This window comes from Brassica napus, chromosome C2, assembly GCF_020379485.1.
Source record: "Brassica napus cultivar Da-Ae chromosome C2, Da-Ae, whole genome shotgun sequence".
Lineage (NCBI taxonomy): Eukaryota > Viridiplantae > Streptophyta > Magnoliopsida > Brassicales > Brassicaceae > Brassica > Brassica napus.
In genome coordinates, this window is record NC_063445.1 from 11,873,469 (window position 1) to 11,945,557 (window position 72,089).

The 72,089-nt window shown below is 37.6% G+C and overlaps 1 protein-coding gene, 2 non-coding genes and 1 pseudogene across 3 annotated transcripts; 2 read left to right on the top strand and 2 right to left on the bottom strand.

Moving 5' to 3' along the window:
* Positions 1-1,387: 1,387 nt before the first annotated feature.
* Positions 1,388-1,490, bottom strand: LOC125582859. Its single transcript, XR_007320302.1, has one exon. It is a non-coding gene; the product is annotated as a U6 spliceosomal RNA (small nuclear RNA).
* A 16,568-nt stretch (positions 1,491-18,058) lies between these two features.
* On the bottom strand, positions 18,059-19,493 carry LOC106429863 (annotated as a pseudogene).
* Positions 19,494-32,687: 13,194 nt separating this feature from the next.
* Positions 32,688-35,286, top strand: LOC106429865 (wax ester synthase/diacylglycerol acyltransferase 11-like). Its single transcript, XM_048748568.1, has 7 exons — positions 32,688-33,006; positions 33,460-34,050; positions 34,141-34,207; positions 34,305-34,399; positions 34,473-34,682; positions 34,787-34,924; positions 35,033-35,286. Exons 1-7 carry the CDS (start codon positions 32,803-32,805, stop codon positions 35,198-35,200), a joined length of 1,473 nt encoding a protein of 490 aa, XP_048604525.1. The 5' UTR covers positions 32,688-32,802; the 3' UTR covers positions 35,201-35,286.
* Positions 35,287-49,973: 14,687 nt separating this feature from the next.
* LOC125582723 lies at positions 49,974-50,077 on the top strand. The gene has a single exon (XR_007320179.1). It is a non-coding gene; the product is annotated as a small nucleolar RNA R71 (small nucleolar RNA).
* The last annotated feature ends 22,012 nt before the right edge of the window (positions 50,078-72,089 follow it).

Sequence of the window (72,089 nt, forward strand, 5' to 3'; positions counted from 1 at the left end):
GGGCTTATAACCAATGCAATTACGACGTAATGGAAGAGTTCAGTCAAGGTATGGGGAGAATCTCAACGCTAAAGTTGATTGACTGAAATATTTAACAATCAGAATTTGCAGCTGCAAAGATATAGGGTCTGAATGAAACACAGTACATATGCAGAATAATTGCAGTACTTTTATGATGCAGATTAGACTGTATTTTATTTGCCATTCATTTTTTTATATGCAGGGCAAAAATATATATTAGAATAATATATAAACTGCATGCAGATAAATGTTAATGTTAAAATGTTTGTTCTGCAAATAAAAGAAAAAAGGACCAGGACAATTGATCTGCGTAACTAATGGTCTGTATATATTCTGCATGATCTGCTTTTAATATTTCATCTGCATTTTTCTATCAGCATCCCATTCGAAGCCTTTAAGTTATCTACCCCTTTTTGCCAGCTCAACAAATTGTTCTTTTAAACGCAAAATATTTAACTTATTTAAACATTTGAATATAAACAAAACCAAAGAAAAACATAAGACCCTAAAGAAACAGAGTATTTTTTTTTTTGTTCTTCTCAATCAAGAGATGTCCTAGTTTTATCTGCTTCCCTTGGAAAAAAAAAAGAAAAAAAATCATAAAAAACTGAAATTTGGGCTAAGAAAGGTAAAGTGTGCAACACTATAACCTTAACATTCCCTATTCAGGAAATAAAACTATTAAAAAATAGAAAATAAACAAGTATCAAACTACTTCCTCCATGCCTAGCCACCCACTTTTCCAGTTTCCAACCTTTTCCGTGTTCATATTGTAAGTATCAAACTGATCTATAGAATATTGATGGTCCAAACTTCTTGAGTGTATTTGTAAAGTGCATTTTATTTCTTTTAATTAAGTGGCAAGTGGGTGCTTTTTTGTTTCTTTGCTTTTTGGTTTATATATTTTGCCTCATATTTTGAATTTGAGCCCCCATCATGTTGGGGTCTTTTAGCTTCTTCTTAACATCGACACTTTCATCATTTTCCTGCTATTTTTTATTTATTTATCGATATCTTGTATTATCGATGAAAGTGAAGATTGTTACATTTGGCTTTTCAGATACAACCAATGGTTGTTTATTCCACTACTTCCTGTGAGACTAATCAAACCATTCGTTACTTGAATAGTGCTTTGCATCTGTACATAAGATGATATTTTGGTAAGAAAATGAAAGTTTCTGCTACGGTAGAATCTAGAATTTGTGTGACAAAAGTCAATGTCACTTCTGCCTAGCGTCAAAACAGTATTGTATAATATACAAAATTATATAGCAAAGAGCAATTTAAAATATTGTTAAACGAGAATGGTTGGATGGTTGAACCGATTATATTTTACGTATAATTTTTTTTTTTTGATAAAAAACTTAAAAATTTGGACAATTTCTTGATTTATGCGTGTCATCCTTGCGCATGGGCCATGCTAATCTTCTCGGTATCGTTCCAATTTTACCGGATGTCCCCGAAAGGACCGTTTTTAAACAAAACATTTGGAATATGGTTAGAAACATGCTTTTATCTATGAAATATTTTGAGCTAATTCATTTACTTTTATTCTGAGTCAGTTATATTAATGTATATTTTTAGAAAATATGTATATTTACAATGATCAGCATATTTGTTTTCTTTTACTTTTATTTTATTTTCTATTCGACCACCACAAATATCACCAAAACAAGAATGCGATAACGAAGATGTCATTGTGTCAAACCACATTGACCGATGTCCTCGTCCGCAATCGTATTTTACTAGATTGATGAAACTTGCGAAAACAGTTTGTAACAAGAAAAATTAAAATTAAAAACTATCTATTAAAGATAAATATTATAGAATAATGCTGATCGACAAAAAAAGGAACGAAATTGACCTATGTACTTAAAAATTGAAACTGTTAATTTCCTAAATATGCATTGAGATTGGCTATTACGAAATTTTGACATGTCTAGTTCTGCATGTTTTTTTTTTTTTTAGTTCTGCATGTTACATAAGTTTATATGAAGACGCGATCTTTAGATTTATAGAACAAATATATTAAGGACAAATTGTGTTCTAAATTATGTTAGGCAGATAGTGGCATATCATAGACGGGTATATATATAATACACAGATACTTATGTCGAGTATATATGGTAAATGTTATACAGATATATATATATATATATATAGATATAATCGTAATGTCTCTGATGCCATAATGGTAATAAGTTGTGAAACAATGACGATCCAAGAATACATTTTAGTTTTGTTAACCTATCCGAGAGCGCGATTAGATAGCTACTAATTGACGAAAAAAATAAAAGAAAGATTTAGGCGAATACCTATAAATGGAGTCGATATTGGAGAATTATCCATGAGTTGATTTAAAGGCATATAACTATAGCTTTTGTGCCTTATATTTCCTAAACTACCCATATTTTCATCTCTGATCTCTCATCTCTTTCTTCATTCACAATTCTTTCTCCTCTCATCTTTCTTTTTGAGCAATCTCATCTTATTTTTTAACAATTATTTTTCTCATCTAAATTTTAAAATGATTTTGAGTAAATAATAAACCAATTACTATAATCATTCTAAATTCAAGTCAATTATATGAAAAATCACATCTTCCACATAAAACGTAAATCTATGGTAGTGAACTTATCAAAAATAAAAAAAACTGATAATATTCTTTTATGGGTTTACGATGAACTACACTAGAACTCATCAATGAATTTGACTATCAAACATGTTACAAATCGTGTTAGCGAATTAACAAATTTTGTAACATGTTGCACATTTTGTTAACAATGAATACTATTTTAAACATGTTACAAGTATTGGTATCGAGTTATATTTTGTTATAACACATTAAATAAATCAATAACTTAATAATACACTATTCTATATTATTTACCAATATAACACCTTATTTAACGGTTAATACATAAATTTAACTAACTAATTTTTAAGTCAACGAGCCAAGGAAAAGAAATTAGCATGTTATAAAACAAGTTAGCATGTTAACAATAACAATATCGTATATATATATATGGCTTAACGTGGTAATATAAATGTTATATGCTTTATTGCAGAACATGAACAATGATGCAGAGCAAAAAAAATATTTAGAATTAGATGTGAATTGACAAATATAAAGTATCAGAGCAGACAATTACGTTTACAACGCCGAGAAATTAAAAAAAATGAAGGTATTTTATCACTGCTGAAAAGTATATTTGTAGAAGGTTATCTGAGGTTTTAATCAACTCCGACATTTGATCAGGCTCTGTCATGGTATTTTTTTGTCAAGCTCTGCCGTTGAAAGAAATCAACCACTTTAAACCACTGCCGTTGGATCAGATTCATGGAAATAAAATCAGCCACCGAGTTCTTACTTTGTAACGGGTCTCAATTGGTTTTGACTCACGGTAATTCGAAAACAAAAAGATTTCAAACCAATAAAAGAGAGAGCCAGAGAGAAGGACAAGAAACTTTGATAAACACAAAATGTAGGAGAAAAGACAAGAGAACAAGTGATTGGGTGTTCTGGAGTTTCAATTTGGATGATGAGTTTCCTTTCAATTGCAAAGTAAAAATATAAATTAGATTAGAAATGATAAAAAAAATTGAAAAGAGAGAGGGATACATGTGGGATTTCAGACTGTATGACAGAATCAGAGTCATGCGGGAGATGTGAGAGTAGGGGCAATAACGGAACAGGAATTAATTTCAGAAAGTGAAGATATTCCCCTAAATATTGGGGCGCGTGGATTCATACATACAAATAATCTCAAAAATAAAAGTTACTAATTTAAAATAAAATAATTTTTTTCTTGATAACTCAGGATATCCGGCAATATAAAATAGTACTTACTAATTATCGTATGTCTGATTAATAAATTATTTCTGATGAGGTCTCTGAAGATCACATTTTTTTTAAAGAACATACACACTTTTTTTAAAAGAACACTAGATCTCGACCTGCGGTTCCGCGAGTTTTTGTTTTTATTTATTTTTATATAAATATTTTGTTTTCAATTCTAAATTAGTATATATTATAATATATGTGTCTATCAATTTTCAAAACATAATAAGTTTACGGTATATTTTTTCTTTGAATAGATTGTTTTAAACTTTCACATGTATTTGTATCTTCTTCTATATATATATATATTTTCGGATTATTATTTTATTATTAAAATCGCAACTATATATATAAAGATTAGTAAAATACTGTTTTATTGTCATATTCAAAGATATTATAACATTTCACGTATTTAGAAAGTTTTTAAAAAATTAAATTTTTTGCTTCATATATTTATATTATCGAGTAAATAATTAAACATTTAGTTTTTGTTTAATTTTTAAAATAATCTATATAGTTTAAAATTTGTTTTCATTGGTTTAAGGTAGTAAAGATTAATCATTTTTAGATAATATGCTTTTTTTATTTAAAAAAAATATTTATAGTTTCGAGAGTTAACATCGATAAATATTTAAATATTTAATATATAGAGGTACAGTATTACAACATTAAATTATATCTATTTAATTTATATTATCTATAAATTCAATGGATCATCTATTTTTTAAATCCAATTATTGATAGCTCAATAAAAATTTCTAGTAGACCCAAAATGTAAATGATAATATTAGAGATCAAATGTAATATGACTTTTTAGGAATATGTCCATTAAATCCATTTTTTACAAAATCACACATGAATCAATGTTGTGACTTATTAATATATAAGATACATACATTTTTTAATCGCTTGAAGCCATGTTAGGATAATGGTATTTTATTACTTTACTAAAAAAATTTCATTTTCTAGATTTTCCTATTTCTAAATATATTTCTTTACAAAATAAAAGCTAATTGATTTTAGATTTTAGAAGTTCGACTTTTTTATTGTTTGAAATATTATTTTATGTATATTAAATATTTTCATAGAATTTAGGTGTAGTTTTAGATATAACTTTACTAAATATTATATATATTAAAGTGTTGAGAAAATATAGAGATAAAGTTATTGTTGACAAAAAAATATAAAACAATGTTTTTTATACTTATATATATAATTTAATATTTTAATGAGATTATATATGTACAGAGGATTTAAAAAAATTATTTTATTGATTTATTTTATATTTTGAATGAGCCCAACTTTAGAACTATAAATTTATATAGTTCATTAGTTTATCGAATATTAATTTAAAGAATTTTTACTGTATAGTTCTTATAGGGATCTAGTCTTTCGTGGTCATCTAAATGTCATAGAAAAAAAAAATGATCTTTAGAGAAGTTAAGCCTACTAGTTAGATGAGTTGGATCACTTATGTCGGATTCAAATTCAAATATAGCTCAAGACATGAGAAAAAAAAATGATTTACGTTATATAAAACCATTACATGCGCTTACACTCTATCCTTTCTGTTCAAACAGAATAGAGTTTGACGCAAATGGTTGAACTTTTCTATATAAAAAGAAAATTTTAATGTTTTAGGTTTAAGTATGATGTGATTACAGATCGTAACCAATTTGTAAATATATGAAATATGTTTTACTTCGTTTGGCCTCATTGTACATTAGTGCCAACTGTGTCATCATCAATATTGGTGACTGCTAAAATTCACATGGCACATCGAATTTGTCTCTATGCACCCCTTTGATTATATCTCCAACAAAAGAGTTAAAGGAGATGATGATTGATGGATCTAACTAATGGGAGAGTTATAACATATCTGATGGTCAAATTGATAATTAACAACAAGACTCATTTAGTGTATGCTGCGTTTGTCTCTTTCAAATAATTGATGAATATCGACAAAACAATATGTAGCCAATCAGCCTCCAGCCACTAAATTCATGCCTACACTAAAAATGATATGAAATGTCTCCCATTTAAGCTACAAGATATTCTATCTTTAAGATGTAGTGAGGAGGATAGAACATCCCTCACAAAGCTGGTGACAGAAAAAGAGATAAGAGAGGTCCTTTTCCACATGCCTAGCAACAAATCTCCAGGACCAGATGGATTCACCACTGAATTCTTTAAGGCTTCATAGAGTGTAATTGCAAAGGATTTCACAGTTGCGGTTCAGTCCTTCTGCAAAGGGTTTCTCCCGAAGGGGTTGAATTCCACCATTCTGGCTCTCATTCCCAAGAAAGACATTGCGACATAAATGAAAGACTATAGACCAATCTCCTGCTGCAATTTCCTATACAAAGTGATCTCCAAAATCATCGCGAACAGATTAAAAGCTACTCTCCCTCAGTGCATCTCCCACAACCAATCTGCCTTCGTAAAGGACATATTATTAGTGGAAAACAGAGATAGTGAAGGACTATCACAAGGAAGACATCACCCCAAGATGTGCAATGAAGATCGACATTGCGAAAGCTTTCGACTCTGTTAACTGGGTTTTTCTCCTGAACACGCTGAGAGCTCTGCACATACCAGAGGACTTCATTCACTGGATAAAATTGTGTGTGTGCACTGCCTCTTTCTCAGTTCAAATTAATGGGGAATTAGCTGGGTTTTTTCAAAGCAAGAGGGGTCTTCGCCAAGGCTGTGCTCTCTCACCTTACCTATTCGTCATTTGCATCAATGTTCTCTCCCGCATGATTGATAGAGCTGCGGAAAGGAAGCAAATTGGTTTCCACCCACGCTGCCAGAACATCTTGCTTACACATCTATGCTTCGCTGACGATCTTATGGTCTTCACGGATGGATCAAAGCACTCTATAGAAGGTGTTCTCACGGTCTTTGATGAATTTGAAGTCATGTCAGGGCTGAAGATCTGTCTAGAAAAGTCCACCTTGTACATTGCTGGTGCCACGGAGGCTGCTAAAGAAGACATCCTCGGTAGCTTCTCTTTTGCTTCGGGTAGCTTGCCTGTAAGGTATTTGGGCTTACCGCTCCTAACCAAGCGAATGACAGTACATGATTACTTACCCCTTGTGGAAAAAGTCAGGAAAAGAATGAAATCATGCACTGGAAGATTTCTATCTCACGCTGGCCGTCTGCAACTCATCAAATCAGTCATTACGAGTCTCACAAACTTCTGGATGCAAGCCTTCAAACTTCCCAGCAGTTGTTTGAAGGATATAGAAAGATTATGCTCAGCTTTTTTGTGGTCGGGACCAGAGCTGAAAACGAGTAAAGCAAAGGTCAGTTGGGTGGATGTTTGTTTACCACATGATGAGGGCGGTCTAGGGATTCGACCACTGAAGGAGATGAATACGGTACATAGCCTCAAATTAATATGGAGGATTCACTCAGCAAAAGCATCGCTTTGGATTAGATGGGTGCAGTGCTATCTGATCAGGAAAGGCTCATTCACTACAAGAAAACAGGGGGATTCTGATGGCCGAAATCGTCAGAAATTCGTCGGAATAGACCGATTCCGACGAATTTCTGACGAACCTGTAAGTCGGTATCCTTTTGTCGGAAAAAAAAAATCGTCGGAATTTCGTCAGAACTTCCGACGACTTTCTGACGAATACCGAGAAACGTCATTCTGACGAACTTCCGACGATATTACGATGCGGACACACGAGACCAGAGTTCATCGGAAAAACTATGTACCGACAGAGAACGTTCCTCGGACAATTCCGACGTAGTGGATTCCTCGGTATATTCCGACGGACGTTGGTTCGTCGGAATGTACCGACGGACATTGGTTCGTCGGAATATACCGACGGATATTTGTTCGTCGGTATATTCCGACGGATATTGGTTCGTCGGTAAATTCCGACGGATGTTGGTTCGTCGGTATATTCCGAGGAACCGTTGTCCGTCGGTATATTCCGACGCCCAGAGTTCGTCGGAATATACAAATTTTAAAAACGAATTAATTTTGCATTTTTATATATTTTTTTATATTAAAAATTAATTAATAAATTAAAAAAATCAGAAATTTAAAACTAATAATATTATAGAATTTAAATTCATACAAACCGAAATAGAAAAAAAAACATTCAGAAAGTTTAAAATTCATACAAACCGAAATAGAAAAAAAAACATTCAGAAAATTTTAAAAAGCCGAAAAAACTAAGATGAACTCGAAGACATCAAACGATCTAGCTTCTGCATTATCTCGGTGTTGAACTTCTTCTGGGATGCCAACTCAGCAAGGATAGTGGCATTCTCCGAACGGATAGTGGCATTCTCCGAACGGATAGTGGCATTCTCAGAAAGGATAGTGGTGTTCTGCTCCTCCAATGCCCCAATCCGTTCATCTTTGTCATGTAGCTCCTCGAGAATCATGGGATCGGCATACGGAGCTTGCGAAGAAGATGCCGGATACGAAGAAGCACGGCGGGCCAACCCAACTAAACGGCCTCCTTTCCTTTTAGGAACCGCCTACAAAAATATTTAAAGTTAGTAAATAGGGACAAGTTAGTAACCGACATTATAAAAAATATATATTAATAAAAAAAATTACCTTTTCAACCATCTCATTTATTTGCAATAGAGACAAGTTGGTTGAAGCTCCCGTAGAATCGCCGTCATCAGAGAAAGGCTGAGATTGAGATACTATTTCAGCTTCCACCAAATCAACGACACCTTTGATCACGGGGTCCTGAATTTGACCCGTCGTCTTGTTAGTGTGAGCCACCTTAATGAGTTGGAGACGATCAACGGGATTACCATCATTTGCTTCGATCTAAAAAAACCGCCATTATTTTCCAAGGAATATATAAAATATTTATTTAAAAAATATAAAGATAAATAATAATAAAAAACTTACAAGTTCATCTTCCTTAGTAGACATAGAGCAAGAGCCGAGGTTGTGCACATACATACCTTTTCCCGCCACGATCGCTGCAGTTTCTTCCTTCTCCCAATGAGCTATCAACTGCTCCCACACCGTCCCATTGATGAACCGTGGCCTCTTGTTCTTCTGCCAAACTGTCTTCCACGCGTTTATCTGCTTCGTATAAAAGTCCATGGCCTTTTCGTTGAATTTCTTACGGACTGTTTCCGTAAGATCGGAGTGCCAGTTGAACTCTTGCTACAAAACAAACATAATTTAATAAGTAAATATTTTTAAAAAAATGTAAAAACTTTAAAAAAATGAAGAGTTACTATACCGCAAACTGACGAAACCACAACTCTCGTTCGTCGGAAGGGATCACACTCCACTTTGGATATCCAAAACGGAGCATGGAGTACATCATCTGGTTGATGCTCCGGCTAATGCCATTTTTCGACTTGGTGAACATTTTAAAAAAATACAAGTTAGCAAGTTAATTAAAGGAAAAAACATAATGGTACAAATAAAAAAAATACTAACCAAGTGCTATGTCCTCATCGTGGGTTGGGTTGGAGAACCGGTAGATGCTCTCGACCTGGTTGTTGAACCAATAGTTGAACTGGCATGACCCCCGGATCCTGTTGAGCAGCAGCGCGAGGGGCAGCGGGAGCTGGAGCGGGAATATATGCGGGAACCGAGTTTTGTTCATGAGACGATCCCGATGCACGGGAACTGCTCACCGAACTACGTCGAAGACGGGCTGCGGGGCGGGGTTCACCCTCGGCCCTAAAAAAAAAATTAATACATCAAAAATATTTTCAAATCATTTCTATTTTTAATGTTTTCATTTATATATTTACAAAAGGTTTTATAAACGTTTTAAAAAAAAACTATTAAACCTTTTATTATACAAAAAATTAATACATCAAAAATATTTTCAAAATGTTGTTAAATATTTTTAAAATTAAAAAAAAACATTTTATTATACATAGTTTATTAGTGGAAACTTATAAAAAATTATAAAAAAATTTAAATTTTTTATTATACATGATATATATATATATATATATATATATATATATGTATACAAAATTATAAAAAATTTATAAATGTAGAAAAATGTTGTTAAATATTTTAAAAAAATTTTAAAAACGTTTTATTATATATATTTCATTACTGGAAACTTGAAAAACGTTTTTAAAAATCAAAAAACGTTTTAAAAATATTAAAACGTTTTGAATTTTAACACAAAAAAAAAATTCCAAAAAAAACTAAAACAACAATCCAAACAACAATCCTAACTTATATATCCTAAACTATCCATTCAATCCTAAAATTTTCAATCAAACAACCTAAAATCTGAGATGTAACTTCCAAAACCCTAAACAATTGATATAAAAGAAGGTTTGGGATGATTCTTACATGATTTGGGGTTTGGGGAAGAGATATGAGGGTGAGAAGAGGATTCGCGGGTGAAGAGAGGTGGAGAAGGGCCGGAATCGCCGGAGAGATGCAGAAATCGTCGGAGAGAGATCGTCTTTGAGAGAGAGGCGGAAATAACGAAGAAGGAAGAAGAAGGGTTATTATATCTGAAGATTCCGACGGACACGGGTTCGTCAGTATTCCGTCGGTATAATTAAAATATACCAAATGGCGATTCGCGAAAATTTTCACGCGGTTTGGTTCTCCCGGGCAAATTGGATTTCCGACGGAATGTGTCCGTCAGTATATTCCGACGGAATGTGTCCGTCAGTATATTCCGACGGAATTCCGACGACTTAGTGTTTAGGGTGTTGATTACAAGTTTCTAAATGCAAAATCCATATATTTGATAAGATATATAGTATTTGCATAAAGATTTAACAATAAAAATGTTTTTATAACACGATTTTATACAACAACATTTTTTGTAATGTAAGATTATATGAATATGATTGTATAAGTATATGAGTGTTAAGATGAGATGTTATGAAAACAATGATATGCATACATAAATATTTTAATGAGTTGTTATATTTGAACGGTTGCGATCTAATACTATACTAAACACTTATTATGTGTTATTTTCATAGTTTTGGCATCTAAATTTATAGATTTTTATGATTGAAATTTTTTAGAAACACATGTCGTTGGTAATTCGTCGGAATATACCGACGAATTACCGACGACCTTTACAAACTTCAACGAAACCCTTGGTCGTCGCTATGTCGTCGGTATATTGGGAGGGATTTCCGACGGACCAATAAAAAAAAAAAAAAAACTAATCAGAATCTTCTGAATCTTCATAAAACTCCCCAACCTCGGCTTCTGGCTCCGAATGTACAACAGCAACATGTCCAAACAAAGTCAAATTCTCAACAAGTTGAACATTTTCCAAATCTTCAACTGTCTGGGCGTTGCTGGTAGACTCTGGTTGCAATGGTTCATCATCATCAGAAGTTCCATCCACTCGTCCTCTTGGGTTGATTTGCGTTACAGTAACTCATGGATCGTCTCTGTACGTCACCCGAGGGTAACTTATGTAGCACACCTATACATATCAATTATACAAGTATTAGTAAAATATATAACATTAATTAATTATATTGGTAAAAAATTATGAATAGATTGACATACCTGATCAGCTTGCGAACTAAGAATGAAGGGATCATAATATTGAAGTTTCCGCCGCGAAAGAACTGATGTAACACCAAACGCATCAATCTTCACTCCTCTATCTGGGGTGGTGTCATACCAATCACAATAGAATACTACACAACGCAATCCAACCATTCCAGGAAATTGGATTTCCAATATTTCTTTTATGTTGCCGTAGTAGACATCGTCACCGGAAGAAGATGAAACACCAGCATCATATGTTGTCTTAGAATGACCTTTCCTTGTGAATGCATATCCTTGCGTACAAAATTTAGGATATGATTTGACCACATAGTTTGGTTCCTGCACAAATTCGCGTATCCAATCATCTAACACAAGACCTCTGGCCAAACCATCATTTACCTATAAATTAAAAACATATATGATTGAAAAGTTAATTAGTTTATATTAAATTTAAACTAATCATTTGCATAGGGTAATATGATATATGACTCACATAACTACGAAGCCACGCAGCAAATCCGTTATCTCTAAGTTGTCGAAGCTCATCTTCTGTTGCATGCCTGTGAGTCATACGCAACTCCGCCATATATACACTATATACAAAAATATTATCAATATGAAATAAATTTATTGAATATTAATCTAACAATAAATGAATAAATATTTTTACCTCTCATATTGTAGAACATCTTCACAGTTAGTGAGCAAATATGTTTGCAAATGAGCGTGCTCAGTGTCTGTAAGTCTCCGCTTCGTGAATTTTCCACTAAGTCGTCCTATTTCCTTGAACATGCTTGGGACAGTAACATGATATGTTGCTCTCTCCCCTCTATCATCATGCCGAGCAGGTCTTCGGTGTTTTGTATGCACTTCTGGTGGAAAATAATTTTCAGTAAAGATTTCAGTTTCTTCATTGATCACCTGTGCCACAATAGATCCTTCCACCCTGCTTTGATTTTTGACCATCTTCTTCAGATGATGCATATAACGCTCAAAAATATACATCCATTTGTACTGCACAGGACTACCAAGTTCCAATTCTCTTGCGAGATGAATAGCAAGATGTTCCATTACATCAAAGAATGATGGAGGAAATATCTTCTCAAGGTTGCATATGCTGATTGGTGCATTTGTCTTCAAATTATTAATACCCTCTTCAGTCACTACTCTGCTGCATAAGTCGCGGAAGAAAACACTAATCCCTACATAGATAAAAGACATAATTTTCGTAAGTATTAAGTTTTTATAAGCATAATTGTTAAATATAAAAATAAATTAAATTGTAAAAATATAAGATATCTGCAGTTGCTTCATGAACATTACGTGGCAATAATGCTGAAAAAGCAAACGGAAGGAGGCGCTGCATAATTACATGACAATCATGACTCTTCAAGCCAGTAAACTTTCCTTCGCTTCTATCAACGCAGTTCCCCAAATTTGATGCATATCCGTTAGGAAATTTCACTTTATCTGTAATCCAATCAAAGAACTCTTCTTTTCTAGCACTATCCAGCCGATAAATGGGAAAAGGAGCCGTACCGTTCTCATCAACGTGAAGTTCAGAACGATCACAGATATCGACTAAATCCAACCTTGACTTCAAATTATCCTTCGTTTTATCTTGGATGTTAAGGACTGTGTTCATCAGATTGTCGAAGAAGTTCTTCTCAATATGCATGACATCTAAATTATGCCGCAATAGATGACTCTCCCAATATGGCAGATCCCAGAAAATACTCTTTTTGTGCCAGTTATGTAGCTCTCCAACCGCACTGACTCGAATGTTTTCATGTCCACCTACATCTGGCGTCCTTTCTGCATCAAAATACCTAAACTGCTTCAACAAATCTTTCCCACTAACTTCCTCAGGTGGACCATCAAACACCTGCTTGTTCTTCGTAAACGAAGTCTTACTCCTGCGGTATGGATGATCAGGTGGTAGAAATCGTCTGTGACAGTCAAACCAACACGTTTTCCTTCCGTTCTTTAGTTGGAAAGCATTTGTGTCATCTTGACAATATGGACATGATAGCCTCCCATGTGTTGTCCATCCAGATAACATACCATATGCTGGAAAGTCACTTATTGTCCACATAAGTACTGCCCGCATCTGAAAGTTTTATTTGCACGAAACATCGTATGTCTCAAAACCATGCGCCCATAGTTGTTGCAACTCATATATCAGTGGTTGAAGAAACACATCTAGTGATCTTTTAGGATGATCTGGCCCGGGGACGAGAATTGAGAGAAACAAAAACTCTCGTCGCATGCACAAGCTCGGCCGTAAGTTGTACAGTGTCACAATAACTGGCCATAGAGAATATTGTCTTCCATGCTTTCCAAATGGGCTGAAACCATCAGTAGATAATCCAAGATAAACATTTCTTCTCTCTTCCGGAAATTCTGGATATGTTGACTGGAAATGTTTCCAAGCCTTCGCATCTGAAGGATGTCTAATCTCACCATTTGTGGAATGCTCTGCATGCCATCTCATTCCTTTTGCTGTGCGCTCACACTGATACAACCTCTTCAATCTTTCCGTCAAAGGCAAATACCACATTCTTTTGAATGGGATCGGAACTCTTCCCCTCGTCTCCTGATAACGAGGTTTCCCACAAAATTTGCATACATTACGTGTCTCATCCGCTCTCCAGTAGATCATGCAGTTGTCAATACATACATCTATCACTTCGTACGGTAGTTGAAGACCGGAAACAAGTTTTTGAACCTCGTAGTATGAACCCGGTGCAAGGTTATCCTCAGGTAGAATACCTTTGACAAAAATCAGTAATCGCATCCATACATTCTTCAGCCAAATTATAGTCTGTCTTAATACCCATTAATCTAGTTGCAGATGATAAGACTGAATGACCATCTCTACAATTTTGATACAAAGGTTGTTTTCCAGCATCCAACATGTCAAAAAATCTCCTAGATTCGGGATTTGGTTCTTCCCCTCTATAATGATCATGTACCATCTGCTCAATACCTACACCATAATCTATATCCGTTCTAGATTCTTCTAACCTAATATCAGGCTGAAGTTCACTAACAGGCTGAGGTTCGCTAGTACTACCATATTCATAACCAATTTCTCCATGAAGGTACCAAACTTTATAATTACGTGAAAACCCTTTCATATACAAATGAGTCCAAACATCAAATTCTTTTATAACCTTATTATTATTGCAAGTAGAGCAGGGACATCTTAACATACCACTTTTTGCATCTGGTTGCTGTTGAACAAGCCTCATGAATTCTCCAATCCCTTGAACGTATTCTTCCGTAAGAAAATTGGTGTTCGGATCCAAATGAGGTTTATCCATTCACGAACGATAATAAACTTCTGAAGACATGATTTTCACGGAATTGTTATGACTAAAGAGAATGAAGAGAGAATGAAGTGTGAATGAGTTGAATGAGTTGAATGAGAAGGGGCTGTATTTATAGGAAATTGTTTACGGCCCTCCGACGACTTTCCGACGAAATTCCGACGGATGTAAAGAATTCCGTCGGAATTCCGTCGGTATTTTCTAATCTCAAACGGCTATACAACGGTCATATATATTTGTCGGCAACGATCACATGGTTCGTCAGAAATTCGTCGGAAAATTCCGACGGAATACCGACGACTGTACTGTTAATCGGAATGTCGTCGGAAGTACGTCGGTATATTCCGACGACCCATGTTTCGTCGGAATACCGTCGGAAATGGCCGACGGAATTCCGACGACTTCAAATTTTTGGTTTTCGTCGGAAATTGGTCAGTAATCCGTCACAAACGTCCGACGACATTGAGGTCCGTCGGAATCTCCGTCGGAATTCGGCGTGTTTTTTTGTAGTGATTCTGGACAATCAAAGAGAGTACTAGCTTGGGATCTTGGGTATGGAGGAAACTCCTCAAACTCAGAGATCTTGCAAAGCAATTTTATAAAATGGAGGTAAGGAATGGGCAGAACACATTATTTTGGCATGTAAATTGGTCGAAGTTTGGTTGCCTGAAGGATGTGTTGGGTGATCGAGGCTGCATTGTTATGGGAATTTCTGAGCAAGCAGTAGTTGCTGACGTTCTTGGTAACCAAAGAAGAAGAAGGAGACGACGACACAGAGAAAATATTTTAAACGAGGTAGAAGATGAAATAGATTCTCTGCGGTCAGCAATTAGTCAAGAAGAAGATATTCCCCTCTGGAAACAGAAAGGAGGAGTCCACGCAAGGGTTTTTTCTTCAAAAAAAACATGGCTGCAGCTTCGCTCTGGTTCGCCTCGGTGCGAGTGGAGTAAGGGCATCTGGTTTATACAGTCAACGCCAAAATACTCATTCCTGGTATGGGTAGCTTTGAGAGAAAGATTGCAAACTTGTGATAGAATGCAGATGTGGAATATAGCAGTCAACCCAGTGTGTGTGCTCTGTGATGAAGCAAATGAAACTTGTAGTCACCTCTTCTTCAACTGTAAATACTCAAAGGAAGTATGGAAGGATCTGGCGGGGGGTATCTTGCAAGGAGCTTTCACCACGGAATGGAATCATATAGTTGGGATGGTCTCGCAAACCACTTTACCACCAACTAAACGATACTTTCTACGATACACATTCCAAGCCACGGTTCATGCCTTATGGAGAGAAAGGAACAACCGTAGACACAGAGAAAAACCACAAAGTGCAGGCATGATTACTAGATTTGTGGATAAAGCAATCCGCTTAAAGCTTCTAATGATGAAGGGGTTGGGGAAAAAACATTTTGAGGAGAGCTTGTCCACATGGTTTGGGACTAGAAAGTCTTAGGCCATGAAATTTTGAGTTAGTTTGTTAGAGCTTTTTGATTGATTTATACATAAAATAGAAGCACTAAAGATAGTTTTGAATAAATTTTTTACATTTATTCAAAAAAAAAAAAAAAAAAAACTTATGAATGGTTTGCGGAAACAAATTGTACATAATAAACGTACCATACTAACAAATGTGATTAGTACGAAACAAATAGGACAATACATAACAAACACAAGGTTAAGAATACCGAATAATAACTTATCAATAATATAAATAAATTACCAACCGTCAACTAATATTTCAAGTATGACGAATGAGCAAAACACATTTTTCTTATCAATATATTTCATGCTCTAAGCTCATAATATTGTTGGATCAGAGACCAGAGCATGTAACTTCTTATCAGTATATTTCATGTTGAATTAAAATTTTTGTTAGAATTTAATAATAAAATACATGTATCAAGTATTTTATGTAAATAAATGACTACTAAAATTATAAACTGATAATTTATGTAGTTTTATAGATATTACTAAAATATAATTACAGATTTGTTTTTCTATAAATTGAAATTTTTTTTTAACGTCTGGTTAATTATGCTATTACAATGATGAGGAACATTACATAGACTATTCTACGAACGTCAATTCTACCATCATATGACAATACACGTCTGACTGCGCAACTCCGAGCCGTCCTATGAAATCCATGTCCGATGATACGACATCCACCATGCTGAAGATTTCTTGTAACTTTTTTTCTCCATAATCTCCATAAGTTTCCACAAAAATTATGTTCGAAAAAATCTTTTAAAAAAATATTCAGTTCTTATGTTATTCTGAATGAGACAAAAACTAAATTCTTTTAGTTTCATCAATTTTGTAAAGATTAAAACAAATGTTACGAACTTCAATATACAATATAACCTCTTTAAATTAATACTCTATAAATTAATATACACTAAAAATCTCTATAAAATAATATAATTTTATAATCCCAAATTGAGTTTTTAGTTCAATTAGTATATCGATAAATTAATATCTCTATAAATTAATTAAAAAAATTATAGTTTTGGTGTAGTCCCAACATTATTAATTTATAAAGGTTTCACTGTATAAAGCTAGTACAATCAACTACAAAAGAACCGAAAAACAATATGAAAATTTGGTAAACAACTAAGCAAAAATAAAATTTAATAAATGAAAATTAGAAAATGAATTAAAAATAATAATTTTAAAATAGATAAAATTTAGTAAAGTTATAGATTTTAGTTCAGTAATTATAATTATATAAACTAATGAAATATCACACTCTTACCATTATTAATTTATACAAATTTTACTGAATTAGTTTTTTTCCCAGCAACGAGGCCCAAAGCTGATACTTTGAGACACATTTCCTTTGAAAATGTCGGAATGAATTAAAACATTAAGAGAGTAGAGCTGCATATGCTATGAATGAAACAATGTTTTTAACCTTTTTAATCAAATGAAAGACCCTTGATTTTATGTTCTTCCAAACATTTTTTTTTTGTTTATTCTAAAAAAGATGGTTACATCGCCCACGAGGACCACAAACACACTCTTACGAATAACGCTCTAAGTGAGGTTGCTAAGACTGTACCGCTCCAGACAATGAGAGGAGAGATTCACTTGCTTCCTAAGTGAATGCGTTTACACAAATGAGCTTGCATTCACGTAAGTAAAATAGATGTAATTTATGGTTCCTTATGTGAAGTTGAAGAAAGAAAGTTGTAGAGCAACAACACAAGTGTGGACCACATTCCCAACTTAAACCGGACTGGACCACAAATGTGTCACATGATCCCGGTTTTCATCATTTTACCGAGAAGGGCAGCTTCATGACAAATCGTAGAAGCTGCCATGTGTCACCACACGGTCACAAGATAAGTACAATGATACCAAATTATGCCCGGTTTAAGAGAGAGCTCATATGAATTAAAAAACGGATTTTCAAAGTTCATTCAACAAAAACCAACCACAAACCGGATTATCAAACTAATAGACAAAACCAAAAGCAAGAAAAAAGTTTGTAAGGATGCAACTACAAAAACAAGCTGGTGAAGATGCAAAGCTGGCAGACAACACGAGCACTCAGTTAATCTTTGCGTTTGAGAAGTCCATCTCTGGATGCTGCGAGTAAACAATACAAAAGAAGAACGCCGTTTAATGTAAAAAGAAAAACAATGTGATAAGAATCAAAAGATACAGAGATGTTTACCTGAGACATGAATTTCTTCAGGATGTCTTGCTTCTGTAGCTCGTCGCTTGTTGGAAGTCCCATCTGCTTTTGCCTTTGATCAAACTATATAGATAACGAAGAACAAACAAAAGAAAACACTTCAGTGTCACAAAAGGAAAAAAGCTCACTGGAGAAACTTGAATGGATTCTAAAAAACAGACAAGTACCATCATCTTCTCAACAGTGGAGCGAGTCTCTGGGTCAAGGTCAGCTAATTTACTGTTCTCTGGCTCAACCTTCTGCGTATCGATCTCAGGTTCGCCTTTCACACAGCATTTCCACCACTCCATCTGATCTTGCTTTGTCAACAGAATTGAAATCATCTTTTGGTCCTCTGCAAAAAAAGAATAAACCAACCATGAAGTTAAAAAAATCTCTTATGCATTGTTCGTTAGAGATTCAGGCATTTACCGATGTTCCAGTAACAGTCATCAGGCTTCACAGAACGGTACAGCTCTCCCGATAACCATTTAAAAGTTTGCGAACTTAGCATTTGAATAGTTTATAAGATACACAATCGATGATAGGATCCTGGCCTTTGAGACCAAGCTTAAGACGGTTCTTCTTGATCTCACATACAACAGACCGTGCTTTAGTGCCACTAGGCACAGGAACGTTGACAGTGACCTCCTGGAGAGTCTGGACCCATGAGTAGTTCTCAAGATCATAACCATTTCCTTTGTTAGGAGCTACAAATAAAAACAGACACACAGTTACTTAACTCAAAGATCATAACCAATCCTAAGAGAGCCTAGACCAGATTCGCTAGTTTCCAAATTCAATTACAATCAAAAGATTTGAAAATTTACCAATGGGAGCAGCTCCCTGTTTCTTCTGCTCCTCCACTTCCATGGGCTCTGAGCTTGAAGCAGACACACTCTCCTTCTCCACAGGCTTCTTCTCAACACTCTTCTTCTCGGCTTCCCTCAACTCCTCCTTCGCCGCTCTAACCGCGGCGGAGATCTCACTCTCCGCGGAGGGTTTGTTGAGAAAATCGCTCTGTTGGGCAAGAAACTCGATCACTTTCTCCAAGAAACCTAGTGGGTTCGAAGAATCGAAGGTCGCTGCTGGTTTCCTCTTCAACCTCGGAGATGATCGCCATAAGGGTTTAGCTCTACTTGTCGGAGAGAAGAACAAGGTTTCGAGAGGACTCGAGAAGTAGCTAAAGGGAGAAATGAAAACGTAAGAAAATCATTATATATTTAGCTATAGTATTTAATCTGAGATGATTTTTTTTATACGTTTACGATATGCATGATTGTTTTTTTTTTTTTTTGAAATTTTTTTAAATTTATTCCCTTTTAAAAACCTTTGTACAATGCTACCTATATAAAAAGAAAAAAAAAACCATATTTTATTTAAGAGAAAAAATTTGAAAGAATCATCTACTTCCAAACCACAACCTTCTCATGTTTATGTCCAGCTTTCTTTCGAATGGAAGAAAACTTGTTGTGAATCATCTTGTCCAAAAGGATAACTAGTCGAGCAGAAGATAGAGGAAGTTCTCCCACCCGACGGACATTTCTTTTCCGCCATATGGTATAGACCACAGCTCGGAAACAGTAGCGAAAAAGGAAGATAGTCGTTTTATCTGATAAGCCGATCACCAGATTGTGCAACAGAGACAACCATTGCACTGCTACTCCTGCACCAGCAAAGCTTCCGATCATTCCCCACCAACATAGATGATTGTATTTGTTTTTTGCATTTTTAATATTTTATACTTATAATCATGTAGCCTGGTTGAGTATAATAACTAGTCAACACTTCAACCAAGAAACGATCAATTAGTCGGATTAAATTTTAAAGTTATTAAACTTTACAAAAATCATTAAAATTATCAAAAAATTATAAACTAACTAGATGAACAAAAAAATCTTGTATATGTATAATGTTTTATATTTGATATTTATTTATATTTTAATTATGTATCATATTTACTAACTTTACTTTTTAAATTTAATATTTAAAAAATTATTGAACCATATTAATGAACAATGTTTGATCCGGTCGAACCATATTGAACAATAACTCAATAATTATTCGGTTTGGTCTTAAAAACATTGCTTATAATATATTAGAAATGAATAAAGTTTACTAGTTTGCATTTTAGCTAAATGTATTGTTAAACTTTTTCGTTTAACCTCTCGATAAAACAACTTCCCCCAAGCTTCGTGTTCGGTTGCCAGAGGCGAACTCCGTCGTCACTCACCACCGACTTTTTTTAAAATCTTTTTGGATGTAATATATTACGGTCTCATGACCGATTCTCCTTTCTTGTTGTTGGAATTTTCTTTCGCTAGGCGAGTTTTACTCTTTTGTTGTGTTTATCGGTTTCAAACAGGATTGATCTTCATGATATTTTTTGTCCCTGCTTTGAATCGATTAATAACGATCTGATCTTCATGATTGGATTATGTAAATACTCGCTTTTTACGTTGTGCTTAAATTCATCCCATTGAACTCGATCAAACACCTTTTTCATCCCTTACTCTGATTTTTTTTATGAGAACTAGTCTATCTACTTTATTTATTTTAGCTGTTCATGGGGTTCATGTGGAGCATTTTAACATGAAGAAAGAAGAGTTTGATGGTTAACTTGAATCATTTATGAAGTGGATTCAGGAGAGTCGGCGTCGTCTCAACGATCCGACAAATGGTTTACTTCGATTTGATTTCAGTTTCTTTGGAATTTAATTATGGTGGATCGGACCTCTTTGCTTGAGTGTTTGCAGTTAAAGTGAAAAGCACGAAAAACTGGTATCGGGTTTGCGATGAGGCTTTAGACGCTACAACAGTGTGGCCAACAGAGGAACATCGAAAATGGTGAAGATGAAGCTTTCATGGCGGAGAAGATTTCCGGCAGCCAAGATTGTCGTTTCCTTCGTGAAGGACACATGGTCTCATGAAGCTTCTTCAATTGATGTGCAGAGGATGGTGTAGCATGAACCGCTTCGATTGGGCCTTTATTGTTATTTTTGTGCCTTTCTTCTTTAGTCTAATATTTTTATGTAAACGTGTCCTTCAGACTAAATCTAATGAAAATAAAGTTGACAAAAAAAGAAGTTAAAAGTATTGTTTCTTTAAATATAAAATTGTAATATATGAAATCTTATGTTTCTTAAGTCATGTTTTGGCATATTATAGTTTTTTTTTAATTATTACTAAGTTTCACCTCTTCAGCTACAAATATAAGTTTCAGAAAATATATCAATTTGTTATAAAAAGAACTGGAATTTATTTGTATCGCAGGAATTTAAATAAGGGCAAAATTTTATATCCGTAGAAATTTTAACACTGATAGAAAGATTATTATTAGAGAGAAGAGAAGAGTGAAATGGTGTGTTTCTAAACGATCGAACTCGATCGTATATATAGAGAAAAAATCTACTGTGCAAATAGTGCAGCGGGACCCACATCTTTAATTATTTCAACATTTTCGGTGGCCGCTGCTTTTGACTTTCGTAACACTCCCCCTTGGGGGCCGGTGTCACTATCCGCTCTCGCTTAACGTCTTTGTTGCCTCGTTAAAAACATTTCCAGGAAAACCCAATGGGAAAAACCATAGTAAGGTAAAAAGAGTACAACTACGTAAGCTCCCCCTTGAATGAACAGTCATAGATCCTTCTGATGGCGCATCCCAATGTTATGGATGTGTTTTCTGAATACCGAGGTAGGGAGTGATTTTGTGAAGAGGTCGGCTGCATTGTCGCATGATCGAACATATCTTACTTCAATCTCTTTATTCTTCTCGAGCTCTTGAGTGTATGAGAAGAACTTCGGAGGTATATGTTTGGTTCTATCACTTTTGATATATCCTTCCTTCGTTTGAGCAACACATGCCGCGTTATCTTCATATAGAATAGTTGGCTCCGTATTTTCGCCAATCCCACTGCTTGAACAGATGTGTCGGCTTATTGATCTTAGCCATACACATTCTCTACTTGCTTCATGGAGTGCAATGATCTCAGCGTGATTTGAAGAAGTAGCAACAAGTGTCTGCTTCTGAGAACGCCAAGATATGGCGGTGCCTCCAATTGTAAAAACATATCCTGTCTGGGATCGAGCTTTGTGTGGATCTGACAAATAACCTGCATCTGCAAAACCAATCATTTGACCTTTTGAACTTTTAGGATAAAACAAGCCTAAATCAGTTGTTCCTTGAAGGTAACGAAAGACATGTTTAATTCCATTCCAATGTCTTCGTGTAGGAGACGAACTGAATCTCGCTAAAAGATTAACAGCAAAAGATATGTCAGGTCGAGTACAATTTGCAAGATACATAAGAGCTCCAATTGCACTTAAGTATGGAGTTTCAGGACCAAGTATTTCTTCATTTTCCTCAGATGGTCGAAACGGATCATTTTCAACATTAAGTGATCTAACGACCATCGGGGTGCTAAGAGGAGTTGCTTTATCCATGTTAAAGCGTTTCAATACTCGTTTGGTATATGTAGACTGGTGTACAAATATACCCTTTCGAGAATGCTCAATTTGTAATCCTAGACAATATTTTGTCTGGCCGAGATCTTTCATCTCAAATTCTCCTTTCAGATAGTTTGATGCCTTTTGGATTTCGTTTTGAGTTCCAATAATATTAAGATCATCAACGTACACCGCGATTATCACAAATCCGGATGTTGTTTTCTTTATGAAAACACAAGGGCATATAGGATCATTCGTGTATCCTTCTTTTGTTAAGTGTTCGCTGAGACGATTATACCACATTCGTCCAGATTGTTTTAACCCATATAATGATCTTTGCAATTTTATTGCACATAACTCTTTAGGTTTGGAACTTAACGTTTCTGGCATTTTAAATCCATCTGGGATTCTCATATAGATATCAGTATCTAATGATCCATATAAATATGCCGTAACGACATCCATGAGACGCATTTCTAAATTTTCATTGGCCGCTAGGCTCATCAGGAATCTAAATGTGATTGCGTCCATAACAGGAGAATAAGTTTCCTCATAATCAATTCCTGGCCTTTGAGAGAAACCTTGGGCTACGAGACGAGCTTTGTATCTTGTAATCTCGTTTTTCTCATTTCTTTTTCGGACAAACACCCATTTGTACCCAACAGGTTTTACATCTTTGGGTGTGAGCACAATAGGTCCGAATACATTTCGTTTGTTAAGCGAATCTAATTCGACTTGAATTGCATCTTTCCATTTTATCCAGTCATGTCTCTTTTGACATTCATATACAGACTTTGGTTCTGGATCTTCGTTTTCTTCATTTATTTCCTTTGCTAAAAGGTATGAGAAAACGTCATCAATATCATCCATCTCATTTCGTTTCCATATCTTTCCATTATGGATGTAATTGATAGAAATCTCGTGATTTCCATCAGATTCATGATGCTCTATATTGTCGTTCGATTCACAATTCGCTTCTTCCAAAATATTTTCCGCTATTTTGGGAGTATCATGCTTTTCACATTCCTTACGTTTTCTAGGAAGTTTATCCTTTGAACCAATAGGTCTACCGCGCTTTAAACGTGTTCCTGATTCACGTGTATCAACTGCCGTTCCACCATTTTGTGGTATTTCAATACGAGCAGGAGTATTTGCAGCGGGTATATGTGATTTAGTTACCATTTTGGTATCAGCAAATGCATCAGGTAGCTGATTTGCTATATTTTGTAAATGCATGATACGTCGAACTTCTAGTTCTGACTGTTTCGTAGGAGGATCAAGGTGTAATAACGATGGTACACTCCATTTGATCTCTTTTCCTACTTGTTTATTGTCTCCCCCTAGAGTTGGGAATTCTTTCTCATTGAAATGACAATCGGCAAATCGTGCCGTAAACACATCACCAGTTTGTGGTTCTAGGTATCTTATTATTGATGGAGAATCATAGCCAATATATATTCCCAACCGTCTTTGCGGTCCCATCTTTGTACGTTGTGGTGGTGCTATTGGAATATAAACCGCACAACCAAAGATTTTTAGATGAGAGATATTTGGTTCTTTTCCAAATGCTAACTGTAATGGGGAATATCTATGGTATGCACTTGGTCTTATCCGAATTAGTGCTTCTGCATGCAAAATAGCATGTCCCCATACAGAGGTTGGGAGTTTTGATCTCATGATCAATGGCCTTGCAATTAGTTGCAGCCGTTTAATTAATGATTCTGCCAAACCATTTTGTGTATGAACATGAGCAACAGAATGCTCTACTTCAATCCCTGATACCATACAATAATCATTAAAAGCTTGGGATGTGAATTCACCAGCGTTATCTAATCTAACTCTTTTAATTGGATAATCTGAGAACTGTGCTCTTAATTTGATTATCTGAGTTAGAAATCTCGCAAATGCCATATTTCGAGATGATAACAAACAAACATGTGACCATCTACTCGATGCATCGATTAATACCATAAAGTAGTAGAATGGTCCACACGGTGGATGTATTGGTCCACAAATATCACCTTGGATTCTTTCCAAAAACTTTGGTGATTCTTTGTCAACTTTGGTTGGTGATGGTCTTATGATTAATTTCCCAAGAGCACACGCATCACATGTCATTTTATTACTTTGGTATATATCTTGGGTTTTTATTGAATGACCATGTGAGCTTTCAATGATTTTTCGCATCATTGTAGTGCCTGGATGACCAAGGCGATCATGCCATAATGTAACATCTTCTGGATTTCTTTTTATCACAAGATGTGATTCTATAGCATCAATATAAGTGTGATGCAATCCAGAAGGAAGTTCTGGAAATTTTTCCAGTACAAGGCCTTTGCCTGATTTTTCAGAAGTTATATACAAATACTTCTTTCCATTCTCAGTTGCAGACTGAGTGTTATACCCTTGACGGTATATATCTTTGAAACTCAACAAATTTCTCTTAGAATTTGGAGAATATAAGGCATTATCTATGGAAAACTTTGTTCCATTAGGCAACATAAAGTTCGCCTTGCCAATTCCTTCGATCAGGTCTGTAGGACCTGATATTGTGTTTATAGTCATTTTTACTGACTTTAAAGTAGAGAAATATCTCTTATCCTTCAGTATAGTGTGCGTTGTGCCACTATCTGGTATGCAAACTTCTCTACCAATTTGTTTAGTTGTTGTTCCATTTGCTTTCTTATCCATTTCTGTAACACACAGTTAATATTAATAAAGAAAATAAACTTTCATAAGTAAACATATTATTCATCAATAACAAGTACACAATAATTATACATTAGATATTTGAAATACAACATTATTTTGAAAGTGAAATACATAATATTTTATGGCATCACTAGGCATTATTAAGCTTGATCAGTACAAGCACTTCAATTATTTTGATGAGTGGCCTCGTCGAAATCTCCCATAAAGTCAGAGGATTCGAGGTATGTCGATGTTGTACCCACAAGGTGTTCATTGAGATTTACTTCCTTTGCCTTGCCTTTAATAGATTCTTGGTACAATTGGCATAGATGCCGAGGAGTTCGACATACTTGAGACCAGTGTCCCTTCGATCCACATCTGTAACAGACGTTCTCATTTTTATGAGTAGGGTTTTCTTGGGTTTCTTTCCCTTTTACCCGATCAGATCGATTCCATGTGTTGGATCCCCTTCCTCTTGGGTTGTTACTCCTTTCATGGTTGCGGTTAAATCGATAACCACGACCACGACCAAAACCACGATTGTGACCACGGCCACGACCACGCCCACGATAGGAATAATTTCCTTTTTCCGGATTTTTTATATCCGTTGCATTTACCTCAGGAAATGCTTTGGTTCCCGTGGGTCGGGCATTGTGGTTTTTAATGAGGAGTTCATTATTTCTCTCCGCTATTATAAGCGCCACAGCGAGTTCAGAGAACCTCGTATACCCACAATTTCTATATTGTTCTTGTAGAACATAATGATTTTTGTGGAACGTTTGGTAAGTTTTCTCGAGCATTTCTGCTTCCGAGACAGGCTTACCGCAATAATCTAATTGCGCCGCTATTCTCAATATAGCGGAATTGTACGTTTCCACTTTTTCAAAATCTTGAAATCGTAGATTTTTCCACTCATCGAGTGCATGGGGGAGAGTAATTTTCTTTTGGTTATCAAACCTCTCCTTCAGAGCTTTCCAAAGATCTAAGGGATCTTTGGTTCTCGCATAATCATGCGTAAGATTTTCATCTAGATGCCTTCTCAGAAATATCACGGCCTTAGCCTTTTCATGAGAGGTTGATATATTGCCGTCTTTTATTGTTCCGAGTATTTCCTCGGAATCTAGATGAAGCTCCATGTTTGTAACCCATGCCGTGTAGTTTGTCCCAGTTACTTCCAATGCCGGAAACTGAAGTTTCTCGATTTTTGCCATTTGTATTTCTAAAGCATATAAATAAAAATTATTAGAATATTATTAATATTAAAAGAAACCGTTTACATTAATCATGCAAGCAATTACAAGGAGAAGCGATGTAAAGAAAATTAAACCGATATTCATCTTAAATTCACTCGGAGTAAATTCTCCAACGAATAAACCATAAATAGAAACACAAATAAAAATGGCACATAAAAACAAAAGTGCGCGAATCATCTTTCTTGAAATGAAAAATCAGAGGAGAGCGATTTGAAATTTTTTGAGAGAAGATGAAATGTTTTGGATGATGAAATAGAGTGAAAATGAGTTGTATTTATAGATGAAAATTACTGTTCATGACCGTTGGAGAAAGGGGAAATTTTTGAAAAAATTTCTTTGTGACCGTTGGGGTTAAATCGAGTGCACTAAAAATCAGTCTGAAAATGTCGTATTAAACAGTCAATCAAATCTATAAAATTTCATAAAATTTCATAAAAGTAAAAAATTATGACAATGAAATATTTATGTTATGATAATTAATCATGCGACGGCTCAGCCGATCAATGCAGAATAATAAATAAATTATACGGCGGCTCGGCCGACCAATTAATAATAAACAGGATATAAGGCGGCTCGGCCGACCAATAAATAATAAACAGGATATAAGGCGGCTCGGCCGACCAATAAATAATAAACATGATATAAGGCGGCTCGGCCGACCAATAAATAAATTAAATTACTAGTAAATAATATAGGCGGTATTCCGGCCATTATAACATGATATAAATAATAGTAGATGCGGTATACCGACCATTATAACAGGGTATAAATGATACAAATAAATTTTACCGAATCGCAGAGTGATCGTGCTGATAACGTGTTATAAAAAGAACTGGAATTTATTTGTATCGCATGAATTTAAATAAGGGCAAAATTTTATACCCGTAGAAATTTTAACACTGATAGAAAGATTATTATTAGAGAGAAGAGAAGAGTGAAATGGTGTGTTTCTAAACGATCGAACTCGATCGTATATATAGAGAAAAAATCTACTGTGCAAATAGTGCAGCGGAACCCACATCTTTAATTATTTCAACATTTTCGGTGGCCACTACTTTTGACTTTCGTAACACAATTTACAATTTCTCATATTTTTAATTTGTAAATATAATCTACCAGCATACGCCAAGTTTGGGCTAAAGTTTGGCATGGGTCAAATAACTAGAAAAGCCCAATAAGACTCAATTAACTTAACTTTATTTTTTCGTATATTGTCAAAGTCAACAATCGATATCCATCCGGTTACTAAGGGTCTAACTGGTTCAAACGCAGCGGTTAAGGTTGCGGTTGCGAGAATTTGCGGATGCGGGTGATTGCAGTTTCTAGCGTTACCAAGCGTTTTGTATGACTGGCACAACGTTTAAAAATTGTTGCGTTTGCGGGTCATTTTCGACTGGTTTACCCACCCACAGATACAAAAATTAATTAATAAAAAAATATTTAATAGACAAAAAAAATAAAAAAGCTATAATTAAAAAAATAAACTTAAAATCCAATAACAAAATAATAAATAATAATTAAAAGAAATTAAATTTATGGCATGATTATTGTTTCATGCATTCTAATAATCACCAAATATTTCATCGAGCTGTGCAACATACTCGAAAAAATTTGTTCCGAGACGTGGATCTTCTGGAAACTGTTTTTTAAATTCTGTGAGAACATTTTGCTTTCCCTGCTCACTCAAGTTTTTGCCTTTAGAATTTTCATCTTGTTTTTCCAGCGTTATCAGGTCTAACAAGAAACGAGTCGTCTAATCTAACCAATGAAGTTTCTATTCCAAGACCAGGTGAACATATATCCAATTACAAAACATAAATATATATATATATATATATATATATATATATATATATATATATATATATATATGAATGATATACTGGTCGTTCAGAGAATTTAAACAACAAAACATATCATAAATCATAAAACAATAAAGCTCGAATAAAATCATAATCCACTTACGTTGTTTTCTTGACTTTCTTCTTGGTTGGAAGAAATGATTTCAATGGATTGAAACTGAATTAGGTTAACGTGAATGAGATATTGTCAAATATACAGATATATAACGTTGATTAAAAATAAATAAGTAGTTATACGTGATTTTGATTAGTTAGGATAGGCCTGGGCATTTTACCCGGATCCAAAGACCCGAACCGGAACCGACCCGAAAATACATGTTCGGGTCCGGGTTCGGGTCCGGGTCCGGGTCCATGCTAAGTACCTATTGGGTCTTTTTTTTGGACCCGCGGGTCTCGATTCGGGTCCCGGTCCTACCCGAGACCCGTTCGAGTACCCGAAGTACCCGCAAATAATTGTATATACTAGGTATATTTGGGTGATTGGGTATATTTTTGGTATTTCGGATTTTTTTAAAGTTTCGGGTTTGGATTTTCGGGTATAATTGTTGGTTTTTGGTGAAATTTTAGATTTTTAGAAAATATAATTTGGATATTTAGGTAAAATTCGGGTATGTTTTGGGTTTTCGGGTCTGATTTTTGATAAATTTTTGGGTATTTTTGCGGTTCTTCGGATATTTTTAGAGTTTTCGGGTCCAGTTTGGGTATTTCGGGTCTATTTCCGGTCCTAAATACCCGAACCGACCCGGATCCGAAATATACCCAAAAATTTTGGGTATTTTACGGGTATTGAAATTATAGATCCGAACCGACCCGGACCCGACAATACCCGATCCGAACCCGACCCGAAGACCCGGATGCCTAGGCCTAAGTTAGGATATATGAAATCTAAATCTAATTTAATATTTAATGTTTTTTTTCTAACCGCAAACGCTTGCGGGAATGAGCTTTTGATTTTGAGCGGTACAAAGTGGTTTGAAGCGGTACAAAGCGGTTCGTATGATTGTTTCGAAACGCTGTCAACCGTTACGAATCGCAAAAGCTGCGTTTACGGATGCTAACGGGAAAACCAGTCAACACCTAACTCTACTTCCATGAGTGGAATAACAAAAAGAATCATTTTCATAAACAGTTTATCATGGTATAAAAGGTTAAAAGCATCTCTAATCCTATTTCATTTTCTACTCAAAATTCAACGTTAATTAAAAAAATTCTTCAATCCAATTTCATTCTCAACTTTATAATGAGATTAATCCAAAATAGAATACTTATATAAATTCATTCCTTCATTTTTATTTACTAGTCCAGTTAAAAATGAAAATAAATTTAGAATTTAAATATATCTCAAGTCCATTGTGTAGTTATTTTATACTAAAATGAAAAAATGAAATCATACAGTAAAATGCTTTAAAACAACGGATGTGTCTGTCATTGTTCACTACCTAAAAATTGTGACTAAGAGCACTTACAATATACATTTTTATATTTTTCTCTAAAATAGATAATTCTATTATATAAATGATTTTTCACCAATTTATACATCTATGTTTAGTGAAAAATATAGAAGAATCTTACTTTATCTCTATACTTAGACCATTTTCTATGTATATTGCTATTTGTTTCTAAAATAGTGTCTCTATAGTAGAGATGGAATTTTCTCTAATATATTATTCTATAATAGAATACTCTAATAAAGAGAATAAATAGTAATGGTTAGAATGAATGTACCTTTAAATGATATTCTAAAAAAAAAAAATACTTCCTCTGTTTCATTATAAGTGTCGTTTTAGGTTTCAGCACACGGATTAAGGAAACAATTAATTTTGTACATTTCATATAAAAAATACTATTACCTATACACCTAACCATATTTCAACCAATAGAAAAATAAAGTTTGCATAAAATTAATAAGTTTTGCATTGAAAATCGAAAACGACACTTATTTTGTAACGAAAAAAATTCTTTAAAACGACAGTTAATTTGAAACGGAGGGAGTAGTAGTTAGAGATACTCTTAGATATAGAATAACATTTTTCTATATATTTCCTTACAAAAGAAGAATTATGTTATGAAGTTATACATTACAACAAACACACTTCTATAATAAAATTTCTTTATTTTATAAGAAAATACAAAAATGAATACAGAGGTGATCGAAGATGATTACAACCATTTGAAACGATAAGATTAGGTCTTCTTTGTACATAAATAACACCCGGTGACATAAAAGTTACATATCTCATCTATTACGCACTACGTTTGTAAATTTTTTAAAAATATATATAAAATGAGAATTTGTTTTTGAAACAAAAAAATAATATAAAATGAGAAACTTTGATACAAAAAGATACTCTCTCCGTTTCATACTAAGTGTCGTTGTAGAGAAATTTTTTCGTTACAAAACAAGTCTCGTTTTCGATTTTTAATACAAAATTTATTAATTTTATGCAGTAATTTATTTTTCTATTGGTCGAAATATAGTTAGATATATAGGTAATTGTGTTTTTATATAGGAAATATATAAAATTAATTATTTCTTTAATCTGTGTGCACAAGGTTAAAATGACATTTAATATGAAACCGATGGAATATTTTAGAAAAGGTCATGCATCAGTTAGAAGTTAGAATTTGGAGGTAAATAAAAAATAAGAAAAAAAAACAAAAACGAGGCAATAGGCCCACCAAGACCATATACTAAAAAACTAAGTGCAATTGATATTAAATGCTTTGGAATAAGAATGACTGATAATCAAGACGCAACTACCAAATCAATCTTTCGTACGATCTCACACGGTGACCAAAGATGAGAATGGCATTGAGAGCCATCAATGTTTATTCTATCCAACGGAGATTCTTTACCCATAGAACAGATTCTGTAATTAGTTGTGTAACTAACCGTATAGATTTTGTTTCCGCCATGCAAAGATTATCGACCGTCAAATTGATCAGTGAGTTTTGATTTTTTAAGCATAAAAAGGTTATGAACCATAGATTTGAAACATGGTTTTAACATGAAAAAGATGATATTGTGACAATATAACATATTTTCGATATCATGTCATTAAAGTGGTCAATCTCCAACCGTACGTAGTGGTTGGTCGTTACCAATAACTTATTCATTGAACGATGAAGGCAGCTTTGTGGTTCCCATAAAACAGGCAAGTAAAAGCGCACACCATGCATTAATTCATCTAAAGTAGTTGTCTGAAATTTCAAAATTAAATGAGTATTTTATAGTTGCAAAGAATAGTTTTTTTAAGAAAAACATAACTAACTTAAATTAAACAAAGCATTAATCTTTTTAGAAGAAGAAGAAAATGGTTTGTTCAGTTCAAAAAAAGAATTTTTTTTGTCCGTTTATGCATATATCCACGAGCAATATATTGTCGTATACAATATTGATTGACTTTAACTCCACTTTCCGTATTTTTGTAACATAAAAGAGCCTTATTATTTGAATCAATGACCAAGAGGATGGTCAGATCAGTTTCTATGTTTAGTAATCTAATAATTTATCAGGGTTTTACGTAAAAAGGGAACATTAAATGAATTATTACAAAGAAAAGTTTCAAATAAAATTTGATCTGCATATGAAATCAGTTATGGATCTCTGGTCGATATGGTTGGCCCAAATAAATTAATCACTACCTACTCATGCATTCATGGCATTCGAGAGATCAATGGTTTTTTTTTCTTTTTGGAAACTGTGATTATTATTAGTAAGTATTATCTTGGCTTTGATTGATAAATAGAGATCAATGATTAATACGTTCATGCACAGATACAAAAATGGTTTTATTTCCTATAGTAGTTCTTGTATTCCTAGGGTTTCATTTTAATCACCTGATCTGAGCACTACAGTTTTTGCATAACAACATATAAAAAGTTTTTAATTTGTTTTTGCCAGAAAATCTTATCTAGTGAAAACAGGTTGTATACATAACAAAATGAAGTATATTATGTATCCACCTGATGTTGTCATAAAAACTCATAAAATATACGGACATGATTTCACATATACATAGTAGCTAGGTTAGGTAGCCTCGGTTAACCAAAGCCAAATGGACCATGAGTCCACATCTAAAGTCTTGCAACTCGTTTATATATAGAGAATAAAGTGACTTTGAGTGAGAAAAGAAAAAAATCCACAAAACTTAGCTAGAGTGACAAATAAGTCAAATAAATGGGTGGAGAAAAGAACAAGGCAAGGGATATGGTGGAGGAGGAGGAGGAGCCGCTCAGCCCATGCTCACGGTTGTTCAATTCACCGGATTTCAACTGTGCTATAATCGTCACAATGGGATGTAAAGTCAAAGGAAATCCACCTGCAATCATCGACGGCCTTAAACACACACTCGCTAATCACCCTCGCTTCTCCAGCATATTAGTAAGTAACAACACATGTATATTATTTATATGAGCACCAATATATTTCGTTACTGTATTTTTTTTGAAAAAGGGTTTACTATTTTAGGGAAAAAAATTCACTGGACACACACAACATAATAAAACTGATATAAGATCATTAGTTTAATTCGGACAAAAAAACAGAAAAAAACAACGAAAATTCATACATTAGCTACATGGTTTAATATTGCAACATTAAACACCTTTTCTCCTACCATGTTTGTATCATTAAAATACATGATCTTAATTAAGAGTCATTAGTTACTGTAATCAGACCGAAATGGTCAAAGAAGCCTCTTTTTTTGTCAAAAACAAGCCTCTATATATTTTTATATTTTTAATATATATATCAGAAAAAGGAACAATCATGGATTTATTTATATATGAAAACCATAGTTTTATTTATATATGAATTTTTTGGGTAATAATTCAGGATATGAAGAATGGGAAGAAAGGGAAACCAAGATGGGTTAGGACAAAAGTTAGAGTAGAAGAGCATGTGATTGTTCCAGATATAGAACCCAACACTGAAAATCCTGATCAGTATCTTGAAGACTATATCTCTAAGTTAACGACCGTTCCTCTAGATTTGTCTAAACCATTATGGGAAATTCACGTACTCTGCCTCAAGACATCAAACGCTGAATCCATTGGCATTCTCAAAATCCATCATTCTTTGGGTGATGGAATGTCACTCATGTCTCTTTTCCTCGCTTGCACCCGTAAAACATCAGACCCCGAGGCTTTGCCTACTGTGGCGGTTCAGAAAAAACAGTTTGGACCTAGCTGCTACATTGGTTTTTTCAACAAGATTTGGTGGTTATTTGTAGGGCTTTGGTTTATCCTAAGACTGGTCTTCAACACTTTTATTGATGTCTTAATGTTTGCTCTAACAATTTGTTTCTTGGGGGATACGGAGACTCCTCTCTTGGCAAAACCCGGTAGTGAACTTAAACCAAAGAAGTTTGTCTATCGAATTATCAGTTTTGACGATGTGAAGCTGGTGAAAAATGCAGTGAACATGGTAGATTTGTTTTTTTTCTTTCTCTAATCTAAAGAATCTCTTGATTATGAATAATCGCTGACGTTATTAGCTTTAAATCTATTTTGTTAGACGGTAAATGATGTTCTCCTTGGAGTAACCCAGGCCGGACTTTCACGGTATCTTACTAGGAGATATGGTAAAAGTTCGATTTTGTTACATTATTATGTCATACATAGTAGTTTGGTTTTCACACTCATCTAAAGAAGCTCTTGTCATATATGTTAATGAAATAGATCAAGCAGCGACACCGAAGTCCAAAGATTTGATGAGGAGAATCCGACTTCGTTCAGCCATTATGATTAACCTGAGACCAAACACAGGAATAGAGGTATATAAATATTTGATCTTGGAATCTTTAAAATTAAATACTTAAAAGCTGATTGTGTAATGATGCAATATAGGCTCTGGCGGATATGATGGCCAAGAAATCGAAATGCAGATGGGGAAATCTCTTCGGTTACATCCTCCTACCATTCTCCCTCGGGCTAGAGACTGATCCTCTAGAATACCTTCGCCGAGCTAAAGTTACGGTTGACCGCAAGAAACACTCTCTTGAGGCTGTATTCTCCATGGCGTTCTTTAAATTGATACTTAAAGTTCTGGGGCTCAAGGTGAAGTTTAAGTTGCTAATATATATCTTCAATCATTTATACAATTATTTTGTTTGACTAAGTAAATTAATACTATCTAATGGTGAACCAAATTGAAAATACAGGCAAGTGTGGTCCTTGTTAGGAAAGTGATCCATAGTACAACATTGTCATTCTCAAACGTCGTCGGTCCAAAAGAAGAAATAACTTTTCATGGCCACCCGTTATCTTATATCGCGCCTAGTGTTTTTGGCCACCCACATGTAAGTGTATGCATATATATAGACAATTCATTATATACATTTATAGAATTTTTTTTGTTTAATTATCTTGCTTTCTAATTATATATATATATTCTTATGTGTGTGGAGGCTCTTACTCTACATTTCCAGAGTTATGAGAACAAGGTGATAATATCAGTAACGGCCGATCCAACAGTCATTCCAGACCCTCACAAGATGTGTGACGATTTGGTGGAGTCTCTCAAGTTGATTAAATCTTCTGTCCTAGAAAGAGGATTATATGAGATGGAGGTTTAATTGAAGCTCTTCTATTGATTGTGTTACAATATCATATGTCGATGTAAAAACTTCTAAGACATCAATAAAGTTTTTATAAACCAAAATGTCTATTTTGGTTAAAAATGAAATTTTAGTTACTTTTAGTTTGCTTTGGAGGTTATCAATCTAGTAGAAGCTAAATCATATCATAATCCTCCTTTTTAAAAGTATACTTTCATCTCATTCAGTATAAAAATAAGATGTGAAAAGAATATAGTATATTTGTCACAGGCTTGTAAAGAAAACATTTCTTTCCACCAAACAAAGACTACTTAATTCACCCGTAAGGATACTTGTTTGTTAATCAGTAACACACTTTCTAAATAATCGATTTTTATTTTAATCAGAGATTCCGATCCATTTCATCACATAGCTTGTGAGGATTATGATTGTTGGGTCAACCGCTATCTAGATTACCATCTTATCCCCTTGACTTTAGAAATTTTTTTTGGAGTAAATGTTAAATTTTATACCAAATTTTCAATTTTTGACAGAAGATACAAACAATACTAGTAGCAGAAGAAAATTGAACCTAAAGCAACAACATAGAAGAAAAGAAAAAGCAACTCATAAACATCTAAAGACAATTATAAAGGTGTACTAAACAAAGAGCAAGTAGAGTTAAGCACAGCAGGAGCTTGACGGAGTGGTTGGCGTTGCCCCATGAGAATGAAACCTTTGATATAGCATTAGACCACGTTTTGATAGAAATCAGCTTGCCCGCCGACCGCAGCGCTACTCCAAATGATTGGTCCTTTGATATACCGTGAGACCACATGACTTTAGAAATTGATAATTTATATCAGAATAGTGTCCTTTAGATCTTTCAAAGAGTCTTCGATTTCATCAAAAATAATCTGAGGATCTTGTATGAAATGGATCAACGGCCATCGATATAGTCATCTTGGCCGCATAACTTATGAAATGTATCAACAATGCCTACCCAAAAAAAATAATATATATATATATATATATATATTGAAATGGACTTTTCAAGGGTCCAAGGTTCAAATCAAAGTAGTATTTTAGATGTCAATACATTTCTAAGTGTCAATTTAAAGAGAATTCAAGTTCATACTTAAGCTAAATGCATTCATTGTAATGAGGTGATTTGATTAAGCTAACAAGGTTCTAACACAATTAACTAGCAACTTTCGAGCAAATGGATAAGGGAGGAGTCATGGGTGTAGGAATTTGATTTCAGATAACTAAGATTTAACCTAAAATGACAAAAATTCAATCAACACAATTCTCTAAGTGTAGATAACAATTCTAAGCAAGTTCTTTGTCAAGACAAAAGTTCATTTACTCTCATTGATCAAACATCAAATTCTTTTGGTTTGTGTCAATCAAGCAATCATTAAGAACAAATCATTCAACTTTCTAAACTCCCCTAACATTGTGGGAACCGAAATTCGCACTGTCGATTTCCGTTTAAATTAGGAAACTAGGAAAACCCTAATTTCCCAGAGGTCCTGGAGATCTGTTAATACCACACGCTAAGCAATCAGAACACGAGATATCAACGACAAAGTACAAAAATCGTAAAAAGAGAGCAAAATAGATATTATTCTGAATCCGTGTTTGAGCATTACAACAAGGTATAAGCCTAGGCTCGAGAGCTGTCGGCGAGATTCCTAGTTCTAGCAACCCTAAGACGGCTAAACCTAATTGAGTCGCAGCACAAAATAACAAAAACAGAAATATGCCTAAATCGCTCTAAGTGCTAAGTTTGCTCCGAAAAAATTCTTTCTCCATGCCTCTCGCCTAGGACTCCTTATATACTGGCTCCTAGGTCGGTTTAAGCTTTTTTTCTTCTGCTCTTATGCCATCATAGCATAAAAATGGAGATATTCCATTTTTTCCGATCTTCGTAATTATCTTCAAAATTTCATATTTATCCGCGGAAACTTGACATTTATCTTTCCTTGCGAACCAAGCGTAAACCGTCATGCGGGTTACGGGCTGTTGGTTAAGAAATTGTAATTTGGGCCTCGAGTCATGTCTTAGGTCCCTTTGGGCCGTCTTCTGACTCAAAGCATTTATTACGGCTTCTTTCGATAAAGAACGAACTTTCCGCAATTTTTACCGTAAAGTTTGATCGATGACTTAGAATGGCGGGAAACATGAAATGGGTTCGCTACGGTCTTCGGGAGATAGCATCGAAAGATAGACGAGAATGCATGGATTAATGTCGTATCGACGTTTCGGAAGAGCTCGGTCGCTACGTAGCGACCGAGCGGAACGGACGCTCGGTCACTACGTAGCGACCGGATAGCGTGCATGTGCGGTAGTTGCGTAATGACCGAGCTTGGTTCGTCCGTGTTCTGATCGTCATACTCGGACCTATCCGTAGCTGGTCTGGGTATGTTTCCGATGGCTTATATTTGATCAAAATAGAATTCGAACGAAGCTTTATCTCGGGAACATACATTGCGACGTTTTCTTGACCGAGCATGATTTGTTGCGGAAAGACATACTCGTATTTTGCGGGGATTTGGACGTTAACTTCGTCGTAACCGTTTTCGATCCTAACACCTAGCGACCGAGCTTCGGTGAGAGCTTGGTCGCTACGTAGCGACCGAGCCGTGCACGTGCTCGGTCGTTACGTAGCGACCAGCTTGTGCGCTGGTTGCTACGCGGCAACCTTGTTCGAGTCTTTCTCCGATTTTTCGTGAATTTGTTTTCTCCGCAAGATTCTTCGTAAAAATAAATGTTTTTTGAAGATTTATTTTTCGTAAAAACGTTCATGCTGATTTTTACGGACTTTCAGACATTGATTTCGTCGTGACCGATTTTGACCCCAACAGTTAGCCCCCCAGCTCGTTAGAACCATGAGCTTATAGCGTGAGGTTCTAGCGAGTGGCTTGGCAAGTTAGGCAAGTTAGGTGAGTTAGGCGGAATTAATGGTCGAAGAAGTCTGTGGTAAGTGGTCTTCTCGCTCTTCTGAAAGTAGAACGCGATAAGATTGGGACTGCGCCTTATGACGGCTGCCTACGTACCCTTGTTGAAGGGATCAAGCCTTTCGTAGTTCGTCTTGGAGTTAAGGTTCGTATGACTAGTTTTCCAGCGAAACCTTTACGGTCTAGTTTTCATGTAGAGGTTATCAGGCGTGTTGCTGCCGATGGCATATTATATGGGTGTAGAGGGAAGACTACGAGTTGTCATCTCGTAATCTAACTCTGTGTGAACTGCTATATCCGTGATCTGTTTCGAGTTTTCCACAGTGTGTAAACTTGCGGGATTTCTGAAGACGCTCGAATATTGGCAAAGAGACAAATTTTGGGATCTCGTATCAAGGTTTTTGGTACTATGCCTAGAGATGTTAGAGACCAGTGCGCTGGGTTTAGTGCAAGACCTAGGTTTACTCCTGGTTTTAGAGGGTGCGATGACTAATTCGACTTACGTATCCCGTTTCAGTTTCATCCTGATTCCATACCGATTTAAAGTCCGCGATAGGTTCTCGGCTTATACGACTTGTATGGTTGGAACCGAGCATCTCTCCAAGGACAATTTTTAAGCCTCATGGAAGTGCTGACCAAAAATTTTGGGTTTATTTTATAGCGCTATTATCCTTGTGTCGGATGTACGAGAGTCATCTCTACGAGATGTCTAAGTCTGTTTAGGACGTTAAGAGTTTGTTGTGATCAGCAACAAACTTAATGGTAAAAATTACCATTTTGAGTCTTCGCGAAGGATATGTTTTGAGAAGATGTTAGTGCGTATGACTGTCTGGTCTTCCAAGAAGGTGCCTTTATCGAGGAAGGAAATTTTGTCGAAAAATGGTTCTTCAGGCGTCTGCGACGTCTCGCAATGCTGAAGATTGTTTTTATTTTTGTATGCCGCGTTTCGTGCTTGAAATGTTTGCGGGTTTGAAGATGTTTCACGATATTGCAAGGGTTTAGTCTTAGCCCTGCGTTTGAGAAATATTCTGGTTTGTCTACGGATGTTTGCAGCCAAAATTATTGTTCCTGTTTGGATTTGATTTGCGATCGAGGAGTTAGGAGCAAGGGGTCAAATTTGTCCCCAGAAAGAGACATCCTCTTATACCGTGCTTTGTGAGGTGTTGGCCTTCTGAGACTTCTTCTGTGTCTGTTTGAAGATGTTTCGTATAGCTATAGGAGCTCAGTTACGAGTTTTCCTTACATGCCGCATTTTACGAGTAAAATACAGCGGGCTTAAAGTGAATCGTAGTATATGAAACTTGGTCGATTTTTGACAAGTGGAACCTTTTCGTTAACTGTTTGGTTGTTAGGACTGAGTTTTGTTATGACGAATTTACCGTATGATTCCCGTTTTTGGGTCATACGATAATTGTTTGTGTAATCGTTACTTGGCGTTTCAAGACAAATTGCGGATTACCGTTTAGCCGTCAAGTTATTAGAGCGGTGGTCGCTCAATTGTTTTGGCTTTGCATGAAGGCTGTGCTCAGCTTTATAGCCAAGGACGTTGTTGCCAAAGGTTTAGACCATGACACTTTCGTGCTATCAATAAGGTCAAGTCAGTTAGAATCGTCCTTAAAGGGGATGCTGTAACCTAGTTCGGCTTCGAAGGAAAGGCGTAATTGGGCGAGTGAAGAATGGCGTTTATCGAGATTGATAGGCTGAGTATGCCCATGGTGGTAGAAAACGTATTTCCACTTTAGGGTTAATTTATACGATGAAAGTTTCGTATAATGTTTCCTTTATTCGTATGGAAGTTGTTTCCTTTGTTTCCGAGGGAGACAAAGCCTAAGAAGCTCGATACAGAGCCCGTACGGAGTCAGTTGCAGGGTGATTTCCTGCTCGGACGTGACCAAGCGGAATGAGAGCGGATGCCAGTGAGTCGCAGGGCTAAAAAATGAGACCTTTCAGATCGTGGTGCGAGGAAGTAAAGTTTATATTGGTCGTCCAATGTCGGATCATACAGCTTGGTTTTTGCTATAAGGAAAGTACTTTTTCGTAAAACCTGTTACGTTTACTTTCGAAAGTTGCTTCGTATGACATGATCTGATTATACGAATGATTTTCTGCGTAAGTAACGGGCGACCGGTTTTTACGAATTTAGCAAATTAACGCGACATATGGAGATGTCAAAATAACGATGTTTCCGCAGATTTTTGAGAAACGTTTCCGCTTTTGTTTTTATTCTTCGGTGAAAGTTTCTTTGAGTCGCTCATGGAGTTTTACCAAAGGTTATTTCACCGAGATCTAGTCGCGAAACGTTTTTGCAGGTTTTTTGAATGAATCAGTTAAATAGCGATAGACTTAGTCGACGAGCGGGGAGGACGTGTTCTCTTTGTCCTATTTTCTGTTACTTTTGTTCTTGATTTTGCTTTGTCGCAAATGTTTTTGATGTTTTTCCGTGAGTCGGTTGGTTCAACGGAAAATGAGAGCGATGCTTTGATGCCTGAAGATTTCTCGTATAATGACTCTTATACGAAACTCGTTTTATCAAATCGGAAAAGATCTTTATGACTTCAGCAAATCATTGACTTTCATTCTGAAGTTTGGCGGAGGTTTTCTAAACGAATGATTGCGATGATAGATGATGTATAGTCTTTGAGATTTTTTCCAAGATGGTTTGGATCAGTTCCTAGCGTTTAGACGAATCTCAGATTGTCGTTTGCTTTTAGGATGATCTTGACGAGACATCGCATTGTTTGAATATTTTTCATCATATTTCTACGAGAGTTTGCTTTGTCGAATGCGTTTTCTTGATCTTGACGAGACATCTCATTGTTTGAATATGTTTTTGAAGTATGGGAGTATACAAGTATAGTATACGCACCTACTCCGTCCCTTTTTCTCGAGGAATAGAATGATCGACAGTCCGAGTCGGTTTGAAGACGACGTGAGCACTTGTGACTTGGTTGTTTCCACGTTGACGACTCGGAATATGTCGGTTCCGAGAGAATTGCCAGAAACGAATCGGTTTTAAGACGACGTTTATGTCTCTAGTTTTTTCTCTCCTTAGGAAGCGAGCTTGATATGCGTGGCGATCGTTTCTTGATTTTTGGAGAGTTTAGATCGGTTTGCAAAATCTGGATGAACAGTTATGGGACAATATATTGAGAGGAAAAATCGCCTAAGACTTAGTTCGCTAGACTATCTATCTAGGTTTTACGTTCCCCAAAGTTCTATGGCAGTCTCAAAGGCGTTTTTATTTCTTAGTAATTTCCTACGAAAATTCCAAGTCTGATTTAAAAAATTTCAAGTCGCAAATACCTTAGTTCTCTCGAAGATGCAGTTTTGTCTCTTCTAAGTTTTGCTTGCTCATTTCCCCTTCCTCTTCTCGTGTATATTTGCATTTTTCGATATTGGTGTTTATCCTTTGAAACTTGAAATTTATCTTCCGAACTTGACTGATACGACGTGAATAAAAAGTTTCAACGTAATCGTATAGTTGAGGCGGATAAGGTGATAAGTTAACCGTTGCCGTTTTATACGATTAATCTGAATCCACGCAAGAAAACAAGTCTTTGCGGGGGTTTTTTTATCGTAAAGTTTCAATGGTAACTCCAATCGAGACGAAACAAGAGACGTTTCGATTGAGATTTGAAGGAGAACACAAAGATGGAGGCAAGGGCGAGTAGGAGCAAGCCAAGGAGTTTAGATGAGTCTAACTTGTTTTCGTCGTAAAATCTCAACGGAAACTCCGATTGAGACGAAAAGCGTTTCGATCGGGACTCAAAAGAGAACACAAAGGAGGAGCTTTTTGAGGCCTGACAGGTCGCTATGTAGCGGGCTGGAGGCCTGACAGGTCGCTATGTAGCGAGTAGAAGTAAGCCAAGAAGAGTCCTACTTGTTTTCGTAGTAAAATCTCAACGGAAACTCCGATTGAGACGAAACAAAAAGCGTTTCGATGAGGATTCAAAAGAGAACGCAAAGGAGGACTTTCCTGAGGCCTGACAGGTCGCTATGTAGCGAGTGGAGGTCTGACAGGTCGCTACATAGCGAGTGGAAGCAAGCCAAGAAGAGTCCTACTTGTTTTCGTCGTAAAATCTCAACGGAAACTCCGATTGAGACGAAACGAAAAACGTTTCGATGAAGATTCAAAAGAGAACGCAAAGGAGGACCGTTTTTAGGCCTGGAAGGTTGCTACTTAGCGAATGGAGAGTTGGCTTGAGCTCGGTCGCTACGTAGCTATCGAGCGGTGTACGTTCTCGGTCGCTACGTAGCGACAAAGCTGTGTGCGTTAGCGACCGAGCCGTGTACGTGCTCAGTTGCTATGTAGCGACCGAGCCGTGTACGTTCTCGGTCGCTACGTAGTGACCGAGCTTGGCTGGAGCTCAGTCGCTACGTAGCGACCGAGCCGTGTGCGTGCTCGGTCGCTACGTAGCGACCGAGCCGTGTGCGTGCTCGGTCGCTACGTAGCGACAGAGCCGTGTACGTTCTCGGTCGCTATGTAGCGACCGATCTTGGCTGGAGATCGGTCGCTACGTAGCGACCGAGCCGTGTACGAGCTCCAGCCGAGCTCGGTCGCTACGTACCGACCGAGCTGTGTAATCGATTTGTTGCGCTTCCTTTTTCCGCAATTAACCTAGGGGTTTTCTGTGGTTTTTGGGAGAACAAGTTTTACCCTTCCGAAATGTTTTCGGAAAACGTGTTTTGATAAAACCCTTACGCATTGAGATTTCTTTTGCTCGGTAATGAGCCAAACTTACAGGGTTTGATAAGATTTATCATTTCCCTTTATGTTTAAAAATAGAAATCGCGAGCTCGTTTCATTGCACTTCCTGTGGCGAAAAGTCGCGGCTAGGTTTTTTCGATTTTTTTTTTAGGCACTATGGCGTTTGCGTAAGCGTTGGCCATAGGCGCAGTGGCGGCTGGGGTTGTCTTACCAGCGTTGTTGCGAACTGCGATTTTGTATTTCGTTTTTCCAGACATTGTTTTGATCAAGCGTTTTGTGGTTGAGAGTAAGATTGATCCGTACTCCCCCTCCTTCTAGCGCCAAACTGTGGGAACCGAAATTCGCACTGTTGATTTCCGTTTAAATTAGGAAACTAGGAAAACCCTAAATTACCAGAGGTCCCGGAGATCTGTTAATACCACATGCTAAGCAATCAGAACACGATATATCAACGACAAAGTACAAAAATCTTAAAAAGAGAGCAAAATAGATCTTATTCTGAATCCGTGTTTGAGCGTTACAACAAGGTATATGCCTGGGCTCGAGAGCTGTCAGCGAGATTCCTAGTTCTAGCAACCCTAAGACGGCTAAACCTAATTGAGTCGCAGCTCAAAATAACAAAAACGGAAATATGCCTAAATCGCTCTAAGTGCTAAGTTTGCTCCGAAAAAAGTCTCTCTCCATGCCTCTCGCCTAGGACTCCTTATATACTGGCTCCTAGGTCGGTTTACGCTTTTCCTCTTCTGCCCTTAAGCCGTCATAGCATAAAATGGAGATATTCTATTTTTTCCGATCTTCGTAACTATCTTCAAAATTTCGTATTTATACGCGGAAACTTGACATTTATCTTTCCTTGTGAACCAAGCGTAAACCATCATGCGGCTTACGGTCTGTTGGTTAAGAAATTGTAAGTTGGGCCTCGAGTCATGTCTTAGGTCCCTTTTGGCCGTCTTCTGACTCGAGCGTTTATTACGGCTTCTTTTGATAAAGAACGAACTTTCCGCGGTTTTTACCGTAAAGTTTGATCGATGACTTAGAATGGCGGGAAGCATGAAATGGGTTCGCTACGGTCTTCGGGAGATAGCATCGAAGGGTAGACGAGAATGCATGGACTAATGTTGTATCGACGTTTCGGAAGAGCTCGGTCGCTACGTAGCGACCTTGCGTGGCGACCGGACAGCGTGCATGTGCGGTTGTTGCGTAATGACCGAGCTTGGTTCGTCCGTGTTCTGATCGTCATTCTCGGACCTATCCGTAGCTGGTATGGGTATGTTTCCGATGGCTTATGTTTGATCTCGGGAACATACGTTACGACGTTTTCTTGACCGAGCATGATTTGTTGCGGAAAGACATACTCGTATTCTGCGGAGATTTGGACGTTAATTTCGTCGTAACCGTTTTCGACCCCAACACCTAGCGACCGAGCCGTGCACGTGCTCGGTCGCTACGTAGCAACCAGCTTGTGCGCTGGTTGCTATGCGGCAACCTTGTTCGAGTCTTTCTCCGATTTTCGTGAATGTGTTTTCTCCGCAAGATTCTTCGTAAAAATAAATCTTTTTTGAAGATTTATTTTTCGTAAAAACGTTCATGCCGATTTTTACAGACTTTCATACATTGATTCCATCGTGAACGATTTTGACCCTAACAAACATCAAATGCCTTTGGTAGGGTAAGCTAAGAGCATGTTGAGTTGGCTCAGACATTTCATCGAACACCTTCCGGGCAATGAAATGTCTAGATTTCCAATCTATAATGGCCAACTCTAGATTAACATTAAGATCACTCAATCAAGCAAGGAAACATATTAATCTACTCTAAACATTCTAGATCATCACTTAATCATCCTAACCCATGAATACAAAAAGAGTCTACTCACTAATCTTCATGATTAACCTTAAACCCATAATAGATTCAAGAGAAATCATGTTAAGAAGATGAGATAGACTCAAATTACTCAAGAAAAAAGATTATATTACTAAAGATTCAAACTTTCTTCAAAATATCAATGTATTTTTAACAGAAAACAAGATATGATCCATGTTTTTTGGTCTAAAACTATTTATAATAGCTTAAAAATCAAATCGGGTCAACCCGACAAACCCAGGTTTGACCCAAGAACAAAAGGGTAACTTGGTCTTGATATCGACCGCGGACGGGCTCGGTCCGCGGCCGTGGTCCGCGGCCAATCCACTCCAACAATGACCTCTCGGGTTGAAATCTGCGGACTGCACCAGTCCACAGTTTGTGTCCGCAGTCCGTCTGCACCAACCTCGACCTTACTGCCTCGAATCCGCGGACCGCTATCGTCCGCGCCCATCGTCGGCGGCTTGACCTAACACTACTGCGGACTGACCTTGTCCGCGGTTTCAGTCTGCGGCCGACCCATCTCCATGGCTTTTGTCATGTTTGCTTGTCCAAATCTCCAAACTTCAACCTGAGCCTCTCCAAACCTGAAATACCACATATGCATATGCTATGCACCTAATCAAACTCTAAATGTATCCTAAATGATCTAAATGAGTATGAAAATGATAGATAAAACATGTAAAATCTCATGACATCAACTCCCCCAAACTTGTCTTTTACTTGTCCACAAGTAAACCTTTAAAAACAAGGTGAGGAAGAGGTTTGAAGATGGAAGCTCATAACCAAAAGAAAACTTTCTAGCCTTCAACTTAACATCCTAAGGGAAACATAGCAAATAGCATGAGCAACTCTCTTAGTGCACTCTAGCTTCTCAAGGCCTATCAAGACTCTTTTATCTCTACACAAGTTGTGATGCCATTCAACCAACAAGTTCCTTAACCAACCCTCACATTCATTCAAATACACACAAGTGAATTCTTGCAAATGGATATTTGATCTCAATCATTTGGCTTGATGAGAGAAGATGGTCTAATGTGAAGAAAAATGAGTTTCAAATGCATTTTCTTATAGTGACTCACACTCAAGAATAGGAGCAAGATCATTATGCAAAAATTATCTAAGAAAAGGAGCAATTCATGCATACAATGCCTTGTTCTCGTCATTCTACCCTTTGCCTAGATGATTTCAAGTTCTACCCTTCTTTTTCATCATTCCCAAACCCAAAATACACTCATTTTCATCTCTCACCCAGGGGTGTCAAAATGAGCTACAGCTCATGATCTGGCTCAGTTCAACTCGTTTTTTCATAAGCACGATCCCTATATTTTAAGCTCATTTAATAAATGAGTTTAATGATCGAGCTTAAATTAGATCACGAGTTATATGAACGATCTTTAATGAACATGAGCTGACTCATGAGCTTGTTTATTTTATACTTACAATAATATAATATATATATATATATATATATATATTATATTTGGATAATTTCTATGTTTATCATATTTATCTTTTAAAATTAAAATGTCAAACCAAATCTTCTTAAAAGATAATATCTATATCAATCATTTTTATCTTCTAAAATTAAAATGTAAAAAATACATATAAGACATTGAAGATGAATTGGCTCAAGACTCTCACGAAGAATAGAGATTTGGATCATTGGTTTTGCTTTAATTTAATTTATATTAGGTGTTGTTTTATTTTTATTTTCGTCATGTGTTGGTTTTTATTTAGTATTTAATATTTATATTTTGGATTTTTTAATATTAAAATTTTGAACAATATTATAGAAGTTATTCTATCACTATTTTATTTTATTATTATTATTTTTATTTAGATCACGAGTTAGCTCATTTAACTCATGATCTAGATGATCTGAGTCCGAGTTTACATATTGAAGCTCATATAATAAATGAGCTGATCTGAGTTAGCTCATGAAAGAGTCAAACTCACTATGAGCTGAGCTGAGTTGAGCGAGCTATCTCATTTTGACACCCCTACTCTCACCCAACACTTTTTTCTCTCTTTTGATTTATACCAACTAGAGACATTTTACTTTGAATTTAAACTTTTAGATCTTTTTGGCTCAGCTCTTTTCTTTTCTTTTCCCCACTCATTTATTGTTTTTTTATTCTCTCTTTTCATTTTTGTTTTATTTAGGAGATGGTTCTATTTATACTCTAAAGATTCTCTTTTCTAACTTTTTTTGTCACTAGGGGTTTCTTTTCTTAAGGCACTCTTTTTGGTTAATTTTGTTTCACTCAATCTCTCTCATTCCCAAGATCAAAAGAATTTAAACTCACAAACCCAACAACCATCCTAGAGGCTAACCTAAATGAGGTCCTAATGCTAGCCAAAGATGAGAACAACCCATTGTCGCTCCTAATACTCTCAAGATTTTGCACATGACATGCTATCAATAAAAGGCCTCACTCAAGCAAATGAATGTTGGCGACAAAGAATGGTGAGGGTTAATGGGTATGGGAGTGCCATTTGGGTTAACAAAGATTGGTAAAATGAGAGAAAGATAACCCAAATGTGTATAATATCCATGATCAATTATGCAAATGCCCATATGCAAGAGAGATTAAGTTCATTAAGCCTTAGTTCATTTGGAGTTGGTTTCAAGAACAATGTCAATCATCAAGCAAGCAACATGTTTCAAGAAGAGTTTTCAAGGCTCGGAGCTTACAAGCTTTTTCAAGAGATGCTTTAGCTACTTGATATGTTCAGCTAGGATGTCAAATTGAGTTCTAGACATGTTTTATTTACAAGGTTTCTCCCTATTCATGAATGCAACCTATATGCTTTAGACTCAACCTAAGAATGTAAGTGATGCAACTACATGCTTCTTTTTGTGCTTTTCAAAATTTTCAATTTTTTTTTTGGTTTTTCTATGCAAATATGTATGTAAAATGCAAGACTCAATGCAATATCATCAAAGCAAACATGATCAAATACTTGGTACCTCCTCCAAACTTAGTTCACACAGTCTCTGTATTAGTAAGTTGAAAGAGATACCCAAAAGAAAGAATAAATGCAAAGAAAAACTGGTATATACAATGGAAAGGTTGGAGTGGTACCTCAAGCGGAGAGTGGAGAAGGATGATCCTTCCCACTTTCAAGAGTGATGGTGAGGACTTGAGAGAGAAGCTCTTGAAGCTTGATTGGATCATCTTGGAGCTGTGGAGTGATGATGGCCTTTGCACTTGAGAATGGTGTAGACTTTCCCTTGCATTTGATCTTGTACTCAATAGCTCCATCCTTGAACTTCATTGGGTGAAGAGTGAGAGTGTGTGGCATCATATCAAGAGGTGAAGAGTGAGGTTCTTTCATTATCTTCTTCTTGCCATGAGCAGCCTTTGTGGCTCTACTCACCTCCTCCTTTGTAGCACTTTCCAAGTGCTCATCACAGATCTCTTTAGAGGACTCTACATCAAGACATTCTTTTCTACTAACAACCATTTCATCCTTGATCTTTTCAATGTAAGGTTCTCCACAAGTGATGGTTTCACAATACTCAAAATTCATCATTGGAGACTTGATTGGGTAGGAGACAACTTTGTTCACATTGAGGAGTGTGACCTTCTTGTTGGCAAAGTCAATGCAAGCTCCTACTGTTATGAGAAATGGTGTGCCAAGGATCAATGAGACTCTCTTCTCAGTTGCCATCTTCAAAACAGTGAGATCAATAGGGATGGTGCAGTCTCCAATCTTCATAGGGTAATCTTTGATTAAGCCCAATGGAGTTGTTTAAGAAGAGTCTCCAAACATGAGTGAAGATGTGTTTGGCTCCATGTTCTCAATCCCAAGACTCTTCACCATCTCCATTGAGATCACATTCACACTTGCACCAGAATCAACGAGAGCATCATCAAGTGTGAACTTACCAAGGGAGCAAGACAAGGTGAACTTCCCTTGGAATTTTAGTTTGGGAAGAGACTTTGGTGTGATTGGTGGATCAAGTTGCATAGTAGAGATGTCTAGGAGCTCTCCTACTTCTTCTTTGTGAGCTAGAATGTTCTTGATGAGCATCATTTGGACATGAGCATCATCCATATTTGAGATCTATGGAAGCTTGACTCCTACAGCACTCATGTCCTTTCTGAACTTGGAGATCACCTTCTTTTGAGCTTTGGTGATGACTCTTTGTGGAAATGGGAGCTTATCATAAGGTGACTGCTCAACCTCAATGGTTCCTTCCAACTTAACTTCCTTTAGCCTCTGCACAGCCTCTCGTTCAACTTGTTTCTCAGCCTTGTGCTCATCTCTTTTCAGAATCTTTGCTGCAACCTTTAGTTCAGCTTGTGCCCTAACCCTCTCCATAGCCTTGTGTTCAGTCTTATCCACAAGCTGTGCTGCAGCCTGGGAAACAGATTCTGTTCCATACAAGAAGCTTTCAGTCTGATCCACCTCTTTCTCATGATCACTCAACTCAATTTCAGAAGAAGTAGTAGAGAGGATAACATTGCAATACTCTTTGGGATTCTGCTCTGATTTCTCTGGTAGAGATCCTATTGGGCGCTTGGAGGTTGAAGGCATAGAAGCAAACCGATTCTCCAAAGCCTTGAAATGAGAGGCAAGGTTTGAGAATTTGTTGTTGAGATCATTGTAGCTTCCATCAACTTTGGTGTGAAGGTTCTTCAGCTCATATCCAATGTGCTTCTCACTTCTAGTTTGGGACTCCAAGATCTGTTTCAACATTGCATCAGTGCTACTCTCTTGTAGAGTAGAAGTAGAAGATCCGGCTTGGCCTTGTGTAGACTGATTTCCTTTGGAGGGGAGACCTTGAGAGTAGTTTTGTCTAGCATGGTAACCACCTTGTTGGTTGTTGTAGAAGGGCTTTTGTTGGTAGCTGTTGTACTGAAAGTTAGGCTCCTTCTTGTACCATGTCCCATTAGCATTCACAAAACAAAGCTCTTCTTGACCTTCTAAAGCATCAACTTCATTATGCACAACAATCCCTTCTTGTTTCTGCTCACCAACAAAGTTCACCTTCTCTTGTTTAGCTCTATCCAAGAGAAGCATATTCATCTTGTCTTGTAGAGCTTTTAACTCTCTCTCGGTGTTTGTGTCATCACCTCCACTGCCTATGTTGCTTCTATCATGCTCATCACTGTAGACTGAATTACTCTTAGCCATATTCTCTACAAGCTCCAAAGCATCTGCTTCACTTCTCCCCAAGAAGAAACCATTGCTACCAGTATCAAGTTGGCTTCTAAACTTAGGCAAAGCACCTCTGTAGAAAGTACTAAGCAAACTCTCCATATTGAAGCCATGATGAGGACATTGAGAGATGTAGCTGTTGAACCTTTCCCATGCTTCTCCAAAGCCTTCAAGATTCCTTTGATGAAATCCAGAGATTTATCCAAGTTGTTGTTGAAGTAGAGAAGAACTTGGTGAGGAAAGCTTTCTTGCATTCATCCCATGTAGTGATTGAATCTCTTGAAAGACTCTTCTCCCATATCTGAGCTTTGTCTCCCAAAGAGAATGGAAACAACCTTAGCTTAAATGCATCTTCAGAGACACCATTGATCTTTGTTGTTCCACACAGCTTATCAAAGTTATCCAAGTGGTCTAGTGGATCCTCCAAGGCAAGACCATGGTACTTGTTGCTCTGGATCATCTTTATCAAGCTTGACTTGATCTCAAAGTTGTTGTTTTCCACAGCTGGTGCTCTGATGCCAGCTCTATGCCCATAGATATTGGGCTCATCATGGGTGCCAATAGCTCTAGCTTGGCACTGTGGGTGTTGTGGCCTAAGGTTTACAGCTCCTTGGCCAATGCCTTCTCCATCTTGAGGCTAATTCTGATGTTGATCCATCACAAACCCCAATCTGTCTAAGTGAGCCTGTTGCTCTTCTTCTCTCCTCTTCCTTGCAATCTCCCTTTCAAGTGCTCTAATGTCTTCAACTCTTGGAACTAGGTCTGTTGGGCCTCTGCTCCGCAAGTTCATGCACCTGAGATACAAAAGAGATAGGAAAGAGAATCAGTAACTAGATATAAGAAAGATAATGTTGGGGTTGAAAACGGTTGCGACGAAGTTAACGTCCAAATCCCCGAAGAAGAAAACGAAAAAAACCTTCATCGACAAATACTTTTTCGAAATAGATTCTTCCTTGCGAAAAGTTTTGCGGAGGAAATGCGAGTCATCGGAAAAGAGCTCGAAAAGGGTCGCTACGCAGCGACCGAACGCGTGTTCCGCTCAGTCGCTACATAGCGACCGAGCTCGACCCAAAGCTCGGCCGCTGCTCTTCCGATACGTCGATACGACATTAGTCCATGCATTCTCGTCTACCCTTCGATGCTATCTCCCGAAGACCGTAGCGAACCCATTTCACGTTCCCCGCCATTCTAAGTTGTCGATCAAACTTTACCGTACAAACCGCGGAAAGTTCGTTCTTTATCGAAAGAAGCCGTAATAAACGCTTCGAGTCAGAAGACGGCCCAAAGGGACCTAAGACATGACTCGAGGCCCAACTTACGATTTCTTAACCAACAGCCCATGAGCCGCATGACGGTTTACGCTTGGTTCGCAAGGAAAGATAAATGTCAAGTTTCCGCGGATAAATACGAAATTTTGAAGATAATTACAAAGATCGGAAAAAATGGAATATCTCCATTTTTATGCTATGGTGGCTTAAGGGCAGAAGATGAAAAGCGTAAACCGACCTAGGAGCCAGTATATAAGGAGTCCTAGGCGAGAGGCATGAAGGGAACTTTTCTCAGAGCAAACTTAGCACTTAGAGCAATTAGGCATATTTCTGTTTTTGTTATTCGAGCTGCGACTCAACTAGGTTATTGCCGTCTTAGGGTTTAGAACTAGAAATATCGCCGATAGCTCTCGTAGCCAAGGCTTTTACCTTGTTGTAACGCTCAAACGCGAATTCGGAATAAGATCTACTTTGCCCTCTTTTCGATTTCTTATATTTTATCGTTGTCATTATTGTGTTCTGATTGCTTGGCGTGTGGTATTAGCAGATATCCGAGACCTCTGGGAAATTAGGGTTTTCCTAGTTTCCTTATTTAAACGAAAATCGACAGTGCGAATTTCGGTTCCCACAGATAAAACTTAGTCTCAAGTAAGGACCAAATCTTAATGTCAAAATCAACTTAGAATTGGCAACGGCGCCAAATTTGAAATGGACATTTCAAGGGTCCAAGGTTCAAATCAAAGTAGTATTTTAGATGTCAATCCATTTCTAAATATTTCAATTCAAAGAGAATTCAGGTTCATACTTAAGCTAAATGCATTTAATGTAATGAGGTGATTTGATTAAGCTAACAAGGTTCTAACACAATTAACTAGCAACTTTCAAGCAAATGGATAAGGGAGGAGTCATGGGTGTAGGAATTTGATTTCAGATGACTAAGATTTAATCTAAAATGACAAAGATTCAATCAACACAATTCTCTAAGTGTAGAGAAAACAAGATATGATCCATTCCAACAATGACCTCTCGAGTGGTCCGCGGCCAATCCACTCCAACAATGACCTCTCGGGTTGAAATCCTCGGACTGCACCAGTCCGCAGTTTGTGTCCGTAGTTCGTCTGCACCAACCTCGACCTTACTGCCTCGAATCCGCGGACGATAGCCTCGAATCCGCGGACCGCTATCGTCCGCGCCCATCGTCTGTTGGAGTAAAAAACGGTTACGACGAAACTAACATTCATATGTCCGAAGAAGTAAGTGAGAATATTTCTACGACAAATATTCTTTCGAAAAAGATTTGTTTTTACAAAGAGCCTTGCGGAGAAAACATGTTCGCGAAACATCAGAGATAGCGACCGAGCACGTGCACATTTCGATCATTACGAAGCGATCGAGCTTTCCCGAAATGTCGATACAACACGAATCCATGCATTCTCGTCTACTCTTTAATGCTATCTCCCAAAGACCGTAGCAAGCCTATTTCATGTTTCTCATCATTTGAAGTCATCAGTCGGACTTTACGATAAAAACCGCGGAAAGTTCATTTTTATCGAAAGAAGCCGTAATAAACGTTTCGAGTCAAAAGACGGCCCAAAGAGACCTAAGACGTGACTCGAAGCCCACTTACGATTTCTTAACCAAAAGCCCATAAGCCGTACGACGGCTTATGCTTGGTTCGCAAGGAAAGATAAATGTCAAGTTTCCACGGATATATACGAAGTTTTCGAAGATAATTACGAAGATCGGGAAAAATGGAATATCTCCATTTTTAAGCTATGACGGCTTAAGGGCAGAAGAGGAAAAGCGCAAACCGACCTAGGAGCGAGTATATAAAGAGTCCTAGGCGAGAGGCAAAGAGGACTTTTGGACAGCAAACTTAGCACTTAGAGCAATTTTAGGCAATTTTCCATTTTTGTTATTCGAGCTGCGACTCAATTAGGTTTTTGCCGTCTTAGTGTTTTTAGAACTAGGAATTTCGCCGACAGCTCTCGTAGCCCAGGAACTTACCTTGTTGTAAACGCTCAAACGCAGATTCAGAATAAGAACTATCTTGCTCTCTGTTTTGATTTCTTGTTTTATTACTGTTCTCGTTTTGTGTTCTGATTGCTTGGCGTGTGGTATTAGCAGATATACGGGACCTCTGGGAAACTAGGGTTCTCCTACTTTCCTAATTTAAACGGAAATCGACAGTGCAAATTTCGGTTCCCACAGTTTGGCGCTAGAAGGAGGGGGGGGGGTACGGATCAATCTAACCCGCGAAAGCCACTCAACGATTAGAAACGATATGCCAGACTCGACATGCGCGAACATCATCTCGTTCAAGGGGGGAGCAACGGTCGATCAGGCCAAACCTCGTAACGATCTCCTTGTTATCGAGCTAACAATTCATGACATCGATATCGCTAGGGTATTAATCGACACTGGAAGTTCCGTTGATATCAGCTTCAAAGATACTCTCAAAAAGATGGAGATCGATCCATCTGAAATCATAGAAAATCCTAGCCCACTATTGGGACTCTCGGGAGAAACCACCATAGCTTTCAGATCGATTAATCTCGCAGTCAAAGCTGGGACCATGACGAGAGTCACAGAGTTTCTAGTCGTAGACCGTCCCGCATCTTACAACGTTATCATGGGAACGCCATGGTTGAATTCCATGTGCGCGATCCCATCAACGTACCACCTTTGCCTCAAATTTCCAACTCCTAACGGAATCGAGGTAATATGGGGAAATCCGAGAGTATCGCGGGTGTGTTTCGCCGCAGAACAAAAACGAAAAAGACCAGACCTCGAAACCATTCCTAGAAAGGTGAAGAAAATGGTCTCCGACGAAAACACCCGAAGTCGGAATTTAGCGGAACTCTTCTGGCAGTCCCGTAAAATCGTGGCCCTAGAAGAAATACGCGAACCAACTTGCGAACCCGTGGTGACAGTGCGTCTCGACGAAGCATTCCCAGAACGGTGTGTCGAGATCAGAGCCAATCTCCGCGAGCCCTTGAGGACAGAACTCATAACCTGTATGAAAAAGAACCTTAATACTTTCGAATGGGCTGCGGAGGATATGCCAGGGATCGACATTAGCATAACATGTCACGAACTGAATATCGATCCGACTTTCAAACCAGTCAAACAAAAAAGACGTAAGCTAAGGCCCGAACGCGCTTCAGAAGTGAACGACGAGGTCGAAAAATTGCTTAAAGTCGGATCAATAACAGAAGTGAGATATCCAGACTGGCTCGCCAATCCCGTAGTAGTCAAAAAGAAAAACGGGAGTGGCGAGTCTGCGTGGACTTTACTGATCTTAACAAAGCCTGTCCAAAGGATAGTTTCCCTCTACCGCACATCGATCGGCTGGTCGAAGCAACGGCGGGAAACGAAATTTTGTCTTTCATGGATGCCTTCTCGGGTTACAATCAAATTATGATGAATCCCGACGATCGCGAAAAAACTGCATTCATTACTGATCGCGGAACTTATTGCTACAAGGTTATACCATTCGGCCTCAAAAAGGCTGGCGCAACTTACCAACGACTCGTAAACCATATGTTCTCCGAACAACTCGGTAAAACGATGGAGGTCGATATCGACGACATGCTCGTCAAATCCCTCCAAGCAAAAGATCACGTATCACATCTCGAGGAATGTTTCGCACAACTAAATTCCCATAACATGAAGCTTAACCCTGCAAAATGCAGATTCGCCGTAGCATTGGGAGAGTTCCTCGGTTACCTAGTGACATACCGCGGTATCGAAGCTAATCCAAAACAAATCAACGCATTGATCGAGATGGCTTCACCCAAGAATAAGCGGGAAGTCGAGAGGTTGACCGGTAGAGTCGCAGCACTTAACCGATTTATTTCACGGTTTAACGAACAAGTGTTTGCCTTTCTACGATATCCTACGGGGAAATAAAAAATTCAAATGGGCGGAAAAGTGCGAAAACGCTTTCCAACAGCTGAAACGATACTTAGCTACTCCTCCAGTCCTCGCAAAACCCGTGGATGGGGAACCTTTGGGCTGTGAGCGGCGTCTTGATCAGGGAAGAGCTCGGCGAACAGAAACCTATTTTCTATATAAGCAAAACCTTGCTGGATGCTGAATCCAGGTATCCGCAAATGGAAAATTTAGCATGCGCAGTCGTAACATCGGCGCGGAAGCTAAGACCATATTTCCAATCCCACACGATCGTAATCCACACGACCTTCCCCATACGGACAATTCTGCATAGCCCGAGCCAGTCGGGCCGACTTGCCATATGGGCAGTCGAGTTGAGCGAGTGCGATATCGAGTACCGGCCAAGAACGAGTGCAAAATCACAAGTGCTCGCAGACTTTTTAGTCGAACTACCAACAGGGACCGTAACCAACGAGGAACCAAATTCCACCTGGCTCCTTCACGTCGACGGATCATCATCCAATCAAGGATCGGGCATCGGAATCCGCCTCACATCTACGACCAGTGAGATCGTGGAACAATCGTTCAGGCTGGAATTTCAGGCCTCCAACAACGAGGCCGAGTACGAAGCACTCGTCGCAGGGCTGCGTTTAGCTCATGGCTTGAAGATACGCAACATCCACGCTTACTGTGATTCCCAGCTAGTTGCAAGTCAATATAGCGGAGAATATGAAGCACGGGACGAAATAATGGACGCGTATCTCAAACTGGTCCAAAATCTAGCCCAAGAATTTGACTGCTTCGCTCTTACGCGAATCCCCCGGTCCGAAAACATCCAGGCCAATGCTCTCGCGGCCCTGGCGTCAAGTTCCGACCGAGGTCTTAAAAGAGTAATTCTGGTCGAATTCATCGAATACCCAAGTATCGGACCACCAATCGTCGTCAACCTCATCGGGGATCAAGACGGCGAGGAAGAGGAAGTTGCAATACGGCCGGAACCGGAGCAATCCGATTACGGCTATGATACCCCATTGCTGCAAACGATTCGAGCCTACATCACCGAAGGAAAATTACCTCCCGAAAAATGGGCGGCCCGCAAAATCCGAACGCAGGCTGCGCGCTACGTAACGGTCGACGGCGAAATTTACAAATGGAGATTCTCTGGACCACTCATGACGTGTCTGGAAGGAGAGAATGCGAGAAAAGATATGGAGGAAGTTCATTCTGGGTCCTGCGGAAACCATTCCGGTGGAAGGTCACTAGCACTGAAAATCAAACGCCATGGATACTACTGGCCAACGATGATCGGAGATTGCGAGAAATTCGCACGAAAATGCAAAAAATGCCAAAGGCATGCTCAAACCATCCGACAACCAGTCGAAGTCCTTTCCTTCATCACGTCGCCATATCCCTTCATGCGCTGGGCCATGGACATTGTCGGACCTCTTTACAATTCAAAGCAAAAGCGTTTCCTCTTAGTCCTCACTGATTTCTTCTCAAAATGGGTAGAGGCAGACTCATACGCAAGTATAAAAGATGTCCAAGTTGAAAATTCGTATGGAAAAACATCATCTGTAGACATGGAGTTCCTTACGAGATCATAACCGATAACGGGTCTCAGTTCATCCTCACCCGATTCGAAGCATTCTGCGAGAAATGGAAGATACGACTAAACAAGTCATCTCCCAGGTATCCGCAATGCAACGGACAAGCCGACACAATCAATAAGACCATTCTTGATGGACTTAAGAAACGCCTAGAGGCTAAAATAGGCAGGTGGGCCGACGAACTCGAGGGAGTCCTCTGGTCGCATCGCACCACCCCGAGGCGAGCAACGAGAGAAACGCCTTTCACTCTCATATACGGAACGGAATGCATGATTCCCGCAGAAGTCAAGTTCTTCGGTGTTCGAAGAAGATTACTACCCGAACGAGAAGAGCTTAATAACGCCATGCTCTTAGACGATGTTGACCTCGTTAACGAGTGCCGGGACCGAGCATTCATTCGAATCCAAAATTACCAACATGCAGCCGCAAAATATTATAATTCCAACGTACGGAATCGCAGATTCAACGAAGGGGATTTGGTCCTTCGCAAAGTCTTCCAAAACAACGCCAAACAAAACGCGGGTAAACTTGGAGCAAACTGGGAAGGACCCTACAAGATCGAAAAAGTCGTTTGACCAGGTTCCTACGAAATAGCCAACATGCAAGGCGTAAAAATTCCGAGAACCTGGAACGCAATGCATCTCAAAAAATACTATCACTAAACAAACCACTTCACAACTATCGAACTACGAGACGGCTTGATCTCCATAAGGAGTACGTAGGCAGTTTCTCGAAAAACGAATTCAGCTGTCCCCCCTCACTAAAAAGGGGGGAGAGTGGGTACATATACTCGTATACTCTCAATTTCGAAACTGTGGGACCATGTCCTCGATGTTTCTGGAACTTTTTAACCAAGCAAATCATCTTCATCCGCAAATTATTTTCGAGTCCTGAAAAAACTCAAAAATAAACCAGTCGTTAGAAAAAAAAATCAACCTTTGGCATTACGAGACGTCGCAAAAAACTCCTAAAGAGTTGTTTCCCGGCTGACAAAACGAAACCCTCGTCACGAAAAACAATATACACGTTAAACGTCTCAGCAAAACACGTATTTTTCGCAAAGACCCAAACGGCAATATCTACCACCAAATTCGTTGCTGATCACATCGAACTCTTAAACGTCCTAAACTGACATAGCCATCTCACGAAGATGACTCTCGTACATCCGACACAAGGATAATAGCGCTATAAAAGAAATCTGAAATTTTGGTCTAGCACTTCCAGTTGGCTTAAAAATTGTCTCTGGAAAGATGCTCGATTCGTATCAGACAAGTCGTATAAGCCGAGAAGCTATCGCGGACTTTAAATCGGTACGAATCAGGTTAAAATCGCAACAGATAAATCGATAGCCGGCTAGGCACCGCATAAATCTTAAAACCGAAAGTAAACCTAGTTCTTGCCCTAAACCCAGCGCACTGGTCTCTAACATCTCAAGGCATGATATCAAAAAGATACGAGATCCTAAACCATGCCTCTATGCTTATACTCAACATCTTCAGATATCCCGCGAAATCTAGATCTCGCGGAAAAACTCTCGAAACAGATCGCGAACAAAGCATTTCACATCGAAGAAGGATATGAGACGACAACTCATCATCTTCCTTCCACACCGTATGCTAACTCACGAAAACGCAAATTGATCATCCTTTCATAAAAAGAAAGCCGCAAAGCGGCAGGGATTCAAAGCCACAAACGACCAGTCCCGAAACTTGAAATAAAGCCATTTAAGGCCAAAACATCAACACAAAAAAAAAATCTCTCACTAGAGATCGAAACCATGGTCATCTTCTAAACTCAAGCCTCTTAGTCGCCCATCGCTTCGTCCAACACGGGGCAGCGTCACCTCCGTTTTCCCCGACCACGGGATTTTTCCCCTCTGGATCTTCTGAACACGTCGGAAGGAAGCACGCGGATTTCAGGTCAGCCAGGACGAGATCGAAATCTCCATCCACGGCCGCCGAATCCCCCTTGCAATCGGACAACCTGATCGCTTCGGCCTCTAAAGACGGAGGTGTCTCGCTCTGGAGCGCCCGAACTACGGCCATCCCGCCCTCTACAGTCGCCAAGGCCAAATCCCTGCTGCGGATGCACTCGAGGGAGCCAAGAAATGCAGAGATCTTCGCCAAATGAGCCTGGAACTCGGTGCGGAGCGGGTCCTTGACCTCTTCGATCCCGCGGCTCGCCGCCCCTACGTTGCTCTCGATCTGACGCTGAAGTCGACGCACCTCCTTAAGCAGAGAGCTCGCCGTCTTCCCAAGGTCCCTCTCGAGCTCCCCGATCTCGACCTCGAGCTCCCCGATCTCGATCTCAAGGGTTCTTGACAGATTTCAGCATGGCTTCAATTTCAGACCATCTGCCTTGCATCTCCGTTAACTCCCCCGCAAGACGACTGGCCTCAGAACCACACTCGCTGATCATCCCGTCGAGCAGCGACATGAACTGCGAGACAAGAGAACAGTTAGAAATACGAAACGAAGCAAGGCTAAAAAAAAAATGGAAATATCCAACGAGCCAATCGTAAAAATCCAAAGTGAGGGACGAACCTTTCCGCGATGTTCCGACGAGCCTCCTTGCTGCGAAGATTCCCCATCACCGCCCTTGGTGAACTTCCTCTTCCGGCCCTTAGGCTGAGCGACCGGAGCAGCGCTGGGAGCACGCAGCGCTAGGACGATCTCTTTCCTAACCGGAGGAGGAGGCATAGACTCGGCAGCCCTCTCTTTGTCCTCGACATGAATCGGAGTCGTAGACGATCTGGCGGGATGAACCAAAGGATCCGGAACACACGGAACGCTCGCATCAAAAAGAGTTCCTGCGTTCTGCAGAACCTGAACCTCAGCTCCATGATCCGGAGCAACGGCCAGAGCAGAAGAGGATGGGAACTCGGCACCAGCTTGAACTGGCTCCTTTTCGGCTTTGCGGCGAGCTAATTTCTCTCGGAAGGAAAGATTGCCGGCGATGCAAGATGGCGCCTCAACGGAGGAAGCCAGAAACGGAGCTTGGGAGGTGGCTTCGCCCATCTCAACGTCGGAACTTCTATTTTCACCTTGGGAAGAAAACATGTTGAAAGCTAGAGTTTAGGAGAGAAACTAGAAAGGATTTGAAGGAAGGAAAGTGTGAAAGAAATGAGTGAATGGAGCTCACTACTTATAGAAATATGAGCTTAGGATTTCGATTTCAGAATGTGAACTTCGTCCGGTACGCCTATCTTTGCCTAAATCGCCAAACCGCACGCTAGAATCTCATCCTGACCCACGATTCTAACGAGCTGGGGGGCTAACTGTTGGGGTCAAAAACGGTTTCGACGAAATTAACATTCAAATGTCCGAAGAAGTAAGTGAGAATATTTCTACGACAAATATTCTTTCGAAAAAGATTTGTTTTTACAAAGAACCTTGCGGAGAAAACACGTTCGCGAAACATCGGAGAAAGACCCGAATAAGGTCGCTGCGTAACGACCGAACACGCATATTGCTCGGTCGCTACGTAGAGACCGAGCTCAAGCCAAGCTCGGTCTCGATCGTTACGAAGCGATCGAGCTTTCCCGAAACGTCGATACGACACGAATCCATGCTTTCTCGTCTACTCTTTAATGCTATCTCCCGAAGACCGTAGCAAGCCCATTTCATGTTTCTCGTCATTTGAAGTCATCAGTCGGACTTTACGATAAAAACCGCGGAAAGTTTGTTTTTATCGAAAGAAGCCGTAATAAACGTTTCGAGTCAAAAGACGGCCCAAAGAGACCTAAGACATGACTCGAAGCCCACTTACGATTTCTTAACCAAAAGCCCATAAGCCGTACGACGGCTTATGCTTGGTTCGCAAGGAAAGATAAATGTCAAGTTTCCGCGGATATATACGAAGTTTTCGAAGATAATTACCAAGATCGGGAAAAATGGAATATCTCCATTTTTAAGCTATGACAGCTTAAGGGCAGAAGGGGAAAAGCGAAAATCGACCTAGGAGCGAGTATATAAGGAGTCCTAGGCGAGAGGCAAAGAGGACTTTTGGACAGCAAACTTAGCACTTAGAGCGATTTTAGGCTATTTTCCGTTTTTGTTATTCGAGCTGCGACTTAATTAGGATTTTGCCATCTTAGGGTTTTTAGAACTAGGCATCTCGCCGACAGCTCTCGTAGCCCAGGCACTTAACTTTTTGTAAACGCTCAAATGCAGATTCGGAATAAGAACTATCTTGCTCTCTGTTTCGATTTCTTGTTTTATTACAGTTCTCGTTTCGTGTTCTGATTGCTTGGCGTGTGGTATTAGCAGATATCCGGGACCTCTAGGAAACTAGGGTTCTCCTACTTTCCTAATTTAAAAGGAAATCAACAGTGCGAATTTTGGTTCCCACATCGTCCGCGACTTGACCTTCCACTACTGCAGACTGACCTTGTTCGCAGTTTCAGTCCGCGGCCGACCCATCTCCATGGCTTTTGTCATGTTTGCTTGTCCAAATCTCCAAACTTCAACCTGAGCCTCTCCAAACCTGAAATACCACATATGCATATGCTATGCACCAAACTCTAAATGAATCCTAAATGATCTAAATGAGTAAGAAAATGATAGGAAAAATATGTAAAATCTCATCACATCATATATATATATATATGTATGTATATATATAACATATGAGAGAAAAGGTCGAGTGGATCTGTTCATGATTGCTATTATACACTTCTCATTTTCAAAATTTCCACCACAAAAATAAAACGTACTTGTGAGAGTCCATTTTTGAAAGCGCTTAGAGCGATGTAAGGAAAAGACTTTGCATTACCTTGTTATCAATAAAAGCAAAAGCTTCATTAAACATAGCTAGATGTAGAGATTATTACTTAGGTTTTCTTAGGTTTCAAGTTATGTTTGACCTAGAAAAATCTCACTTAGGTTTGCTTAGGTTTCAAGTTATGTTTGACCTAGAACTAAACCGAAAGTAACGACACAATCAATTTAACGAGTTCCCGGCCCTCGGCGCGGTACGTCTCGTGGGAGAACTCATGCTCCCAAATTCCACTAGATCAAAGAGTCTCTTACAACACCAAATCAGTGTATTAGATAGTTTGGTTACAATGAGATCACCTCAACTTAGCAAGGGAATACAACAACCTTTAGATGAGACAATAGTCTTAGGCCTAAGCTATTTCTCTCTGTTGAAATCTTCTTTCCCTTGCTACTATGTCTTGTTGATTGATCTCTGTCGCTATAACCTGCTGTCGTTGCTTGTACTTGGGTTTACTAACATTGATATATATATGCTTTGTACGTGATCAAGTGGTGCAAGCTAGAGTGGGCCTGTAGAGACTCGGCCCAAGTAATATGATGTTGCTGCTGGCCCGTAAGTCTCTTCTGTGAAGCCAAAATTCTACAAATCTCCACCAGTTTGGCTTGAACCCAACACTGGCCCATCTCGGTGAACCCTTGTGCCGACAGTCTCCTCTCTTCTCTCTTTGTTTTTTTGTGGTTGGAAAGAATCAATCTTGACTCTCTCTCCTCTCTGCGTCTCTCTTCCTCTTGAACCTTCATCATCGAAATGATCTCGGCTCCGTCTCGTGAGAGATCTCGGTCAGCTCAGTCGTGACGACTTCACTCTATTTCTCCTTTATCTCCAGGTACATCTAATCTCGTTGTTTTCTTTGAGATTAGGATCATCTGTAAAGAAAGTTGAAAACTTTCTTGAGTATTTCACTGACCCTTAACTTCTTTGTTCATAGCATGTCTTCTCGGCGATTCTACGCCTCCTCCGACATGAATCGAGCTCTGACTCAAAGCTCCACCACCACGCTCCACCTCGTTTGTTAACCGAAGTATGTACTTATACATCTTCGTCCTCCTACGCATGTCTTTGATCTACTCTAATCTAACCCTCTTGGTGTTCCAGGGATCGATTTCAACTCTATGCTGAGTTCCTTCCTTGCGATCTTAATGAAACTGGAGTTCGATCTGAGTAACTCACCTCCACTCGGTGAGCTTTTAACACGCTCTTCTTTCCCTTCAACTTTAGCTTCTCAAAGACCTTTTGTCTTGTACCATACTTGATTTGGTCAATGACACATATGCTTTGTAGCTTGTTGTAGGTCTGTTTGTCTTTGTAGGTGGTTGGTGACGCTTTCTAATTCCGTAGAATTTAGATTGACTCAACATGATTGTTGAGTACTACTTGTTATCAAGCCCGTGACTGCTTGACCTTTTCTCATTCCTCCACTTGAGTCGAGAACCCTTCTCGACCCTGTCTGTGCTCCAGGTATCTCCTATTACCCTTATCACGGTGTTCCTTATTACTGTTTGGCTCCTCTTACAAATACTCACATACGTAAATGCTTGTGTTATGCGAGGATGGAGCCAATCACAATAGGGTCACCTGGAGCCTTCTCCATCTTATCAGTGGACGTTCAAAAGCTCACAGCAAAGCTGGAACTTCTGACCAGGTCCGTCTTCGTTAGGAAATCAGCTGGGTTAACATTAGTATGAATCTTGTTTAGGATGATGTCTCCTGCTTCCACTAGGTCTCGAATGAAATTAAACTTTGTGGCTATATGCTTTGTCTTCTCGTGGTTGACTGGATTTCTTGCTAGGGCTAGAGCACTTTGAGAATCGCAGTAGAGTTTGATACCTTGTTGTTTGAATCCTGACTCTGCGCATATTTCTTTTAGCCACATTGCTTCTTTAGCTGCTTCATTCATAGCCATGTATTCGGCTTCTGTAGTGGACAGCGCAACAACTGATTGTAGACATGATTTCCATGAAACTGTATTGCCTGCAAACTTGAATGCATAGCATGTTACTGAGCGTCTCCTGTCCATGTCTGTTGCATAATCTGAGTCTGAATAGTCTTCTACTTCTAGTGTAGAATGCTTATTGAATGTTAGAGATGAGTTCATTGCTCCCTGTAAATATCGTAGAACCCACTTGACTGCTGACCAGTGGTCCCTTCCTGGTTTACTCATGAAGCGACAAACATAGCCTACTGCAAATCCTAGGTCGGGCCTCGATCCGACCATTGCATACATTAGGCTTCCTACGGCACTGGCATAAGGAATCCTTTCCATATGTGCTGCCTCTTCTTTCCATTCTTTTTATGTTAGTCTCTGGAGCTTGAACTGAGACGAGGTGGGAGTGACTACAGCCTTGGCGTCCTGCATTCCGAACGTCCTTAGCACTTTTTCAATGTATTTTCTTTGGGACAGTATCAATGTTCCTTTCTTTCTATCTCTAATGATGTCCATTCCCAGTATTCTGGATGCTTTTCCCATGTCTTTCATCTCAAATTCTCCACTAATCTTTTCTTTAAGATCCTTGATCACTCTCTTGTTTCCTAAGGCAATCAACATATCATCGACATAGAGGAGTAGATAGATAGCTTTGTCGGTTTTAACATCCCTCATATAGACACATAGGTCTTTGCTGCAACGCTCAAATAACTGATCTTTCATGAAGCTGTTAAACCTGTGGTTCCATCTCCTTGGAGACTGTTTCAAACCATACAGAGACTTTCTAAGCAAGCACACTTTGTTCTATGTTCCTGGTTTTACAAAGCCCTCAGGCTGTTCCATTAAAATTCTTTCCTCCAAACTTCCATGTAAGAAAGCTGTTTTCACATCCATTTGTTCTAGTTCTAAGTCTAGATTCACCACAATGCTAAGCATAAGCCTGATAGAAACATGTTTTACAACTGGCGAAAAAATCTCATTATAGTCAACTTCTTCTCTCTGAGAATACCCTTTAGCAACTAATCTGTTTTTGCATCGTTCATCCTCAACACCTGGAATCCCCGGCTTTAGCTTAAACAACCATATGCATCCAACAAGCTTTGCCTTAGCCGGTCTATCAATGAGATCCCAAGTTATGTTTTTTCGATGGGATTCCATCTCCTCTTCAGCAGCTTATTTCCATAGTTTCTTCTTGCGGCTTCTCATGGCTTCAGCAAAGGATTTTGGTTCCTCTACTTCTAGATCTCCAATAACATTGAGCGCGTAAGCTACAAAGATTTCATCCTCATAACGAGATGGTGGTCTCACGTTCTGTCTCCTCTCTCAGTCTCGTGCTAACACATAGGTGTCTAGTGATTCAGTGTCTGCATTCTCACTTTCTCCTTCCTCAACATGCTCCTGGTTATCAGAACAGGTAGAGCTGTCAGATGATGACTCAGATGATGAATCTTCTCCACCTTGATCAGGTGCATCTTCGAATTCGGGAGAATGAGAAGGACCCCTGATCAATTCATCACTGAATGATACTCTCTTCTTAGCTCGCTTCTCATGTTTCTTGTCTTTCTCTTTCGCCAATTCTGTGATTTTCTTTTCTGTGGCAAGCGTGTGCTTGTATAGCTCATCCTCATTAAAGACAACGTTTCTGCTTGTCCTGCACCTCCCTTCTTCCTCTATCCATACTTAATATCCTTTAGAGCCCATAGGATATCCTACAAACATCCCCTTGATGGCTCTAGGTCCAGTTTTCTCTTCTGTCACATGAACATATGCGGAACATCCAAACGTTCTGAGATGTCCCAAATCAGGTTTGAAACCTGACCAAACTTCCTCAGGCAGCTTAAACTCCAAAGTAGAGTTAGGTGACCTATTAATCAAATAGATTGAAGTCGCTGCAGCTTCTGCCCAGAAGCTTTGGTCCAAGCCAGGTTCGGCTAACATACATCTCACCTTATCCATAATAGTTCTGTTCATCCTCTCTGAAATCCCATTCTGCTGTGGAGTGTAGGTGCAGGTTATGTGCCTCTTAATCCCAGCTTTCCTGCAGTACTCATCAAACTGCTTATTGCAGAACTCCAAACCATTATCAGTTCAAACATTTGATCTTCTTCTCAGTCTTAGTCTCAGCTTCAGCCTTCCATTCTCTGAACTTAGAAAATACCTCATCTTTGGTCTTCAAAAAATAAATCCAGACTTTCTTTGAAAAATCATCAATAAAAGTCACAAAGTACTTATTTCCAGCAAGACTGTCTGGTGTAGACGGAGAACCCCAAAGATCAGAGTGAACATACTCTAGAATCCCTTTAGTCATGTGCTTAGCTTTAGGAAAACTCAGCTTATGTGACTTACCAATTATACAATGCTCGCAGAAATCCAATTCCTTAACATCCTTGTCAGTAATAAATCCATTCTTGACAAGCGTAGACATGTTCTTGAGGCTCATATGACTGTGGAGTGTAGGTGCAGGTTATGTGCCTCTTAATCCCAGCTTTCCTGCAGTACTCATCAAACTGCTTATTGCAGAACTCCAAACCATTATCAGTTCAAACATTTGATCTTCTTCTCAGTCTTAGTCTCAGCTTCAGCCTTCCATTCTCTGAACTTAGAAAATACCTCATCTTTGGTCTTCAAAAAATAAATCCAGACTTTCTTTGAAAAATCATCAATAAAAGTCACAAAGTACTTATTTCCAGCAAGACTGTCTGGTGTAGACGGAGAACCCCAAAGATCAGAGTGAACATACTCTAGAATCCCTTTAGTCATGTGCTTAGCTTTAGGAAAACTCAGCTTATGTGACTTACCAATTATACAATGCTCGCAGAAATCCAATTCCTTAACATCCTTGTCAGTAATAAATCCATTCTTGACAAGCGTAGACATGTTCTTGAGGCTCATATGACTGAGGCGTGAATGCCAACCATTAGTCATATTCCTTTCAGGTCTAGATAAATTTGCTTCTCCTCTTAAAACTGTTCCTTGAAGATAATATAGTCCCAGATGATATCTCCCTCAGAGAATCCTTTTATCGTCCTTGTAGAAATTAACCATAAGGTCCTTGCCTTCATATCGACAGCCTGTTGTTTCCAACATTCCATATGAAATCAAATTTCTGCTCATATCTGACATGTATCTTACTCATGTTAAGATAACCAGAGAACCATCTGGATTGAGAATTTTAATCTTTCCAATTCCTTGAACGTTGTCGTGAGTGTTATTTGCCATTAACACTTTGCCTCCTTTGAATTCTTCCAAGTCAAATAGGAAGCTCTTGTCAGGTGTGATATGAAACGAGCAGCCTGAATCCATCACCCACTCATCTTTTATATCTTGAGGGCTAATGCTTAGGATTAGAGGCTCTGTAGACTCTGCTGCTATGTTGGCTGAGTCCTGCGGTTTGAAAGATCTCTTCTCAGGGCACTCTCTCTTCCAATGGCCCTCTTTACCACATATGAAACATCCTTTGTTGTTTTTGTTGTTCCTAGGGCGTGACTTAGATCTTCCATTCCGGATTTTAGATCTTCCTTTATAGGATTTTCCATTTCCCTTTCCAGATCGCTGGTCTGATCTTCCTCTATCAGCCACCATCAGACCTTCTCCACCTGACCTGGTAAACTTACCGCTCTCAATCAGTTCTCTCTCTTTGGACCTAGCAGCCCCAATGACCTCAGCTAGACTCAGTGTGTCTCTCCCATACTTGAGAGTCTCCTTGTGTTGATCATACTTGTTAGGTAGAGAACTTAGTAGTAGGATAGCTTGAACTTCCTCTGATACTTCAACTTGCAGGTTGTTTTAATCTGCCACTAACTTTAGGAAGTCATCCACATTTTCATCAATGGATTTTGAATCTGCCATCTTGAAAGTGTAGAACCTGAGCTGTAGATAAATCCTGTTTGGTAGAGGAGTCTATGTGTACAAATTGTTTAGTGTACTCCACAATGCAGCAGCAGTTTCACAATGTTGGATTTTCCTCAAGACTTTGTTCCCAACATTCAGCACAATCAGGTCCTTGGCTTTCTCAGACTTTTCGAATTTTGCAGGGTCAATTGCAGGTGTGGGAGAAACAAGTCCAGCTAGCCCCTTTCCCGTGTCCTTTATAGCACACCCGGGTTCATCCTTTTGATCAGAATCATCCTTTAAAAGCTTCTCATCGGTGAGAATAGCTTTCAATCCGAGCACTCCAAAGAGAGAAAGCATTCTCACCTTCCATAGGGCGAAATCACCATCACCCTCGAACCGATCTATATCCACGCGTTCTTTAGACGTCACCATCGAACAGGTACTGGATATATCTCTCTCTTCCTAAGTAACCTTTGATAACCTTGAGCTCTGATACCACTTGTAGAGATTATTACTTAGGTTTGCTTAGGTTTCAAGTTATGTTTGACCTAGAACTAAACTGAAAGTAACAACACAGTCAATTTAACGAGTTCCCGGCCCTCTGTGCGGTACGTCTTGTGGGAGAACTCCTGCTCCCAAATTCCACTAGATCAAAGAGTCTCTAACAACACCAAATCAGTGTGTTAGATAGTTTGCTTACAATGAGATCACCTCAACTTAGCTAGGGTATACAACAACCTTTAGATGAGACAATAGTCTTAGGCCTAAGCTATTTCTCTCTGTTAAAGTCTCCTTTCCCTTGCTACTATGTCTTGCTCATTGATCTATGTCGCTATAACCCGCTGTCGTTGCTTGTACTTGTGTTAACCTAATCTCCGTACTAACATTGATATATATATGCTTTGTACGTGATCAGGTGGTGCAAGCTGGAGTGGGCCTGTAGAGACTCGGTCCAAGTGATATGATGTTGCTGCTGGCCGTAAATCTATTCTGTGAAGCCCAAACTCTACACTAGATAATAGATATACTAGTTTGGTTAATTTATCTTCTTAATCTGCTCAGATAGCTGGAAAGAGTAGCCTATGTAACTCCTAGTACACGAGGCTCTTCCTGGATTAAAGATGGTAAAGCTCATACTTTATGCACAAAAGTTAAATATTTAAGGGAAACAGATAATAATAAAATATCTATGGTGTAGTGGTAGAAACTACTTAATATCATGTAGAGCAAGGTTCGATACTCTTTTTGACAATTTTAAAGATGCTACATTAAATAGTTAAAGTATTTGGGCTTTAGAATTGCCCTTTTTCGACAATATGTAATCCCTTTTTTTCTTCTGAAAGATTAGGTAGATTAACAGGAACAGGAACATTACAACTTATTTGATACACAAAGCCGGCGAGAAACAAATCTCCCGCAAATAGAGCCATCGGATGAGAAAGCAATCCCTGAAGATTTAAGCCGGAGGATAACAACCCATCCCCGGAAACAAAACAAACACTAGCTAGAAGCTAAGATTTTACAAATATCTGATCAAGGTCATAACAAAACAAACACTGAACAAAGAAGCTAGCTCGAGCATAGATGGAGAAGAAGAACAGAACCATCAGAGATCGATCTTTGTTAAGGAGTAAGGACGACCAAGCCACACTTTTTATTAGATGCTCCAACACACACCACTTCATACCACTTAGGAGCCAGAGTAAGACAACTTGATACCATCCTAGAATACGAGAGGGAAGAGAACGGTTTACCATACGCTTCTTACGACTTGATGAGAAGAGAGCCGAAGCTCCAAATCCTTCGAGACAAGCCGAATATACTTGCATGAAAGAAGACCGAGATGATAAAACTAGAGTAAACTCAAAACCAATATAAAACGTAGTAGAAAGGAAACAATTTAGAAAACAATATAAAAATTCTAACCGACGCCGTGGCTGAGGAATGAGGAAGCCAACTGATATCCGTCGGGGACATGGACCATCTCCAATCCAAACCTATAGGTTTTTCTCTATAATTCCTACTAAAATAGAGTAGCTCTGTTATAAAGTAAATTTCGTTCAAGGATTACTCTATAACAGAGTTATTCTATTATAGAGTGAAAAAGAAAAATATCTCAATTTTCTTCTCTATTATAGATTATAGATTAAACCATTGGAGCAAAATTTATTCTATAATAGAGTTAATCTATTTTAGTGAAAATTATGGAGAGAAAAAATATGTTTAGGTTAGAAATGTCCTAAACCGGAGAAGATGAAAGAAAACGAGAAGAAAAGAAAAGAGAGAGAGAAGAGAAGTACACGAATCTTACCCCTTTTTTTTTTACTCCTCTCTATTTTTTTACCAAACCTCGACAATATGTAATCCATAAAAAGATTGATCAGAGATGGAGATACATAAAGCAGCACTTTGATGTCTTTAGTAAAATCAAACTAATAATAATTTCATACGTAACGTTATTTCATGCTAGTTAGTTATCTCTAATCAATACATCTTTTGACTTTAGTTTCTTCTCTCTAGTGGTTGAATATAAGTTATTCAATGAGATTTTCATATCGCATTACCAACAACTAGGATAAGAACAGAGTGAATTTATACGAAAATTATTTAAAAAATATCGTATGGAGAAATAAAAATTTATATTCTTGATCGAATTAATATTTTTGACCCTTAACCAATTTTTTTAATTTATTTTTGTTAATTACATAATTTGTTTAGTGATAAGCTGATCTCATTTTTAAAAATATTTTAAATCAAAAAATCACTTATCGCATAAGAACCTAACGCTTAAGCCGAAGAATCTCAAGCCTACTAACTATTTGGTTACAATAAAACTATGTCAGCTCGGTTTTATATCATGATTTAGCAATTTAAAAGTTAATTATGCTTATGAGAAGTTTACGTTCACGTGTCAATCCTATCTATCTTCAATATTTTTCTCATTTTTGTGTCGTTTTTTTCATTTTGGTTATTGCTCGATATAAATATTGATTTTTGAGTTTATTCTCATTTCATTATTTTGTTTTGGCATGAGATTTATAAAATGTTTAAGATTTAAAATTATTAAAGATATACATACTTAGTTTAAGATGTGCGCCTTGTGCAGAGTAAATATTTTATATTTATTACTTATTTTATGTTTTTCTGCATATTATGAAATAATAAAATAATAATTATATATTAAATAACTAAGAAATCAGTTACTATTATGTAATAAATTGGTGTGTGCATATAAATCAAACGACCGCTCTTGTTTATTCGCAATCATTTTAAGGTAAATAAATCAAAACAATCAATCTTATCTAATTATATGATATATAATTAAATTTAAATGATATAAACATAGATATTAGTATACTTTTAATATGGATATTTACTAAATGAGGCTTCTACTCATATGATTTTATGATTATTTGCATATTTGTGTAATAAATTTTACACTAACGATTTTTTTTTAATGTGGAATGTTTAGTGGTTTCAATAATTTATAATCATTTTAAGAAAAACAACGAATATTTCAAAATTAAAATATTAACTTTTCAATATATGTTCAATACATATATCAAAATCTAAGTACGTATAGTTTAATTTAAATGATATGAAATATATATATTAACATAAAAACCTATTAAAATAAAATTATTTATTCATATGATTTTATAATAATTGTATCATATTATAGAAAAAAATTTAAACCTTGATCACAAAAGTTTATGTGAGACTTTGAAAAGTTTAAGTAATTTATAATCGTTTTGAAAAATTCAAAATACAACATATACAAAAAAAAAATCTAAGTTTTTATTATATGATTAATGTAATTGTGTAATTTATTTTAATAATAATTAATTAAACAAAAATAATAGAAAATATACAGATTGTTAGCAAATCTTTATTATTTAAAATCATTAATTGTCATATATATGTTAATAACATTAGGTAATTCCGTAGGTTTTATTTAAGGAAATAATATATAATAATTTCAATTTGATAAATGAATGATTCATACTATATAATATAATATTCTCTAGCAATTAATTTTGGACTAACAAAATTCTTAATTGATTCTCAAACCATCACGTAAGCAAAATTAGCATTCCAATTACGTGACAAGTCAGCAGGACACCTTTTTAATTAATACAAACTACTCCCTGCGTTCACGAAAGTAAGATTTTTTAGATTTTTTTCTTGTTACAAAATGATAGATTTTCTATATTGTTAAGATACTTTTTATACTTTTGAGAAACATTAATTGAGAATATTTGAATTTATTAAATTTCATTGGTGGAAAGTTATTGGAAAGTGTATAATAAAATAAAAAATAAATTAAATAATAAACATTTATTAAATTCTTAATAAGTGTGCATATCATAGAAAATCTTACTTTCGGGAACAGAGGAAGTACATGTTATAACTTTTTAAATGTTTTCTATTAATATATAGGGGATTAATAGTATTAACTATTAACACTGGTGCCGAATTCATCAAGAATTAGGACTGAATTATTATTTGGCATCCATATCCGATCCGAATACGCCTCGAAAATAGAATATTCAGAATGTCTGGATTCGGATATAGATAGTAAAATGACAGATCCGTCAAAATCAGATTTGGATATCTTGATTTTTAAATATCCAGATCTGGATTTTTTAAATATATTAAATTTTTAATTTTATTAATACTTATATTTGATATATTAATATTTATGCATAAAATAATTTTATATTTACATTTTAAATATTATATATATTGTATAACTATTTAATTTATGTACTAATTTTAGATTTTTAATATTTTAAATAATATTTAATATTTTTTATTTTTTACGGATTCGGATCCAAATCCAAATACTCGCCAGCATTACAATATCTACTTGGATATTCAAAATTCAAATATCTAAAAAGCATGAATCTGAATAG

Excerpts from the sequence above, each read along its gene's own strand:
- LOC106429865 (XM_048748568.1), top strand. The coding sequence starts at position 32,803 with ATGGGTGGAGAAAAGAACAAGGCAAGGGATATGGTGGAGGAGGAGGAG. Across the intron at positions 34,051-34,140 it reads TGAAAAATGCAGTGAACATG|ACGGTAAATGATGTTCTCCT; the intron begins GTAGATTTGTTT and ends CTATTTTGTTAG. Across the intron at positions 34,400-34,472 it reads GACCAAACACAGGAATAGAG|GCTCTGGCGGATATGATGGC; the intron begins GTATATAAATAT and ends GATGCAATATAG.